Here is a 72,089-nt window from a genome sequence, read left to right as displayed (position 1 = left end):
AGCTTTTTAAATTTCCAGATTTTTAAATTATTCCAGCTTCTCTGAACTGACATAAATCCAGACAGTGAGTTAAGCTTGGAGACAGGAGAAACATATCCAGTTCTTCAATTCCCCATTGAATGCTGAGATGGGACTTGAACTGGCAAGAGGTTTGAATTGAAGCTGCTCCAGACTTTCTGTGAAGCCAGCATACCAGAAGACCTCCAATCCCCAAAGCATTTTTTTTTTATTACAGAACAAAATAACAAGCCAAACATTAAAATCAGTAAATAGGAGAAAACTCAGAATGTCTAGATGAGACTGCTCAAGTAAAAGGCTTTAGAGCAAAGCTCCTTGGTGTCCTTGCAGGATGGGATATGTTCTCTAGCCCTGTGCTCCAGAGGTTTCCTGAGCCATGCTAGCTTATGTCATCCCCACTGATGTTCACAGCTCCTTTCCTTCAGGAGCCTCTGGGACCTTACTTAGCTGTAGATGCCCACAGTGATCCTCGCTGAACCTCTAGACCCCAGCTACAGGCATCCTGTTCCCCCCCTTCCAGCACTGCCTGGGGGCAGTTGGTAGCCAGAATCCTTACCCCTGACCCTGGTGGCATGGCAGAACAGTGGCTCACATCTGCTCTCATGTTAAGAGAACTCTCACTTAGCTTCTCTCTGATTCAACAGTGCTGGGCCAAAACAGGCAGATGTGGAAGAAGGTTTAGCTTGCTGTTTCACCAATTTCTGCTTCTTGCCTGAGCAGAATGAATACCTGTAATATAGCCTGGGAGGGGGGAAAGAGAACACAAGCCCTTGCTGCTTCTGCTACAGACCCTCTGGCACTCAGATGACTTCACACATATGTAGTTCTGATGGGCAGAACATGGTCCCTGGTACTCCTGATAGCTGCAGCCCCTGTTCACTGTCACTTTTGCTCCTGGTGACCTGTGTCCATTGTCACAGCAGGCAGAGAGCCAGGGCCAAAAGGCATGAATGTGTTGTTGGTGGCTCCTGCCTGGTGCTGATGTCCTTTCTCTGAGCTGTCATTCATGCTGCCTTCAGCAGAAAATGGAGACAATTCAGGTGTCTTGGCATTAACCTTCAAATCCCAGGTCCAATATGCTTAATATAACAGAAGAAGTAGAAGAGAAGGGTGTAGACTGATTTTCATCCCTCTGAAAAATTACTGGGTGACATACATCTCTTCTGTGGAGCCACAGAATAAATAAAAGTGGTTCTTGAGATGTTTCCTCTCTTTTCTCAGGAAAATAGTGAGGAATGTGAGGAGATCTGTGTGTTTTATATGCAGTACTAGAGCTGCTGGTGTTCTCACCCTGAAATCAAGGAGAATACCAAATCCATATTCTAATTTTATTTGTATTAGTCATTGCGTGATGAAGCTGGAGGAGGAGAAGAAGAAAAAAAAAAGGACTTTAATCTCATCAGAGGCTTTAATTTCATCAGAGAAACTGTTAGTGGAATAAAAAAGTCATCCATGTCCAGGCTTTATGCTAATGACTATTTAGCAAACTGATAGAAAGTGGAAACATAGAGAAAGCAGTTCTGAGGTAGGAAACCTTGGGCTATGTCCAGTTGAGCAGACACAGATGTGCAAACCAGAGCCCCATGTCCCAGAAGATGGAATGTCCCAGCTGCAGTGGCAGGGACAAAAGGGAAAAATTTCATGGGTGGAAGAGAATTGGGTGCTCTCAGCAGCACATGATCAAGCAATAGGGAATCGTGGAGAGGAAAGGAAATGCCCAGTCTGGGGCATGAGAGGTCACACAGCCTGACACAGCATATACTGGGTGCAAAACATCAGACATCTGCCAGGCACTGCTGGCAGGGTGAGTTCAAACAACTCCCAGGGTAGAATTTTAAGCAAGTGTATTCTGGCCTTTGGGTTTGAAGCAGCCATTGTGAACTACACGCTGGCTGTGAGGGTGCAGAAAGGTACAGTCCCCAGTCACAGTTTCAGTTCATCTTAGAAGAGTTTCTGTGAAAAGATGCACAAGATAAAACCACCCCCACTGGCCCAGCTGAATGCTGGTGGAGGCTTCCATCCCATATCTGACATTACATCTCTGTACTCCTCTGTCAGACAGTGATGACATAGAAATGTAAATACAATGTGTATTCCTCTGGCCTCCAAGAGCCTGTGTGCTGCTTCAAGCAACCCTTGTTCAGCTCCTGAGAGGTTTTTTTAATAAAGACAGTGCAAAAGCCAGAACTAGATTAAATCCACCATAATGAGTAAAAAACCTTCAGGAATTTGGTCTGGTGATCTTAATGAATGGCTGAAGAGTATGTGTCTTGGAAGACATCTCAGGATTACCTGAAGAAGGATTAGTTCTTTACACAGCTCACACACATCAATCATTTAGCTTCTTATGGATCTTTAAGCAAAGTATTCTTCATTACTTGATTTCTACTTTCTGTAAGGATTTATTTTCACAACAGAATAATTAATACCAGGCATTATCCAATGTAACCCCTAAAACAGGAATTCACATATTTGCATCCTTTTAAGTATTTAAAAAATCTTTGAAAGTTTTGTATTGTTATTATATAGAAAGAGTTCAGGAAAAATAAAGAGCAAGTATTCTCTGTGTCATTTGGATTCAGTTTGGTACACTTGGCCTTCACAGTGCAGCTCAGAGCTGTCTGAGACCATCATGCTTCCTAATGCTTGAAGAGAAATGAGGCTGTGCTGCTTCACAGGGAACCTCAGTATTGGCAGAGGAATCCAGTGTCTTTCGGTGAAAGAAAACATGTATGTATCATCACAGCAAAGAAACAGATTCATTTTATCCTTATCTCTTAATTCAACATTAAAGTCAGATGGGTTTACATGTAGTTCAGCGGACTTATTCCTGGACTCTGGAAATGTGAGGATGTGAGGACCACAATCAAACCCTTCGGCTCCAAAAGTCGTATGAATTATTTCTTCCTTAAGGAGGGTTGGTTCTGGATTTAATGATTTAATTGGGAGAGTGTAGCTTATAGACTGCAACTTCATTTGCTGAATACGTCATCATTTACAATGGCTTACATGTGCTACAAGTTAATATCATGGAAACAGACACTGTTTAGACCAGAATGGAGAGCAGAGGCTGAATCTCAGACCTTGTTTCTGCTTTTTCCTTGGTTATGTTGATATGATGCAAATAAGAACATTCATTAAAATGTTTGTAGTTTATGCACTGCTAGCACATTGCCATTACTGTCACATCAAAGCTACAATTCTGCTAAAATGGCGTTCAGTGATGAATTAATTAAATTGTGCTATGTGAGAAACTGGAAATCACATCTGTGCAGAATATTTATGATACAAAGAAGGATTTGAGGAGTTTGTGATGAATTACCACATCATAATGATGATTTCAGAGAGCGGCAACCATGTCCTTTTCCACATGCTCATCTGTTCACCCCCTTACTGCACCTGCACTGGGCAGTGAGTGCACTGGGCACTGCAAGCAAAGTGAGAAGCAAAAGCTGAAGCAAAGGAGTGACAGGTAGCAGAGCTTTGACTGAGCATCCTCAAAGCTTCACCCAATGCAGCTGAGAGGGTGGGAGCAGACAGTAAACTGACCCAGAAAAATAGGTGGTGGCAACCTTTTTCCTCCCCCAGGAGCAAAAGGGAGCAGAAACTGAATTGTGACTTTCATTGGCAATTTGATCTTTGCTATGCTCCCAAGGCAGTGAGCCCATGCCCTGCCCCTCACCTTAGTGTGGATTGCAAAGTCAGTGCTAAAGGAGATAACCAGCTGTAGGTCTTTCAGAGAGCCTGAATTTAATCCCCCCAGTGAGAGCATTCAGTTATGTATTTAGAAAGGAAAAAGGTTTCTACATGGTATAAATCCTTGCTTGATAATCCCCGAGCTAATGGGGAAGGCATTCAGTAGTAAACTACAGTCCTTGGACAAAGACATCTGTAACCAGACCGGAGCTCTATGATTAAACTCAAATTCACAGATTGGTTACATGCAGCTAATTTTATTCATTGAGAATACATGACCCCCCTAAGCGGATGTTTAAATTAAGTAAGAATATTGATGACAAATGTTCAAAATGTAAGACAGATGCCTGCAACTTTTGGCATGAAATTTGGAACTGCCAAGAGGTTTGGGAATACTACTCTGGGGTCATTAGGAATTTGGATATCCAAAATGCTCCCCAGCTGCTGATCTCTTCAGAGGCTGCTATACTTGATCCTGGAAAATTAGAAAATCAGTACAGTAAGTGATGCCTTATACATTGCTGGATTGGTAGATCGCATAAACAATTGGAGAAACTTTCCCCTTTTTCTAGGAAAAATGCAGTTAAGAGAGGGTTGTTGATTTGAGTCTGGGTTTAAACAGACAGTGTAAAAAAATAATCACTGTTTCTTTAAAAAATTGGTGTTTGAATTGTCTGGATCTGGCTTTCACATTGTGCGTGACCACTGGAGTTCAGCTGCGTGTTGTGTTGTCATTTCCCAGGAGTACACACAGATCTTCTGTGCTACAGACAAGGCCACCACTGCACCCCTGTCCCCTGCTGCTCTGCTGGTACCTATGGCAAAGGTTCTCTCTCAGGTAAATAAACAGAATGAAATCATTAAGAAAAGAGGGTGAAAGCTTGGTGTGCACCCCACAACAAACATGAGGCAGAAATCCCCAGAGTATCCGTGGGGTTTGGATCTGACACCCAGGAAGTTAAGGGAAAGAATCTCATGTTATTTTAATTAGCTCCACACTAGATCCATAATTGCAATGCTATAAACAGAGACACTGCATGGATCAGATGTCAGACCAAAATGGGGAATAGAATCTACATTTCCTGACTGTACTCTGAACTGCCAGACAGTCCTGTTTTTCCGGTGCTGAGTCCCATAGCTCCTTCACCTAGGGACTTGATGGGAGCTCCAGATTTTTCTTAACCATGCCAAGCTGCCATAGGTGGGGCCTTCAATCACAACCCAACATACACCACTGCTTGCCTAACTGACCTGGGAAAATCTTGCTTCAATTTATGGAGTTATGTGATCCGGCTACATTAGAACTAGGAATTCTAGAAGAACATTGAGGTGTTTGATGTCTCATTTTCCTGCCAACACCAAGAACAATTTATCCACTCATAGTTGTTTCATAGCTATGCTGATAACTGAGGAAAAAAAGGTGTGTGTTACTAATATTGTGTTTTTCCTAAGGTTGTATGAATGTAGGCCAGAATTACAGAAAAAAATATTTCAATTTCACTTTGAAAAAAAAATTAAAAAGGGCAAAATACCTCTTTTTTAAACTACTATGAAATATTAGTTTTCCACAATGTCCACTGGCATATTTCTCAGTAATTCATTTTACTAGTACACACTTTCTGGCAGTAAAAAGGGAGATAGCAACTAATATAATTAAGACTGCAAAACAACCTCTAAACTGAAATGTGTCTCTCGGCAGAACAAGCATAGGATTGTTCATTACAGTGCTCTCCAGGAATAACAAAAACAATTCCCAAAAATGCATTATTAATGGACATTCCCAGAATTAATGATAAAACAAACCAGATGTTCTCTTACAGTTGCCTCATAAATGCAAAGTCAACATGCCAAACCAAAAACCCATCTTTGGAAAGATGTAGGCTACTTATGAAGGTACTTTAACTGTATTTCTCATTATTATAAAAGACAGAATTCCTTATCTATTGTCTAAAATGACCTAGTTATGATTCTGTATCTATTAATGAAGAAAGGGCTCATGCCCAAGAGAAAAGTAGGTGAAATGTATAATTTTACATAGCCTACAATTACTATAGAGCTGTCCATTTCAAATTAGACACATTTTTTGTAAGAGAGAAAACCACAATATTCTTAGACAAAGAGTAGTCCACAATCAGAGTCACAATGTCCTCCTATAAAAAATATTTTCAAAAAATGGCTTAAGACTAAAAAATCCTTCACCAAAAAAGTTTTGTCTATATTTGTAGGTAGCAGGATGGTATTTATCCATCAGAGAACATGTTTACTCACGTGGAATGTATTTCATCCCCCTGAATAAAGGTTGCAAAAGTCAACTGAAGCTGATAGAAAGAAAATACTACTGGTAAAGAAAAGTACAAAGAAAATTATACATATGCTAATACCTTAATGTAATAATATCAAACACGGTGGGCCATCTGGTGTCAATCATCTGCTGAAGTCAATTTACCTGGAAAAATTTGCATCAGATTAAGTTCTTGGACTAGTGTACACTATTTCTCTGCACAATATTTCTTAAGAGAATTTTTAAAGAAAACCATTATTAAGAAAAATTACTTTTGAAAAGTTACAAGTGTGTATCAAGAGTAAAGAGTGAACAGTAATCAAGTGCAAGGGCTGATATCAGAAATTTAGTATCTTTAGTTTGTAAATAAAGTTAGAAGAATGTATAAGATTTTCAAGAAAACATTAGGTTCCTATTTTATATAAACACTTGAGTCTAACCACTGTTATTTTAAATTACTGAATAGTGTGTAAGTTTTGGTTTTAGTAGCACTTTCAGTTGCCAAGTGACATACAGAAAGAAATGGCAGCATTTATGCTGAAGGATGCTGTAATGACAGGCTCTCCTGCAATACTGTGTGCAGGGAGACATGGAGCTGAAGCCATTGAGGAAAAGGCAGAGGTAATTTTTTACTTTGTGAACTTCTCTAATGTTCCATGGGTTGTTGGGATTTTTTTCAGCATTGTCAGTCTAGTCTCTGTCATAATCATGACATATGGCCAGAGTCTCATCCAAGGACTCATAGACTTTCAAAGTCCTTTGAATCTCTTACAAAGCTGCCCTGCAGTGGAGTGCCACATGCCCTGCTGCTCCACCTGGCTGAGGCACAGTGTCCCCTCTGTGCTGATACCCAGATCAGTCTGTAACTCACACTGCACGCTGAGCCTCCCATTAACACTCCTGCACTTGTCAGGTGCGTGGAATGAGCCACCAGCTAAAGCCTTGCATCACTCCTGGATTGCCCCATTGCATCTCAGCAGAGGGACAGTCTTCAGACCTTGCAGCTCCATAAATGATCATCTCCATTACCTCTGCTTTGCAGGCCTTGGAGACCTAAACAGTTCTGAGCTACGGGGCAGCTCAAACAACATGCTTTTCACTGGGGGCTGAACACCACACAGCCTACTTTGGGAGTCTCACTGCAGTAGGGTCTAGAGAGATGGTATTTTCTTCCCAGGCCACAGTCATCTTTCCTTCTAGCAGAGCTGGTGCAGGAGAGGCACAGGTACATGCTTGGGTCTTATCCTGACAAGGGGATGACCTGCTGCCAGATTCCATGCCGGGACCTGGTCATGCAGCTTTCCCATGGTCTACTGCTCCTCAGACACCCAGTCCCTTCACGGCAGGCTGAGATAAGCTGCATGGCACATGGTGACTTCAGAAATAGCAGATCCTGCTGAGTGGCTCTGACCTGAGGCCAAGGTCAGCTGGTTGTGGGTTGCTGCTGGAGAGGAGCAACATGCTGTGCTTCTGCCCTGCTGCTATGGCCATGAGGCCACACCAAGCACTAAGCCTGCTCAATTTCCCAAAATAGTGGCAAGGTGAGGTTGAGAAATCTCTGGGATCCCTGAATCCTTTGCAACTCCACTTTTCAAGATAAAAGAACTGCAACACTAATGTCTAGCTGTACAGATGATGAAGTCCTCTTGAATGCCATTTTTTTCTAAGCCTTCTTAAGGCCATGGACCCTGCAAATCCTGTGTGAATCACAAGCAGCAGCTCTCCTAACAAACAGGCAATTTTCAGCCTTCCTCTCCCGAACGCTACAGAGTTCTGTAGATACTCATAACAAATACACATGTGGCCTTTATTCTTATGAGTGGGAACATGGATGGGAAGATGTTAGTCCCTGTGTCTCCAACAGGAGATCAGTGGTTGAAGTGAGAAACATGGGAAAAGATGCTAAACAGCAGAGCAATTAAAAATGTGCCCCACCTTGGTTCGTATACTTTGCGTCAGTCAAGAAAAACAGGAAAAAAAGGTGGATGCATGTCTCAGAAGGTATGCATAGAGACTTTAAATGAAAATACTGAATATTAAACAAAACCACTTTATCTAAAAGAAATAAGTAATAAAATCTTGTTTCTCCATTTCACAGCTACTGACTACTGCTCAGCCCAACAAAGTTTGGAAGGACCTGTGGCAGTCACTCTGTCCAAACTCTTGCTGAGAGCAGGGTTATACACTGGGGGACATGAGTTGAAGGTTAGTCTCTTCTCCCAGGTAAAAATTGACAGGAAAAGAGGAAATGGCCTCAAGTTGCACCAGAGGAGGTTTACATTGGATATTACGAAATGTTTCTTCACTGAAAGAATAGTCAAGCTCTGAAAAAGGCTGCCCAATGAAGTAGTGGAATCACCATCACTGAAAGTGTTCAAAAAGCATGGAGATGTGGTGCTAGGGACATGGTTTAGTGGTGGATCTGTCTGTGTTAGATTAACAGTTGGACTCAATGATTTTGTAGGTCTTTCCCAGCCTTAATGACTCTATGATTCTCTGTTGATGTATTTGCATGCTGTAATGGCTTAATTCTCATTCTCCCAGCTGCATGATCAGTTCTCTCACAGGTGACATTATTCTGGTGCTTTACTTGAATCCCTCAGGCCTAGAGATAATTAATAACAAATTATTTGGCAGAAGTTCAACTTTTGTGATTAAAACCTATAATGTCTCTTAATTATCCTGTATTGAAAAATATGCAGTCAAAACACTTTTGAACAAAAATATGTATCATTCTCCTCAAAAATCTTTGTGGACTATTTATGTTAATGCCCAGAGGCACATTGAAGCCTTTCACTAAATCTTCAATGAGGAAGATTTCCTCCTGAGATGGGAAGGGGCAGCAAATAAACTTCATAAGAGGAGAAAATCCACCACAGCTGCTGTGGTGGCCACCACAGAAACCTGGTCTGATCCACAAACTACCCAACTCCTTGATCGTGGTGAGAACACACAGTACCCAATCTAACCCACGTGGGGACTGAGCTTCCATGCGCCACTGCCGTGCCCCACAGAGCCACCCAGCCTCTCCAGTTTAAGAGCAAGTAATGAATGCAATACTTGTTTTTTCTTGTGTTGCTGCTATCTGTAATTTGCAGGCATAGGGAACTGAAGAAGTAGTGAGGTGTTTTTTGTGCTACAGTGATTCCCAGCTCTGGACAGACCTGCTCTGCCACCCACCCAGGATCGCCCATGATCCCGGCCGGCAGCCGGAGCCCCAGCCGTGGCCTTGCCTGTGCCTCAGGGGAAGGGGCAGAGCTGCCTGGGCACCGTGCACCCCAACTCTGCTTGCTGTCCTCCAGAACACGGCCAGCCCTTCACAGAGCAGCTGGGTGGGAAGGGGTCTCAGCCGGGCCCTGAGTCAGCCCCTGCTCCAGCACAGACGCCTGGAGCTGACTGCGAGCACCGCCAGCTGGGCATCCCAGCAGCACAGCCAGCTGAGTGGCAATGTTTGCTTCCCTGTTGTGGGTTACTCTCAAGCAATCAGAGAAATCACAGGTACTAGTTAGCACATGGTTGGTTTTGAGGCACAGTTTTCATGGTCAGACTTTATATTTTCTGATTGTGACCTGCCGGCACATGCTTGATAAAGATAGAAGTTGGGAACATTATGGTTCCAAAGTCAAGTGTCCCTGTTCTCTGTAGTGGGCAAACAGGGGCCAATGGTTTTCAGGTGCAACTCTCCCTCTGGCCACAGGTAAACCAGAAACTCCTTTTCATTTTTTACATAGAGACTACAAACATAGAATTTTTGTATTCTTGATACAGACTTCACAATTTTGTCACTGTTGCACGTGTTTAAATGTAAGTCTCCAGCAACATTTCAGTCCTGAATATATGATTTCTTCCTCTCTAAAGTGTCAGATAATTCCTCAGTCTCAGGAGTATGAACATATTACACAACCCTGGACTTTTCAGCTTGATAGAAGCAATCTCTATGGTTATCCAAATATTTCAGAGCTCTGTCAGCAAACAAAGAATAAATCTTCACAGTTCCCATCATCCAGCCCCAAGGCATTAACGAAAGCTCAATCTGTACCTAAAATGGCAGAGCATTTACTGAGCTTTCCCTGGAGTCTCTCCAGCCATTTGCAAACTTCCACTTGAAACACTGTCCCTGTGGCTGGGATTAAGGAGCAAGTATCAGCCTGTGGGACATCTGCATCCTACAGCCCCTTGGAGGAGGACATATTCCATCCTGTCGTGTATGCTCCGGGCTGTGACACACCACTCATGCAGGAGGGTTGGGCAGTGCAGCACAAATCCCTAAACTGTCAGGGGCTTGCACCACTGGCTCATCCAGTGGCTCCCAAATGAGACCAAGCAGTGGCAGGAGGTGCCAGGGCAAGGGTCCATGAACGGTGGCACACGGGGTCTATCTCATGTTTGTGTTTCTGCTCCCCTCCCTGCCTTACTCTCGTTGGTGTCCTGACAGGCACAGTTGGCAACTGAGAGTCTGTCAGGCAGATGGCACACATGGCACATTCCTGAACAACTTCAAACACCATTCCCAAGCATCTGCAAGAGCTTCTGTGCCATTCCTGGCTGTTGCTGCATCGCCCTAGGTGGGCTGCTCAGGGTCTTTCCACAGGTGTTTGGATACTAAGCATATTCAAAGAAACATCTACATCTCATTTTTACTGCTTCTGTCCTCTTTTTATCTAATGCCAAAGAGTAAAGAATGCAAAGATTGAAATATGGAAATTATATTTATAATATCAATACATGTTCAAGGAACCCATTGGTAAAGCCTGTGATCTATTGCTGGTCAAAATTCAATAATGTGTATGTCTGCAAAGCGGCATCGGACACAGACAAGACATATGACTGATGTAGAAGGACACTAAGGGAATTATCAGAGTCAAAGAAACATAAGGGTTAAAGTTACATTCAAGTTTAGTGGCTGGAGAGGTTACATACAACTCTGGAATAAAAATTTTTATCTGTCATCTCAGACATCATAAAGAGAGCAGTTTATGATGCAGAACTCCAGAATGGTAAGTAATTACATGTAATGTGTTCATCTAGATGAAGAAATTTGCAGTACCCATAATTAAGGAGAATGATAAGATGCTAAATACCAGATAAGTAACCTCTGGCAGGGAAGCTTGTTTGTGGAACCTGAGGAACCCAGAGGTGATCCATCTTCTACACACTTTGAAAACAACAGAAAGGATTTAACTTTTCCAGATCCTTGTAATGAAATCTTGCACTACAAAAATTCTTCAGCACACCCTGCACTAGCAAAAATCATATTTGTCAGTGCTTTGGAATGGGAGTTAGCATTACAGTGACCAGAAGCAAAGCATTTGAGTATGCAAAAACACTGTATTTGAATAAACCACCAAGAAAAAAAAAACAATCTTCAGAAATATCAAAGATTTACCTAAATATTCTCTTTTAGAACCAAAAGGAAGTGCTTTGGAAGGCTTCACAAAAAATGCCTCATGGCAAAGCAGCTGGCTTTGACTGTGTGATTCAAATCAGTACAGAGGAGACCAAATTGTTGTTAAGATAAACTAAGCCATAGTTTGATTTGACTGGTTTTGGGGTTCAGCAGGTTGTCTCTGCAGATACCCTAACTCCTTCTGCAATTGGAAGGTGAGCTAGAATAAATGAGCATGACTTTTGGTCACAAAATTGGAAGAAGAACTCTAATTCTTGCTGTGGATGGTGAATGTGATCCCTGGGGTGAGGTAAGTCGTGGCTAAAACTCTAAGGTAGAAACATTGAATATTTCAGATGCTTTTTCTGTCTGTGACTATCTGTAAATACTGTATATGATGTGATGGCTAATGATGCAAATGTGCCTGGGTGTGCTCTCTGGCAATGAGGCAGTTCCACCTGCACCACTGAATTCTGAGCTGTGCACTCAGGGTGATATCCAGCCTGTGACATCTCCTGCATCAGCTGAAGGGGCCCTCCAAAATTTTCTGAGGCAGGGAGAGCCCTGGCTACAGCCTATTCACTTGCATAGATATACATGTAGACACAATATGCAAAACCACAGTGTGGTTCCCTTTGCAGGTGACAGTGGTCTGCACACAGGCACTCAGTGCTGGGCAGCCAAACCATCCTTGCTCACCAGTCAGTTCCCTTGCAGACATAGCTGGGATCAGGGCAAATGAAGGCAGGATTTAAGGCAGCATCACATCAGGACTCACACTGCAATCTGGGCGCCCTCACTCTTTGCCTAAGCCAACCAGTGTAATATGATTAAGGATGTAAAGCACCATTTCAGAATGCGAGTGTCAGAAGACATGGGGCCAGCCAAGAAGCAGCAGAGAAGAGATGCATCCCCCCTTCTGTTCCCTCCCCAGTCCTAAGCCCTGTCTCTGTGGGACCCAAAGCAGCAACACTCTGTGTTTGGGAAATGAAGCTGTGCCAGAAGCCAGGCTCAAGCTGCAGCAGGAAGGTGTCCATGCTGTTTAGCTGTTAGGCTGCTCCCACCCCACACAGCACTCGCCCAGGCAATGTTGGGTCACACTGCAGGGCCAAGGACTTGCCCAGCAGGCAGGAGTACAGGGCATGGAAAGAATCTGCCTGGGCACAGCCTGGGCCTGCTGCCTGCCCTTGGGCTTCGGTTTATCAATGTGTTGTGAGGCTGGGAGTGCAAGGCACTGTTACAGCCCTGCAACCCTCCTGCCTCTGTGCCCTGAGACTCTTGCAAGTCCAGCCCAGAGAAGAGAAAATGCTCATCTCAACATTTATAAGGAAGTCAACCCAATGTCTTCAAATGTTTAGTGCGCTTCAGCTTGGCTTTGTCAGTTGGGTAGTGCTGGCATAAGGCATGTTTTTACAAAGAAACATGGTTTTAAAAAATAAACCCTATCCAATTAGTCTTCTTACATTTATTAAGGCAATTTTCTGAATAAATTCCATTTTCTGAATAAATTCCATTTAATTCCATTTCATGACAGAATGTCAGATTTTGGATGAAAAACTTTAAATGAATCAAGTCCCTTGGAAAACTCAGTGATTAATTTTTTTAATCTTTTGGAGCAAAAACAACTAAACCTTTTTCTCTCCTGTTATAAGCCAAAGTTCAAATATTGGAGCAAGGTCACTTTTAAACAGACACATTCCACCCAATCATTGTTTAGGTGAAACAAAATGTGAAAGTCTTTGTAGATTTATGCAGTAGCCACCAATGAAATTCTATTCGATATAAATCAAAGAAATTGGATCTATACAGATTGATGGGAATAGGGGTCAGGGAAGCATGCCCATTCCTCAGCAGTCAAAGTGACAGATTGTGTAGGTTTTCCACAAATCTGACGTGGTTTCTTAATTAGAAACATAAAGGAAGCGGATATACAAATCCCACTGGTATCCGGTGGAAATGAGAGGAGAATGTCAAATGATAAACCAATATTTATATAGAGGATTGTTTCCAAGAATTTATTACATTGTTTTTCCATTTAATTACGTTGAACTGGTTCTACTGGTTCTATAAAAATATAAATGTGCTCTTCTTTTAAAAAAATACAAAAGTCCAGTTTAAAATGAGCTAATTAGTCTAAATATATTTGAGATCTGCTGTGAAATCCCAAGGTTTAGTCTGCTCACAGCATAATCACCTCAGCTGACATCTCTCAATGGAAAAGTCTAAGCTTTACAGGGCACTGGGAAAGACGATCTCATATATTATTCCAAAATTTACAAATCTCTAGGGCAACTTGTTCCATTTTTAGCAAAAAAAAAAATCATACATATTGTATGACTTGTGGTTTATTATTTGCATTGAAGAAATTAATTGTAATTGCAAAAGAAGGAAGCAAGCAGCAAGAAATCCATTTGCCACAAAAATCACCTTTTTTAAAAGTAACTTTTCCTAAAAGAAATTTTTTGGGTAGACTGGCTCTAGATTTTTTTTTTCCTATCAGCATTCAGAATTAAACAAGAGAAAATATGTACCATTTCCTCTCAGTCATATCTTTGAACCAGATTCTGTTTTGATTTTAACTTTAAAACAGACATCTTGGGAAATTGCTGAAATCAGCACCTATTTTGAGATCAGAAATAGTAGTCAAGTGTTTCTATTCCAGACCAACAAAAGTATAACAGCACATACAAAACCATACAAACACTGTGAGGCAGCAGAAGATAGGGTATATTTCCTGCAGAATGAAGTAGGGTCAGGTATTTTTCCAAGTAGTGTTATTTTTTAAAAATACTCTGTGCTACAAAAACACCTTAGAGTTTATTCCTAGACCTGTCTGATTTAAATAATATACCAACCCTCTTCTAGAAGAATTTAACCCAAATTCAGAAAAAGATATTGAGCTTCATATGTCCTATTAAAATGTATCGTTCTGACAAACTTAAGCATATCGGAAGACCTCATTTCTTCAACCAAATCTAAAGCCAAAGGCAATGGTTTGATATAGATTGGCAAGACAGTATAACTATGAGGTATGGATAGTCAGTGATATTTCACATTCCTCTAGTTTTCCATAGGCGGCAGGTAAAACAAAGATGTGCATATGGCTGTTAGGAATGGGGCTGTGGATAGAGCCCTGCCCGTGCTGCAGTACAGCAAGGGAGAGAGCTTGGCAGTGTCTGGCTGAAAATCTCTCACAGGGGTAATGGAAGGTGGAGTAGATCCTTTTTACTGAACAATGGGCGGGATGGAGATTAAGTTTGGAAAGGTTTTGTGAACTGAGAGAAAGGAGCTTATTTTTGAAATGATAAAGAGGGACCAGGGAAGCATTACAGAGAGAAATTACACAGTCAAAGCAACAAAGCTGAAGGATGACCCATGCAGCAATATGCTGATGGAAGCAACGAGCAAGGCTGCATTCATCATACCTAGAAAAAGCATGCAGATGTCAAGACAGGAGGTGGTGAAAGCTACAGGGTGAGTTTTAGCCATGCAGTTAGACAGGACCAGCCATGTCTTAGAGAGGCTAGGCATCTTCAACCCTTCTTTCTCTCTGAAAATTCAGTCCTCTTTCCAGGAGTGAAAACTCTGAAAGATGTGGGGAGGTGATGTGTCAGTTAGATGGGTGACAGCTGTGAGGTGCTGCTGTCTGCAGAAGTGATGACAGAAGGGAGACTCAGAGCCTGTCAGGCTGCTTTGTGGTATAAAGAGGACAAGATATCTCAGCTAAATACAGAGTCTCAACAGAATCAGGTTACAACCAGAGGACAATTTTTTGTCCCCAATGTACACATATCTGTTGCTTACTTTATTGCATACAATGTGCGAGAGTGTGTTTTGACTTTGCACAGCACAGCTCATGTCAACGCAGCTGTACCCTGCCCCTCTCCCCTCCAAGAGGGTATTCTCATCTCTTCTGGCTTTTGCAACAGTTCCTTGGCTGCCCTGTTCCCCAGACTGTTGGGGATGTCCTTTCTGTGGACAATGGTTGTCACAGCTCAGGTCTGGCTAGAAAGTGTGCTATCAGTTGCACTGCATGACTGCACAGCAGTGCTGTGTCTTGTTTAGTTTACTAGGAGTTGTTCAGACTAATTTTGTTTGCCAAACTAATGTTAATGTGCTAGAGCCAATCTGAAAGCAACCCTATTACTGGGGAGAGTGGACAGGGTGGAAGGAAACATGTAGAGGGGGAAGTTTGCAAAAGAAACCTGCTGAACAATTCCCAAGATTAACTAACTCACATAATCCCAAGAAAAGGTTCCCCTATGGTATATGTACTCCTAGTTGGGAAAAATCTACGAGAGCCAAGTTTCTGCATTAAGTTGTGGGCCTGGCTTTCCACCCACTGCAGGCTGGGAGGCTGACCACGTTCTTTTAATCTGTCCTATAACACGTCGTGCATATTAATCAATCAGTACTAGGGAGACACGTGCATGCCCATCACCCATTTTACCAGACAAATTAGGGCTGGCTTGTTCTGCAAAGCTATCTGCTCATTGCATGGGTCCCACCTTAAAGCTCCCCTGATGATTAGTATTTATTATCTGCACCACAGTACAGCCTGTGCACCCCAAGCCTCAGCATATGAGGTGCTATATACAAAACCAGCATGAAAAGAGGTTCCCATGCTCCAATGAGCTTATTCCAATCTGGCTGCTTAGCAATATTGAAATGTTTTGTTGAATATTAAGATTGAATAAGCAGACAAGGTATGTGGCATGTACTCAAATATTTTTTAATGAAAATTTCTGACCCAAATGACCTTTGAAAGGTAGAAGCTGTCATTCCAAGAAATACATAGGGACAGGCGTCATCTTTTACAGCGCAGAATCTGACACGCTTTCAAAACGCTGGCACCAAAAGGGAGACTTGGGGACAATTTTTGGCATAAACATTAAGAAAAAGTGCCTAAACACTGGAAGAAACAGAAAAACTCACACCTTTTTGAGAATTTAAACTAATCTATGGTGCTTCAGGGTATTTTTCTCTAGAATAAGTATTTTGTCTTCTATGGTGCTATACAGTACATACAGCAGGGAATACCACTTTTGAGAAGCAAAATAAGCCTCATGACACAAATCCTGCTCACTGCACTTAAGCAAACATTCTTCATATTGAATCCAATATGACAACTTATGAAAAGTAGAGGAGAGAATTTGGTCCATTATGTGGCTATCAGATTTAAATTACACCAATAACTGAGACGCATGGGGTATCAGTGACAGGAATACTGGACCCAGAGTGTATGATTACTCAATTACTTCAATGTCTGTTGGATGCTTAAAGGCTAAAACAATTTTGGGTTCCTTCCAGTCAGCGCATATCACTGTCAGCTCTTCAGACAGTTTACCTTTCCCAAGAAGCTTTTGCTTACCTTATCACCTTCCCAGATCTGCTGCTTGCATTCTCCAATTACTGCACTTAACTGCAAGCCACATTACATATACTTTACACTTCATCTTTATCTGTTCCATTTTGGTGATGTGATATTAGGCAAATATCTTAAACTTACAGCACTGGGCTTTAAGTCACTGACATCTTAGATTTATTTTTCCCAAAGCTTTCAGTTTTAGCAGGAGCTCAAATGGAGCACTGAGAAAACAGAGCAGGGAGCTTGTAGCCACAAATGTGAAGGCAGTTCGTTTGGGAAATTAATGTATTCTTAAAGTGCAAGACCAAAACAGGTAAAAATCTTCAGTACTCTGTAATTCTGACTCATGAAGGAGATTGCAAAATTTAAAGTTGAAAAGAAATTTAAAACATAATATGAATCAAATACGTGAAACATGAGAAGCAAGTGGTCTAATTAATGTAGGTTATAAGAAATCTATAAAAGATAATATAATAGCTGGAAATATTTCTTACAACTGTTATTTCTATTTTAAAATCTTGACGGAAAGAAGCTGTTCACAGAGTGAGATAGAAATATCTATTTCCTTCATTAACCACTTTTATCTGATTTAACTTTACCCTGCAGTACCACTACTTGAAATGTAATGGATCATTCAGGGAAATAACAGCCAAGACATAGATTACTTTATAAAAGGACTGTGCTTAATACTTAATATCAGAATCAAACGTGTTTGTTTTTTCTAATTTGTCACATGGGTCTTGCTTATGTGTGCTGATAAAATTAATTCATAACCAAGTGGCTGCTGTTTCCATCAATTACACATTTTGAGCATCAGTCATCACTTTTTACAAATTCTCACTAATATTTTTCTTGGTTTGTTTTTTCTCTGAACTCTTTCCTGATGCAAAACTAAAGGAACAGTTGTGTAAGACAAATAAAAAAAAATCAGCAAAGACAAATGCGATACATTTATCATAATCAATATATGCAGAAAATCTGTACCAGTAAAGGAAAATACTAAGAAAATCAGCAATGACTACAATTAATCAAATTATTAATAGTTCTATTTTTTTCATATTAAAATATGGTTGTAATATGACATAATAATCAATACATTGAAAATACTTTCTAAAGAAAGTGAGGCTTTCCACACAACTTCATATTCTTATCCTTATGTTTCCAGGGCAAGGGCTGAGGCTTACAAAGCACAAAAATCCCAGAACAGAGGGCTAGAAACCTAATTAGCTCTTCACTGTAGCCAGTGAACCAAGGCTCTGAAAGATACTTTACAGGCACTGAAGGCCCTGATTTAAAACCATCTTTGGGTTACTGACATCTTCAGTGAAGCACTTCAGCATTCATTTGATTATGAGCTAATGCTTAAACAGGGCTGACTCAAAAAATATGAGAAACTTTCTTTCTTGAGAGGATTTCATCAGCACTGCTGGTTGCTTAGCAGGTCTGTAAATCATGTTTTTTAAATATCAAGTCCAAATCATACACACATACCCCACCCATGTGTACATAAAACATAATCATATAAATTAATGGACTGCCTTTCTCAATAAGGCCATATAAACACACTCCATTATTTAAAATTTAAGAAAAAACCCTCCTTAGGTAATTATATTAATCATTGATTTGAACTTTGCATAATTCAGAGCTAGCAACCCAAAACCTGTCTCAAAGTAGAAAAAAAATTTTGATATGGTAGTAGTTATTGTTAAGGTGGAATTCTTGTGATTGAACTATATATCTGGTAATGTTTCAGATAATTAAACTGAGCTCTAAGTTATATGAAAGGGTACAGTTATGGTCAGTTTTTATCTTCTAGCACTGCAGGGCTAGAAGAAACAGAGAGACTTGAAAATTATATGCAGGCAGGTTTGGAATGGGTCCAAGGTAGACCACACTGGACTAAGTAACATCTGGTGTATATGGCTTAGGTTTTTCAGAAGTGTGTCTGGACAGCTGTAAAATAGAAATTACATACATCTCTGACTAAAGGCTACATGTAAAGCTGGCAGAGTCAACCGTGTGTTACTTGGAAAGGCACTGCTCTCTTCTCAGAGCTGGGTACAACCATTCTGGAACATGTGCAAAGACATTCCAGTTATGCTGTAAAGAATTTATTTTACATCAAGTGAATGAGAAATTCTTGTAAAACTTTCATCTTTGACTAACATTTCTCCTACTTCTCTTTCATGTTTAACAAGTTGAAAATAAAACAAAATCAAGACATTTCTAAGAGCCTGGTTCAGCCTCAGGACATTACCAACATGGACAACACGCAGACGACTTCAGAAACTGTTACTGTGGTATAAAGTGCTCCAGAAAGCACCTGAGCCATCCAGTGCCTTGGGTGTTACTGCAATGACACTGTGTAAGCATGAAAGAGCATCTGACCTGGCATAAGTCTAAAAAGGTTTCTCCATTTAAAAAGAGATCGAGGGAACCAAAAAGATGCATCTAAGAAATTAAGGAACTAACATGTTTAAGTACAAGTCAGGATTTTTTTTTAAGAAAAACTAAATGGCACAAAAACACCAAAAACATTTTTCTATCATTTGACAGGCAAATTTTTGTTGGAAAAGAATGAAAATTTGGGCAGAAAAAAGTGTAATTGATCTTTAGTGAAACAAGTAAAAGGCAGGAAAGCAATCGTATATCTAAAATCATAGGCTGTCTTTAAAATAAGTTACATATTTAGGTCATTTTTACCATTCCCCAAGGAGAGCTGCTTGTTCCTGGGAGTGGCCACAAGACATATGAGGGTGTAAGGGATAGCCTAAACCTCAGCTTTCCAAGATAACTTCCACCTCCCGGTTCAGTGTGCTGAACCCTCAGACCTCACGACCACGTGGTTGGTTGCATTTTTGTTTCTTAGTAGAAGAGCTGAAATGCCTATTGATCAAATTTGCCTTGTCTGTGCCAGGATGGGGACGCTGGCTGCTTTGGAGTGACTGTAGGAGCAATGCTGGTCTTTGATGGATGAGCTCTCACTCCACCACATTCCAGTGTTTCAGCCACTTTGCTGCTGTGACTGGAGGTGTGAGCACAGCGTGGGATTGGGCTCTTCAGGACGGAGAGGTAGGGCAGTGTGGTTCACACAGAGGGCTCTACTTCAGTTGTAGGGAAAGGAAAACACAAGAATTTTCTCTAAAGATCACCACAAAATATATGCTTTTTCTTTATAATTAAGCTCATAGCTAACCCAAAGGCATGCCTGAGACAGTACTAATAATACATTATTATATATAAATAAATAATAAATATGTGAGACAGTGGTGCCCATGGGGAGCTCCTGCTAAGAGAAAACCTCTCCCACTAGATTGGGTGCCCAGCAAAGTTCCAGTTGTGGTAACTAAGTCCAGTCAATACTTCAATAAGATTGGGCCACATATGTTCAACATGCCAAGCCATTATTAGTCCTTGAGCCTCTAAGATCTGAATCCTTTTTCTTCTTCTTTGTATGCAACACAACGCATTTTTTCTAAAGGGATGTCTGAGTGTTGTCTCCTGCTGCAGCCACCCCCCAGCATGGTGAAACACTGGGCTGGGCACGTTGGTCACACTCCGTCAGGGTGGCTGCAACACCAGCAACTTCAGCTGTCACTCCTGGCTGGCTGGAAGCCACTTTATGAAGGTTTGTGACTTGTTGCTTTCACAAAGAGTCATACTGCAAAACTCCAAGAGACACCCAAGAACAAAGCACCTGCAAAATTCACTTACTCCAGAAATATTTTTTTCATTTAACAGCATCTGAAACCATTAAGTAAGAAAAGAACAGTGTTCCTGAAAGTAAAAAAAAAAAAAAAAAATAAGCCAAACCATTTTCCTTCCAAAGTGTGAAACATAATTCCTAGACTATAAGTATTGCCAAATTTTATCCCTCAATTACATTTTTGCTCATTTTAAATCTAAATTTAATGCAAACTGCAACTGAGATTTTACAGCATATCACCTCCATATTTAAAATTCTGTCACTAATTCCAATATGTCAGATTTCTTCCAGGCAAAATGGACCTTTAAAAGCAATGGTTTATATTAAAAAGGGCTTAAAGGGCTAAGGACCTCTTTACAATAGGAATGCTCATTGCAAAGGTAAAGCAGAGAGAAATTAGAGTGCAAGAGTTAGAAATTACATGATTTTGTCTTCAGAGAGGAAGGTTGCCTATGCAAATATGCCACTGCCTAGCAAAACATTTCAAGTGACCAAGGTAAAGGATGAGCAAAATTTTACTATCAGGAATGAGACCTGGTTACTGGTCCTGTGAGGCTGAAATGACAGCTGGGTAGAGCCCCCTTAGAACCACTATCGATCTGAGAGATGAAGAAATGCAGAGAGGTGAAGGACTGAAAATATGAAAAAAGGGACACATAAAATTTTTTCTGTGCAACAGTGTCACTTCCAAGTTTTCTTCTCAAAACTCTGCCTTGCTTGAAGCCATGCTCCACATTATAAACTGTTGCGCAGTCATTTCAGTGTGGCAGATGTTAACACCACAGTCACACAGCAGTGTGTACTGATATGCTGAGCTGCAGTTATTTGCTGGCATTTTATTTCTGCTTCACCATCTTGCACTGTATGCTTATGCTGCATACCCTAAATTCAGCTCAAATCAGAGTCTTTTAAGCAGAGATAGCAACATCCACCATGCTTCAGAGCACTGCCTGTTTCTGCAGTGCCAGTGTCATAAAATATTTCCCTCCAAGCTTCCTTGGCAATAGTTGCTAACCTGAGGGGGAAAATTATTCCCTGCTTTGTGCTCTCCAGATATACACCATCTCAAAGAACTCATTCTTTAAAATACTAACAGCTTAGTATTTCACTACTTTTTCACTTTTACATGGAAAATACTATTACTTGCAAAGTACTCTCAGCTTTTCTCCATCTGAAAGTATTCTTTCTGATTTAAAATACAGGGAGCACAGAAGAGGTCCAGCTGCAAACTGAAATTCAGACAAGCTTGTAAGTAACACCATGGGCAGGGATGGCTTCACACTGACCTATAATTCAGTAACAACTTGATAAATTTTCATAAGGCCCAAATACCTAGAAGGTCAAGAAAAAGGCAAACATACTTTTTATAATAAATTTTGGAAGTTTACCTACACCCACATCCCTGGGTGACCTGTAAGTGGAGTCACTCAGGAATAATGTGATGCAGCTGTGGACTACTGGAGGGAAAACCAGCAGACCACTGCAGCATAGGTCCAAGGCTGTCTGAATCTACTCATTCACTTGAACTTGCCTCACATCCATGCTGGGTGGACTCAAGCTAGGAGGCAACTTTTTTACTTGTGTGACTGAATGCCAGGAGCAAAACCCTGTGTAGCGTGGGTCTAAGCACACACCAGCATGTACCCATGACACGGAAACAGCGTCAGGCAGGCACCCGTCCCATGCTTCCAGGATCCTTCATTTGTATGGAAAAACCATGCAGCAGGTGACACAATGAGAACCTAGCAACATCTCCGACTGACTATTTGCAGAAATACTCTCCTTATAATTGAAGCTTGCTATTCAATTTCTGCTAAAGCAATATGCCCAATAAAAAAGCAGAGGAAAGGAGGATGAAGGTAATACAACACCAGAAATAATGCATTGTAGAAGCTTATGCTTGCAGCAATATCTATACAATATTCACAAAGAGGTGGTGAAGCTTAGCCCAGTTTCAGCCTAAAAAGCATTAGGCCTGTGCTACACTCCTGTTGAACCCCTCAGTTCCCAGTGAATCCTCTGAGATACCACAAGCACAGAGAAACATCCCGAGCCCAGTGTGCCATTCCAGGCCACCACGTGTTCCATGTACTCTGACAGGACCTCCAGGGCACGTTCCCCATTGGGTTTGAATGTAGCAGAAGGCTGGCAGTTAAAAGTATCCTGTCTGCACTTCACAAATGCATGTGGGATTTGTCCCCAAACAAAAATCTTCTGTATAGCCTGGCTCTGGGGAGGGCTCTCTCACAATGAACAGGCACAGCAAGTTTGGATATACTTTACCTCATCAGGTAGATGGCTTATCAGGACTTAAGCCTGACTATACCTCATAAACATGTCCTTTAAAGAGTCACTCATAAACTGGAAACAACACATCCTGCAAAGGAGAAAGTGTGGCTTACAGTTAACTTATTTATTCCTATCTAACATACTACAGACATCCTGATTTTTACAGCATTACATGTTTTGAACCTTTTCAGTGAAGTGGAGGTTTCTCATTTCAGCCTAACTGCTGTTAATCTGTTCCAAATGTTAACGTTGCAAATAAGGTCTGGTTACCATCTCTGCCCCAAGTCGATAATAGGAACAGAGCTGATCAGCATCTGGTTTAGTTCAGAGTACAACTTGCTGCCTAATGCTGCAGAATTTGGGTTGGAAGATTGTTGCATTTCATGAACACCACAAAAAAAATTAACTAACAACACTCACATACAGTCATGTGTCATTATTTATTGCTCTATAGGCTTGCTAAAGATGGAATATCACATTACCAATTTTGGCAAATTTCAGCACACATAAACAGGCCAAAACCTCTTAACATAAATTTTACCAGAGCTGCCTAATGACAATTAAAAAAAAAAAAAAAATCAGTCACTTACTTTTCAGACTTGTGACAGAAAAATAGTTTTAAAAATAAGAGAAAATTTTCGATCAGTTCCTTATTTTATCATGTACTTTAAACACTTGACTTGTCATGTGTCCCATTCATTACAAGGTATTTGGCAATGCAGCACCTTCAATACAGGGAAACCTAAGATTACAAATTAAAATTGTCTAAATATTATTTACAAAATATAAATTAGTATTTTAATGGAATATAATATTTGACCTAAAACTCACAACATCAAATTCACATTCAGATAAAAATAAAAACTTCTGCTGGGTTAAATGAGAGCTGATCAAACTCTCAATATACAGAATAATTAATTTCAGGATTGGCTGTGACCCCAGTAACATTCAGAACCACTTCTAATTTTTTTATTCAGGACCTTTTCATACTTTATTCCACATCCCTTTACTGTGTGATCTATCATTTTGCACTTGATCATACAAAAATTATGCATAAAATATATTTTAAATATATTTCTCTTGTTAATCTAAATGTAAATCTATCTTTTATATAGTCAAGACTACAGGACCAAAAACTCTTGACAACTATAGAAAATAAACCATGGATAAATAATAAAACTTTTAGGTTAGCAATGCTAATTTATATTCCTTAACTCTTCATATTGAAGTTCAGTTTGAGCAGAAAAACTAATAACCACCTCAACTATTAAAAGACCATTTTTAAAAATGAATGCATTGAATGCATAAAACATCTGGAGCCAGTATAAAATGTACATGAATTCTGCCAAATTTACCCTACACTCTTCTTTCATTCAAAGCACTGACTGGAATATCCCACATGACATAAATTTCTTGTTACCTGTGAGAAATTACTTCTTTCCCCAGACAAATTTAGCTTGTTGATCAGCCAACTAGTAATACATTTGTGAAGTTAAGCAAGACAAAACTGATAAGCACTGTATTAATTTCATAGCAACACCTATGAGCAGTGATTTTTTGGGGAAGCAAAAGATTTCATTGATTACATTTTGCATTTGAGAAATCTGAAGGAGAAAAACCCTAAATTACTGAATTGAACCAGGCTGCAGAGCCAAGTCAGTAACAAAACTCAGGAAGTGGGAGGTTGCTTTAAGCTGGTTACAGAACTCTACCATTACCCACAAGATTTTTGTCATTAAAAAAGATTGAGTAACTCCCACTGCACAAGGGAAAAATAACTAATCAAAGATAATTTCCAGCGAAGTTACCTATTTTCTGCATACAGATTTCATCAGAGATATTTTAAACTACCTAAGGAGGGGAAAAAGGAATAACCCTACAGACTGAATGACTTGAGAGAAAAGACATTACTAATGTAACAAAGAACAGAATTTACAGGTGTCTTTTATAGAAGATCAGGATAATAAGGAAATTTATCTACATAACCCTGCTAAAATCATATAAAAAATGAAAACCCACCATACTTAAGCAGGTAAGAAAAGTGAAGTTATGTTTTCAGATGTCTTTGCAGTGGCATGCACCTTCCTTGGCAGCACCAGTTACGTCACTTGAGGACTGAGCCAAGAAATGTGCTAAGTTAAACTTAAAGATTTGAAGATGCATCTGTGCGTCTGAAAGATAATTTACTGTATTCAAGCTCAGTTAACCTTCCAGTAGTTTGCTGATACATGAAGTTCACCATGAAAGGAAGGCAAAGTTTGTCTTTTCAAGCTGCCAAGAGAAGCTGTCTCATACTGAGTTCTCCCTTTTTTCCAACCCTCTCTAGGCCAGAGACTTGACTTCACACATGATGGATAGGTCACTTGCTGGGAATACAAGAAACACAAGTTCAAAGTCTCTTGTAATCAGGTAGACAATATAAACCCTCACCTCCTACCACACAGGGAAATGACTCAGTCATTAGGTTACTGGTAATCCAGTGTGGAGTAAACCTTGTGGGTATGTTTTTTTCAGCAGTGAAAAGGTTTCTGTTGACTTTTTCTTTTTTTCTGTTATGGAACAAAAGCAGCAGTCAAACCTCAATTTTTTTGTAAAATGAAATTCTTGCATGCTAGCCAGTCCTCAGTAGTATAACTTCCCATCTATTTAGTCTTCTTCATTCAGGGTGTTTGTGCTCACCTTCCTCCTACTCCCATAGAGGCACTGAAATGCTGGTCCCACAAATTTCTTCTGATCACGGTGTAGCAACAGCAGACAGACATCCTTCTGAAACTTTTGATTTCTGTGGCTCATATACCTGAAATGACCAGAGGTAAGTGAACACAGCCAATACATGGCAGTCTTCTGGTATTTCTTGTTCACTGCCACAGAACACACTCTCAGGTCTCACCCACCAAAAGCAAACAGGGCCAAAAAACAGACAAACCACCCAGATGTCATCCCTCCATCCTCATATGTGTCACAGTGGCCACAGCACATGGACAAGAACCTGCCCCAAAGAACCACCACAGAAGATGTAACTGGTGGGAAGCAACAGGCGAGAGACTGTGGGAATGGGCATGGAGACAAAGTACTAGGGCTTCTCCAGAACCCAGCAGTGCACAGATTTTGTTACACCTTCCATGCTTCAAGCAGACCTCTAACCTCACTAACTCCTACAGTTTCCCGTATCTGTAGCCCTTTTTTGCATTAATTTTGTTTAAAATATTGATCTTACTGCTTTAGTCAGCAATCTACTTTCATTGCTTTCTTTCTCCACTTTAGGTGCAGATGGCTGTCTTTGAAAACGTACTTGCCAACTGCTTACAAACACAGAGCCAGGGTGATTCAGACAACTATCTGTTCTGCTTCCACTTAGGAGTCTGGCAAATGAAGGACACAAAATAATTAAAAAAAAAAAAAAAGGTGCCTAATGTTAAGAATAAAATCCATGTCTAAGCACTTAAGCACTTAAATATGTGGTCTGATTTAAAAAAAAATTTGGAATCAAGAAAGTGTCAGCAAGGCCAACTGGGAGGTGATGACTTGGAGAATTCCATCCCTAATTTTGTTGTCTAAATAGGAATCCAGGAATAGGGCCCAGGATCTCATTTTGACCAAAATATTTGTATGTATGCTGCCTAGAGCTGGAAGGAATAAATTGGATCACTGATCTCTGAACTGGGAAATCATTGGAAGTTTTTTTTTAAAGCACTGTTCATGTTATATGGGCATTCAGAAGATTGAATACAATGGTTGGGTATTGAAAAGACACAAGAAAGTTTGTTCTCATCCTCAACACATGTGGGAGCAGGGTACCAGGTCCTACTGCCTTGGCACAGGAGACCCAGGTGTTATCAACCCAGAAGCAGCTCCTTTGCACTGACGCCAGCCACCCACCAGCCTGTAAGGCTCATACCCCCAAAATTCACTCTTATGTAGTTAGCTGAAACACCAAACTTCCTTTTTCTTCAGCAAACTTCACATTACAAAAAAGGGTCTAAAGACAATCAGATGTAAGTCTCTTGCTAGGCTTCTCCATCCAATTTTAATGATGGTATCATGTATTGATTTGCTCTCAAAGATGCTCTCAAATGAGCACATCTGCATCTCCACTGAGAATGGTTTGTATGTGGAAAAGCCTTGATTTTCTTTGAAACAGTTGTAGCTGTTTCTTTCATATGGCTATCAGGCTCAGAATTACCTGAATACGGGAGCTTCCCAAGAGGAGCAAATTATCTGTATTAGCAAAGGCTCCTTTCTAAGTCTGGGTGGTGCCTACACTTAACCAAATCAAATTTTACTTAAAAGCTTTTTAGAGCTTTTGGCTCCATATAGACATCACATTTCTGGGAAGTTTTGATCAAAAAGCTTGGCATGACTACAATTACAATATTGTTACAAGGCACTAAATGCTATTGATATGTTTAAAACAGAAATTCTGCGTTCATTTTATATACAATTTATCTCAATTGCATAAATACCAGGGTATTTATAGATTTATCAGTTTTCATCCTCTCCTTGAATCTTTCAAACATTCAAGCTTACAATAAAGCCTAATAATGGCCAAGCAGCCCATAGAATAATCATTTAATTAAAAAAAGGAGTAACAACACTGATTTCAGAATTGAACAGACAGCAGCTATTGACTTTTAATAGATCTATTAATAATTTTTTATGGTTTTCATTCTTGATTCTAACTTAAACAGAATAAACTACAACAGCTGTCCAGGGAAAGAGATACAGTTCTACTGGGTAGTTTTCTTATACTGCTGCCCACCTCGTGATCTATCCACATTTACATGGTTTTCAATGTTTAAACTGAAACAAACATTCTCAGATGGGCAGTGACAGCTATGAGTGTCGTTTCTGTATTTAATGGAATAAAAAACACAAACTAACTTGTCAGACACACCATGGTGTCAAGCTCAATTACCTAAATAAACAGAGGCAATGGTTAATTTTACTTGCTGCTCACTTTTTTGAAACTGCTTCACTGTTGATTTTTGCAGTCTCTTCCTGGGAGGATTACATCTGCCTGGTTTAAAGTTTCACTTCCAAACATCATGTCCAAAACTTAAAAGCTTGCTACAGGAAAAAAAAAAAAAAAAAAAAAAAAAGTATAAATTTGGGAAAAGATCCTTCATTCTCTGGGGAAAAATAGCCTGGATCCTAAGAGGAATATTATTTAAGCAAGCCCCGTCTATGAGACAAGAAGTGCAAACAGGTTGTGGCCTGCCATGATGGAAGCCCACCAGAAACTTTCCATGTGAGCAGGCACAGTAAATGTGTCTTTCTCCACTGCCTTGAGGTAGATGCCTACATGCCACCCAAATGTCACGAGGAACCATAAGTTCACATTGAAAGCAGTTAAAATACACAGGGATGATGAGAGAAACATTTTTGCACCACAATTTATTTTTTATTTTAAACACAACCTAGCACCTATCATTATTTTGGCAATGCAAAAGTGCAGCAGATGTTGTCACCTTCTGCAGGGCAGAGAGCTAGTGGATCTCTGCTTACTCACTCAAGCTGAAAAGGTGCCTCATCCTCCCTCCAGCCATCCCTTTGACTTGGATAAAGAAAGAGCCTCCCATCTGGAACTGTTTTCCTGAAGTGATTCACCCCATGCTGTTTCACACACATGCACAAAAAGGCCCAGTGACTGTGAGACCCAAACTGCAGTCACGTCACCATAACAGATCTTTCCACTTCCAGGTCATTCAGCACGGATCACATCCAACCTGACACACTTTGTCAAGCACCCACAAAGGGTTTGAGCAGACTCAGTCCAAGGCAAAGGCTTACCTGCTGACCTTTAGGTGTGCACTGGTCACTCAGTGCACTGACGCAAATAGCGTGCAAAACCTTCACAGAGTCAGGATCACTCCAGCAACTGATCCATCTGCACCTTCACCTTACACAGTCCCAAAGCAAAACCAGATCTTCTGCAAGATTCTCCAGCTGTGGAGATGCCAGTGGGAGAAAAGTAAAAATCCTGTGGGGAGCCAGCTGTGGAGATGCCAGTGGGAGAAAAGTAAAAATCCTGTGGGGAGCCTCAGGGACTCATGGCAAAGTGCAGCCCTAGTGGCAGCTGGGCAGAGCTCAGGTGCTGTGCTGGGTCTGAGAGCACACGGCCCTGAGCACCAGCTCTGCAGGCTCGGGGCTGTGCCAGGCCAGCCTCATTTAGTCCTTTGCACCATGACTGCTCAGCTCTGGGATCCCGAGTGCAGATGAATGGCATGTTCTTTGCAACATGCCAGTGGAAATCCCACTATGGCACTGGGTTGAACAGGCCTGTGTGCTTCTCCAGCCTTTCTTCCTTCCCGATAAGCATTGAAAGGACTGCATTACTTTGTACAGGGGACTTCCTTCCTCATCACAAGGCAAAATAAAGTCACCTATGAAATGCAATGATAAGGTTTTTCATTTCACATCCAGCAACTGAAAAACAACTTTACCAGGTGATGGTGGTGGGATTGATTTGTCTTTATTCTTCTGGGTTTTTTTTTGTTTTGTTTGTTTTGTTGTTTTTGTTGGTGTTTTTTTTTTGTTTTTTTTTTTTTTTTTTTTTTTTTTTTTGTTTTTTTTTTTTTTTTGTTTTTGGGGTTTTTTTTTGTGTGTATTCTGGGGGGAGGGGTTGGGTTTTGTTCTTTGGGGCTTTTTTTGAGGCACATTAATGACTCATTTATTGCTGGTAACTAGTCTCTGCATAGACTCAAGTAGTCTGTTGTACTACTGTAGACAGTAGTACAGAGGACTACTTGCTGTAGTTAAGCAGTAGTCCTGACATTCTATTCATATACTGAACAAGTACTAAGCAATATTTTGAGAAATACTAAGCCACATTAATTTTATAGACAAAACCACAGTCAAAAACTCTACTAATGCTCCTCTACTCTGACACCAACTTGAAGGAGGGTGGGTGCAGTCCTTTCCTGCACAGGGGTATGTGCACATCACACAGCACTGCTTCACTGGAATCTCTATGGTTTAGACTATAATGGAGTTTTGAGTTTAGAGCTGAATATATAGAAACTCTTAAATTACAAGAATTATTATTGCAAACTTGACTGCAGCTACAGTTGGTGTTCTTGGAAGATGAGAGTGCAAGTAACAAGAAGCTAACAAATTCATGCCAGTAAGTCAAGTTTAATTTGCTTTCCTTTTCCCCTCCCTTCTAAAGCTGGCTGAAATACAAGTTCCACTGTAAATGCAGTGACTAGCAAACATGGATGCCATTACAAATACAGCAGTGCCAAGAGGAAGTCCTCCGTTGACTAATAACAGAGTTTCCAATAGCAACTGCAAGATATTCTGGGCACTGAACTGAAGAGATTTAGGGATATATTCTAAACAAGATGTGCTTTTTGCAGCTACATAATATGAATTGTATAACATTTGGACAAAAGGTTTTGAAGAAGTTGCCAATAACTTATATTACAAAGGCAGAACTGGAGGTTTTGGTGGCTCTTCAATGACTTTTACCTCATCAGGTAACACTGAGCTCTCCTTGTCAAGCCTATTACCAAAGTATGGTTGAGAAAATAAAGACACAGTCATTGCTACACAGCCTGGCATTGCAAAGGTCCCAAGCTTTTGCTGTCAACTGAAACAATATGAAAACACGGCCTTCTATTTTGGAAAGAGGAGACTGAATGCTTGATAATATTTTTGTGTAGCATCTGTCACTGTCAGAGCACAATACAGAACATAATGAAGTTCATTTGTTAATTAAGTAACCCATTCTCTGAAAACCTATTCTTTAATGCAACACAGCATCCATAACATTACAAAATCATTTACTAGAACTGGAAATTACTTTTACAAAGATCATATTATATGACAGCTTCTCTTCTCAGCAAGCCCTTTCTTGCTGAGAGTGCAGGGCATTTCAAGCAGTTACTTCCCCTGCAGACGATTTTTAAACTTTATTTTTAAATTTAAATATGGAAAATATTCTCAATTTCCATTGCTGCAATTCAATAGTCCTGTCAGAGACTGCCCATGCATTTTCATTGGAGTAATAGCTAACTTTTGAAGTAAATATAAATTTGTCAAATATTTGCAAGGTTGACTTTAAGCTCTACTATGTGGAAATCTTGCCAAAATACAAGCACAAATCAGAGTGCTAAATAGTAAGGAGATGCTAAACAGTAATGAAAATGAGAAGGTGCTAAGCAGCCAAATGACATGAAAATTGTCATCAAATAACTGAAAACAAGAAGCAGAACAAACTTCCTTACAGAGAAACTGATATACTAAATACCCAAATCTGACATTGCTATATTAAAAGCTGCCTCTGAACAAACCTTTATATACAGCATATTTCAGCAGGAGGTGCCTGCTACACAAAAATACTGCACTGCTGGTTTTTAATAGCTTGGAGGTAATTGTTATGCACTAAGTAATTTTAACCTTCAGTACAACTTCCCACCATATTTAATTTTAAAGTGCAACTAAGTTACATGAGATGTAGGTGCAACAGAAAAAAATACTAATGAGGGCTTAAAACTCTAGATGGCACACTCATACAATCAAAGACTACAACAGAAATACACAGGACCCACTATGATATGTTTCGGCTACAATGTTTCCCACCCAAAGCATATATAATCTAGCCACAGGTACTGTTCTGAGGCCAGTTTGTGAATTATTATTATAAAAGGATGTGCACTATTTCCCCAAGTTACAATTGGATGATTTAATAAAACACTATGCAATATCTGCAGTTTTGTATTTCAACAGCAGTGAATTAAGCTATTTTATGATTCCACATACAATTAATTCTCATGGCATGGCATCTGTTCTGTCACACTCCAACCTACTTCATGGATAGGAGTGAGATCCTACATGCTTCTTGAAGGCGCAGTCTCATACAATAAAACCGCTCAGTTATACAAACTTACAGAAGTTTTTGTTGCTGGTTTGTTTTTAAAAAGGAACTCAGCTGTGTTTTATTACATCAAGTCCAGGATCATAATAGAGACATTTTAATACACAGCCTTTAACCTATCCATCTATACAGATTAGGCAGTATAAAATCTGAAAGTCTAATCATCTTGGATGGCGGTGGCAGCCATGAAAACAACATTGCAACACTGGTATTAGAATTTGCCAAGGGTACGTCGATGCTGTTATGCAATCTTACTGAAGCCGTAGTAAATGAAATGATAGCTGTGAAACTGAATTGCCACAGTGCACATCTGAACAACATCCAGAACGATCAGAGGTACAAAATGCTTGAATTAGGGTGTTTGAATCATTATCTGAGTAAATAAACCAGTGCCTGAAGACAAACAGAACACAGTTTTACAGTGTGCTAGATGCTTCATGCTGACGGTGTAACAAACACTATCCCTCAGTAAGTGCAAGGTAGCTGAACAAGCTATCATGTCACCCTTTCAGTGCAGTACCTCTTGCTCCAAGTGGAGAAGCCAAAGCACCACAGCAAAGGGGTGCCCATACCAGGGACACAGAGCTGTAGAGACAGAGCCCCAGATGAAATTCACCACGTGGAACACATGTACAAGAAAGGAGACAGAGAAGGAAGAAAAAAAAAGGAATATGCATACACCGATCAGAGAATTACGTGGGCATGGAAGCATTTGCCCACAAAGCCACAGAGAAGAATGTCTTTGCCCTTAAGCCAGTACAACAGCACCCTGGAAGCCAAGTCCACAAGTAAGGTTTCTCCATTTCTACAGTACTAGATATGAACTCATTAAGAAAACCCTTAACAAACTTTCTTCTCTAAAAAAGTGTACTCATAATCACCCCTTGATGTACTTTCCAGAAAGTGTACCTCTGTAGCATGTTTTTACTCTTAAATGTGCAAATAAGAAAAATATTTAGCATATGTTATTAATCTACATATATAAATTTAAGTCTCTGTATTTTTTTAATCATTTAACAAGTTTATTTCTACAAATTATGGCTTAGAAGCAAGTACTGTACATACAAAAATCTGAGGATACTGATGTGCAGCACGTCATTTCTTCGTGTTGTTTATGTGGCTAAGTTATTAATTTCAGTGGGTATTCATCACATTTCTTATAGCAGCAATAAATAGGCATTTTACTTTTCATAAAATGTTATTTTATATAGCACGTAATCAATACAAAATTAACTTTTAACAGCACTAGAGTAACATAACCCACAGGTCATTACAGGTTGAGTGTGGTATTGGAAAATTTCATATTAGATCTCTGTGCCAAGCTAAGACTGAGTGATTTGCAGGGTCTCCAACATGTCTTCCACTGCCTTCAAGGAGTATTTTGTTTCTTTCTTACTGCGACCTGCAAACTAAACAGGAAAGAAAGGATTGTTAGTTGTCATATATCTGAAATTCTATGTCTAAATCCTGTGGAAATAACAGTTCTACACACCAAATACCAATAATTAACTCTATTTACTAAAAACTTAAAAGCACAAAACTAAACCTCAGAATTTTTACCAGAATACAAGCTATATCTCTTCTTCTATGAAGAAAAAATACCTTCTGTTAAAGCAAGACAGAAAAAATTCTACTTATCAAAATTTACTATAAAATAATCTAGACAACATACAATTATATTTTATAGCTCAAAGTAACCATGTGGGATAACATTGTACTTGATTGTAGCCTACTATTAAAACACCAGTTTCAGAGAACATTTGAAATAAAGTCTGTCTTGATAAGAAAGAAAGATACAGCTTAACAAATACTACTAGTGGCTTTAAAAAGGAAGGAGTAGAAGGATAGGAAATGCTGACCACCCCATGCTGAACTCAAAAGGGTTTTTCTAATGATACTGGCAATTGCCATCACTCAAAAGCCAGATCTAACAGAGGGGATTCATTGACCAGGTTGGTCTTTAGTCAAATGAAACTCCTAACCATTTTTAATACACCTGCACTAAAAAGTTTTACATTTCAGGTTGGGAGGGGTGCTAAAGAAATTACAGAAACAGTAACTAAAACTTGCTTTTAGTAAAACAGCCTATCCTCTACTTAAATGTTAACATCTAAACACTCAATAAATTTTCAATTTGAAGTTTTTTATTTCAAATACCACTGGTGTCCTGCATAGTTAGTCCTTGATTTATAATGTGTCCCTTCTCTCTTATAATTAACTTAATTTAGCAAACTCTTCATGACCTGTTAAGAAAGATTAAGTCATCAAACTCAGGTAATATCACACTAGCAACAAGCTGCAGGACCTGTTAACCTGCTTTTGACCCCTAGGCTACAATCTAGCATTGCAATTCCCAATCAGCACTGAGTTTTTTTAAAAAAATAGTTTTGGCACAGTAAATAATAAGTTAAATCAAAGTTAGGAGAAATTTTGTTACTGTGACAACACTTTACAGCTTAGAGATGTACTGAAAACACTGTATTTTCATGTTTTAGATTTCCAAGTGCTTAAATGATGTACCAGGTTTTGATTCTAGTAGTATATATAAACCCATTCTTCAAGTTGTGCAGTTTCCAAAGTGACATGCAATAGTCAACTTCAGAGGAAAATCCAAGATTTCTTAAGATACTCCAAGGTGAAAGCAGCAACTTATGCTTTTATCTGATTGAATAAAATATCCTCTCTTTGTACACATTAAACAGACACTTGGAAATTCCAAATCCTTTCACAAAAATAAGCAAGTTTAAAAAACACAGGTCAAAAGTTTCAAGTGAAAAATTGTTTCAAACTCAAAACATTCAAAAATTTCAATAAAAAGCACAGAAGCCTAAATATACTGTGGTCAAAAAGCACTTGTCAAGACACGCAGAAAGTACGCAGAGAAAAGCTTCAAAATAAAGATTTTACTTATTCTCGACATGGACACTGGAAGCAAAATTGACATATGACATTAGTTTAAAAAAATGCTACTTGCTAATTTCAAGAGAGGTTGCCTTCATGATACTGACATGTAGTTTAAACTGAACAAATAAAACCAAACTCTACGTCATAACAACCAGAAGCACACTTGGAAATGTAATCACTTCAAATTTGCCCTGACGAACAATTATTTTGTCTATTCAACCATTACACAGCAATTTGACTGATTGAGCTGGAATCCATTTCTTAAATCATGACTTAATTTTCTGTTTCCCAAATGGTTAGTAACAAAATCACCTCTCTCCAGCCATAAATAACATGAAGATTGCTAACACAGAAGAGTTTAGCAATGTACCAAAGAAGCATGTATCTGGAAAATTACTGTGAGTAGGATCACATTAAAGATTTTTGTGAGCATTAATCAAACTCGCCTGCCTCTGCTGAAATGCTTCTACCAGAGGACATGCTAAACCAATTACCTAATTGAAGAGCACCAGGTAGCCTTATTTTGTTTTGGTGTTAAAGTAGCTGTGACTCACGTCCTCAGTTAGAACAGACAGAAGTTCTTCTCAGGGTCTGCATATTTGGAATTATCCAGTTTCCTGGTCATAAGGCAAAAGTAAGCTTGTAATAATAATAAACTTAAAACTAATTCTTTGAATAGGGAGTACTTCACTAACTTCTGAAATAAAAGATTAAAATTAAATTTTATTTGGGTCTTTTTTCCATCCAGTCAATTAAATTTAAGAAGCCTGGAGCATAATGACTTTTTTTTTTTCAGAGGATGTGTTAGCAGCCAGGAATTCCAGCTCTGTACAGCAGCCCTAGCTACAAAACATTTCTGTCTTCCTGAAGAAGTTTACATTTCTCCTAGATTAGACACAGATGAGAAGTACTAATCAGCATGGATGGTTACATATTTAACATCAAAATAAGTATATTAACTAGCTGGAGTGTCAAATATCTGTGCATTTCAGAAATTTTTTAAACTATTCTTTATCACCATGTTTTCCTGTAAAGACAGTGCTGCACAATCTAACCAACATTGGTGAAAAAGGTTTTCTTTCTCTACTCAAACACTGCTTTCTTTAAACGACAATAAACTAAGAAGTTCCTCTGATTTCATAGAGGAATGCACAAGAAAAGCAAAAATCAAGTGCCAAAGCACACTGCTTGAATGACAGAATAAATTGAAAGAAGGGGACTAGTAAAAATATTTCAAGTAAATTGCACACAAAATACATTTAACAATTAAATAAATTTTAAAAAGAAACTATAGCCAGTCATTTGAAAAAATAAAGGCAGTTTTCCAAAATTACTGAGCAAACTGCTGGTAATTCAAGTTCAAATCCAAACTGGAAATGGGGAAAGATCTCACTGCAAGACAATTGCTCAGAAGTAACTTTTTGCAACTTGGAATTTAAAGTCACAAATTCATATAATTTTTATAGACCTCCAAATCAGGATTCTAAATTCATCCTGCTCTCTAGAACATACACCTGAAAAATTTCATTTAGCAGTATGAGAATGTCCAACCAATAAAACAAGTCAATGTCAAACCCAATAAGCTGTTAAGGCTCTTACTGCAATTTACAGGTGGATAATGCATGGGAAGTGGGGAGAATTTACAGAGATCATATAAATATCCAGCTTAAAACCTGTCTAGACATACTCTCCCACTAAGGCAGGAGCACTGTAAGGGCTTCCCCTGGCACAAGTGACCAAGGTTTCATCCTCAGGTCCAAATGGTGACAATTTCCAGCTGCTCAGCTCACTGAGGAGCAACAAATCAACACTGACTCATGGGGGAACTGCCACCTACTGCATCACCTAACACCTCTGGCTGTAGCTGCTGGAGATGCTCTGAGTGTCTGACACAGAGAATGGAACAGCCAAACACTTCTGCAGCACTGTAACAACGTCAGGAGGGTGGGCTGGGGATGTCCTGCCCAGCTGGGCTCTATGGAGCTTCTTGTGGTTCTTCTGGGAAGGAGAATGGGGGTATTCACACCCTGGCTTGAGCTTCAGCACTTTCATTTTCTCAAGAGCTGAATTTCCCCTAAGAGTCTCATCACACACAGTGTTCTTCACTTTATATCCCAAACAGCTAACAAGAGCAGAAAAGGAGGCTATATATGTATGTATACACATGTACATATATACATATGTATATATCTATATATGTATGTATGTATGTACGTTAGTTGTGTTAACACGGCTGGTTCTGGTAAGCATCAGCCAAAAATGCTTAATGTAGGATCCAAAAGAACCCTACAAAAACAGTAATAGGAATTTCAAACTAAAAGAAAAAAACCCCAAACAAACCAACAATCTCCCCCAAAACCCCCTGCACTTAAAAATGCCCCTAGCAACACACCACTACCAATAAAATTTGTGTTTTATTATAGACATTATGATGTTAACAGAAAGCCATGAGGAGAGAAAAGAAGGAAAAGGAAAAAAAAAAAAAAACAAACAGGTGTGCTTATCTGGATGTGAATCAGTTAACTAAAAACTGTCATAATTAAACATCCATTACATTTAGAACCAGGAGATGCCTATTTCCAGGTCTTCTAGGCCATTCCACAGCCCGCACTGGTTTTAAATTTCCATCCTGATGCACCCTGAAAAGGACTGTTTCCCAGAAGTGCTAACAAGTCTCTACCAGTACTTTGAACTCCAGTCACAATATTTACTTAAAACATATGCAAATCCACTCTAATCTAAGCAGTTGATTTTACAAGATATAAAACATGGAATACTGGTTTTCACTAAAAATTCACACATCTTTTAAAACCTGTTTTGTTCTGTCAATTATGAATCTGTGGTGTATTCCATTCTTTAATGTTTTTCCTAAGTGTTTGGTTGTTTTGGTTGAATTTGTGTTAGGATTGTTTTTTGTTTCTTTGGGTTCTTTTGTTGTTGTTTTTGTGGTTTTTTTTTGTTTTGTTTTTTTGGGGGGTTTTGGGTTGTTGTTTGGTTTTAATCCTGCAATACTTGAGTTTTCCATCTGCACTGTGCTTACAGGAATGTCAGGCATACTTCAAGTCAAAAGAAGCCCTGGTTATTTATGAAACATCAGACAAAGTAGTTAACTCATACACACCTTATCACCATGAGCAGGTAAATGGTTTATTACTGAAAAGCAGAGCTATTTAAAGAGCAGAAGAGAAATAAACTTTAGGCACATGAGTATAAAATGCTTCATTGTCCCCAGGGATACAATGCTCTTCACTGTACAGTCAGAAGCTACAGGGCCAATTAGGAGAAATGGAAAATACCTCTAAGTTGGAATATATCAAAAACACATCAGCCACAAGAAGCTTCACACTTGGCAAGGAACTGAAATGCAGTTAAGTATTAAGAAAACTGAACTGTCTGTAAAAGGAAAATCTAATTTAATTCCATAATAGATGCTGCTTGTAAAAAGGCCATTTGGTAGTATTAACTGTGAAACAGTAGCAAGAAGAAAAAAATTAAATATTGTGTTCCAATACTGAAATATTGCAGGAAGAAAGAAGAGCTATATTTATACAAAGTCTTTGCATTTAACACCAACACTTTTGCTCAAAAAAGTTGTGGGGAGAATTGGACAGTATCATGTTGACATCCAGGATTACTTATGTATAATCTTTGATTGGCAGATCATTAAGAATAGCTGTAAGGGAGTGAAATAGACATAATATATTTAGGATAAACAGCAGAGCCTATGAGCTAAAACATGTTTTCATTCATAGTTATAGAAAGAAATAGAGGCTTATAATACAACAGTAAATATAATAGTTTACACATAACTTTTCAAAAAGTTGGAAAGACTCCCAATCACTTCAGCAAGCTTTGATTATGGCCTACAAAGTCTACATTTTCACAACTCAATAAACATTTCTCTACGAAACTACACAAAACCAACTTCAGTCACAAGTATTAAGGCAATTAAATATGATTTTGAAAGGTTAGAGTAAACTGAAGTAAACTAGAATTTTCATTTGTTTTCTGGTAAAATAGAACTGGGTAACAAAGTCACTCTAAGAATTAAGACATATCAAGTTTTACCAAAATAGGTGTAGAACCAAGTCTTGAAGGTCAATATTACAATAATGTACATTCAGTTAATGTTAGTAGGAAAAATATGTCTAAAGCTTTTAAGTAAATGATAGCAATTAGTAACTGTAAAATTATTAATTAAGGTTTCCAGGAAACCTTAACCTTTTATTAATTAAGGTTTCCAGGAAATCAAACAGAAGCAGAATGTAAAAAATCCAACCAGATTATGCTGATTTACATGTAATATTTAACCTCTTGAACAGCAGCTGATAAGAGTGCAGAAAAGAACTATAGAGCATGTTAAGAGTATCATACAGCAATGAAGTACTAACCTGGTATGCTCTGTTTATTTGGTTTGCTGCCCAGCTGGCATATTTCATATTATCTTTTTTCATTTTTGCACTTGCTTTTGGATTGGAAGCAATATGACTGGCAGACTAGGAATACAATAAAATAAGAACAAAACCCAGTGTAATTATAAAATTTATGTGCATGAAATAAGCTGAGAACACTGAGCATCCTTACAGTCTAAGCCCTCTGCACAGTGATAGTGGAAAAAGACAAAAAAAATGTTAAAAGTTACCAGCAAACAACATCCAGATAAGAATCAACTAGACTTTCAAAAAATACTGTTTGTTCTATTTAAAGGTACATGAGACTTTAGTTCAGTTCTGTACTGAGTTAAGAACCAAACCTGGTCATGATCAGCTAATTCAATTTGCTTCTCCTAAAGCGAGAGTTATGAATTAGTTTTCCACATTCAATTTTTTACCAGAGACAATATAAAATACATCACTTGTATGCCCAAGCTGACATTAAAAACATGACATTTCCCCCTGTAGCATCAGAAAACACATTTTAAAAGCAGATAAGTCTCTACATAAAATATGCCCACCCTCACCTGAAAGAATAAAAAATATTACTTAAGAACCAAAGAAAGATTTTTACTTATATAAATAAATCCACTGCTACTATGCTGGTGTTTTTCAGCAATTCATCATCTTCTAGAGAGGACGCATGACTTTAAATCCTTTTTGAAGAAGTTACCTTCCCATGCCAATAACGATAATTCTTTTGAAAATACAGGCAAGAATGAAAGGTTAAGAGCACTTCAGTAAGGAGTAGTTACTAGCACAAAATTATCCCTACTCCAGATGGATGTAAAATACTCCATATTTTAAAACAGTGTTAATAATCTGAGCTATTAAGTTAAAAATCAGGGAAAAAACAAAACAGCAAACAGCAAAGGATAAGATGCATGAATAAACATATTCAGAATGATAACATGGAATATACCTAATCATGCTTACCATGTAAAGTCCAAATAGAGCTCTCATATTTCTGTTGTTAAGCTTCAGTGCTTGTGCAAAATACTTTCTTGACAGCTCAAGGTTTTCAAGCCCCCCCTGAGTGTATTTAACCTGTAAAAATTGTAAACTCCTGTAACTTGCATGTCATTCATACCTCAGGCATTCAATCTAAAGCAATGATATTACAAAAATTCACTCCAAGTTTGTTTCACATGTCATTTCAAATCAGGTGAATCCTATCAAAGGCCAAATACTGGTCTGGGAGAAATCCAGGTTCTTTGCAATATATACATTTTATAATATTTAACTACAGGAGAAAAAAACCCAGAATTAATTTCATTAATGTATTGCTACAAGATTAAAAAGTGATTATTTTTCACCTATAAATACTTGAGACCTTGGGAATGCCTCATATGAAAAGTAGAACAAACTTTAAATCTAAATTCTGACTACTAGAAATCCATACTGACCCTATGTTCCCACAGCCTGCATGAAAACAGCTCACAAAACAACACAATGCCTTTCATTATGTATTCAAAATAGCACACAAAGTTTAGAGGATTACTCCATTGTTTTTCTATTAATTTTTCCAGATATTAGATCAACAAAAAGAGGGATAAATACTAGAAGATATGCTTCAAAGTCTTTCTATGAGAAAGCTATTTAGGCTTTCAAGTTTTAATGTCAACCCAATTTTGCCCATGTTAACTAAACAAATTAAACGCATTCTAAGCAGTTAAGCAGTATAATTTAGGGGGAAAAATAATCTGGAAAAAAAAAGACAAATTCAAATGGCTAAAACCTTGAGCTAAAACTTCTAATTTTACCTCTAGCTTTTACCTGTCTTCCACCAGTGCTTCTTCAGGCAGAAATTAGTATGTGGATTCAAAGATCTGAGTCCACAGTAACAAGCAATATATCATAATCTCCTAGGCAGCATTGTTGTAGAAAAGTTTAGCTTCTCATGCACTTAAATTTGAAAAGTGCGTAAAGACTTCAACAAGAAGAATTCATTTAAAATTAGCTTTTGTCTTGAATAATTCCTCCCCTAACTCTTATATTTAGCTTAGTCACGCTGTGACTGAGTCGCTGACTATGAAAACACAATTTCCAGAACATGTTCAGTTCTAGGAGATGTTAGCATTCCCTGTGAATCTCCTAGGGAAAAATTAAAGAAACCATTTTCACCACTTCTGTAACATAAAAACAGAAAATGTAATCAAACATAATTGATTTTTCTGAAATACCTACTTCAGCATATTGTTGACAATATAAGTGGTTGTGTGGATTAGTCATCATAAGCTCCTCTAAGCAGAAGGCTGCCTTTGCATAGCTGAGGAATACAAAAAACAGTGATAAAATGAAACATGAGTACACAGCTCTTTGCTTCAGTTTTTTTACAGCACAATACAAGTATTACTTTTCCCCCCATAAAATCACATGATTCACAATTAATTAAAATGCTTCATTTTAAAATAAAGTTTAGAACCAAGTTACTATTTTTACATCATAGAGGAAAAATACACAAAATCTAATGGTCTAGGTATAAATGGAACAGCTCATGAAAAGCATTTAATATACTAATCTCTTATTAATAAGTGCCATTTCTTATCAGCAGAAGTGATGAGTAGAAACAGGCATTAGGTACTGTAAGACACTGAAATGAGACTACAAAAGTAATTCCTTTTTTTTCCTAAGAAAATTCAACTACCTGAGGGTTCATAAACACAGCTACTGCTCACAGCATTTACACTGTCAGTTAACTCTACCTGCCAACAGTCAACCACAGAACTAAGACAAAAAACCAACATACTAAGAACAGTTCTAAAATTCAAACAGTCCAAATCTATGTATGAAAATAGCATCAGACATCTCCAAAATGGGCAAATCCTTATCATTTGAGAAGGCTAGTCCTTGAGTTTTTTAGTGAAAACTTTCAGAAAGAATCAAGAAGTCAAGTTCAAAATGCAGGTTTATTGAGAAGAATCTTAGCTTTGTAATCTTTCCAATAATAGAACTGTCTGCAGAATTTGCATCACCTAGAGATATGTGATAGCACTATTGCACGGTTTATAGCATAGGATTCCAAAATTCAGAGACAGAAGGTTTATGATGGCAGTGTGGGTAGATATTTAATATTGCAGTAAAAGCAATTTAGCAACTATGAGACCATATTAAACCATATTATCTGTAAAATCTTGTATCCTAAAATAAATATGCTGTGGTTTTCTCCAGTGCATGTTATGATTGTCATTTATCTGTATAATTTATTAATCTGGAGATAAAAGGGCAGCCACCTAATTCTCCAAAAGCAGAAGCCAGAGTCCTCATTGCAGAACAGGGTAGAACTGACAACTGTGTAAACCTTATACATCTACATGTGCTTATGAACAAAAATGAGAGCATGGTGATTTCACAAGCCCTGTGACTTGTGACCCTGATAAAACATGTAAGCTGAGGAATTGCCTTCTTTTTTAAAACTTAACTTTTAGTTGGTTTTAGCCAAGAGCCCAATTTTTCCCTATTATCAAAATAATATTAATGATGCTTATGGAAGTATAGTGAGGACAGTGAATTCTTTCAATGAATTGAAAGAATATATTAATATTGAATATATTGTTTTTTATTGGAATTACAGACCAAAACAAATACAAGCAAAAGCAATTTCTTTCTTGGGTTTTATTGCACAATTTCATAATAAAGATTATAGCGAAAAAACCCAACCTAATAATGGAATACGTATGTTTTAACCACTCTATCATTCACTTTCGTACTGACAGATTTGACAAGCTCAAATATTCTTCCAGCCAGTTTTTTTTTAGTAGCTATTTTCTTGGAAAAGTGACTGGTAGATTTCCCCAAACAAATGCAAGTTTAGCTATCAAAATTCTAGTTTATTCCTGAAGTCATAATTTAAAAGAGTTTAATAACTATTTTCTTTGAGAATGGGGTACAACGAGAGGTGACTGGGGAACAATTTTTCCCTCACAGAAAAGAAGAAATGGATATTTCTTCCTTGACAATTTGATTCTTTTACTACCCTCTGAAAAGGAAAGAAGGAAACAATGTGATATAATTCAGGCTGGCCTGAAGAACCAAAGAAAGAGGGGGAAAAAAAGATACGCCTTTTGGTGGAGGTTTGAATTAATGCTGTGATATTAGAAAACTTGCACTAAGGCTTTGGAGCTAATCCTCTCACACTGGGATTTCCTCCTGTCACTCCAGCAATAAAAAAAGCTAACAAAAACATTAAATATCCAATAAGCAAGTTACTACAACATTCAGCATTCTTGATCGCATTGGGTTTTGTACCCAGGCGACCAGATGCCTCCAACTCTAGATCTATGTTTTGCTTTGTGGGGCTTTTTTTAAAGGTTACTAAAAGTTCTGGGAGAGGTAGGCTAAAAGAAAATTGGAATATTGGTTGCAGTGATCAATTGATTTTAGAAGTAACAAGTAAAATACATAACTTGAATGAAAAATGATAGGAAGTAAGTGCTGTCCTCTGCTGCACTCAAACCACTTCTTTCAAACATCAGATTTTTAAAAACTATTAGAAATATATAGGTAATTAAGTAAACTTTTTTGTTTGAAAAACAAATGCCTTCTTAATGTATTTGGTAGCCAAATAAGCTTGGTAATTATTTCCAGTTGAGGCCTAGTATATTGGAAATGAGACAGCATACTTTGTAACACTAGTCCTTAAAAAAATCACTGTGGTTTTTGACTTACATAGAGTGGGTTTCAAATTAACATTTTTTATGCAGACTTAGCAAACAACTTACTCATGTTCATTGATGTAAAGTTCTGCAAGTTCATGCCAAGCTTCTTGGTCACCAACAAATCTGTATAGAGAATTCAAGAGAGGGAAAAAGGAAAAAAAGAAAGAATGTGCAAGGGATTCTGTAAATGACTAGCACTGAAGCAAAAGCGTAAATTAAATGCAAATTCCACTTTAATTAAAAAGATTTATCAGAATAGCAAAACACAATCCGTATTCTTGTAAGACACTCACTGTTCCAGATACTCATTCAGCTCTCGGATGGCCTCGAGATTTTTCCCCTGGGCTTTTCGAATGGCAATCTTACGCTTTCTTGCTGCCTATGGGTTGACATTAATAAAGGATTAGGCCTCATAATTCCCTGGGTTTTTGTAAGGAAAGCAATTTGACTGTGCAAATTATTATCTCAATACCAGTGGAATTCCACTGCAGAGACACTGCTAGGTTGAAGTTTATAAACATACCCTATCATATCCCACTGAGAGACTGAAAACCTCTTCTTACAATCACATTATGTATGCTTTTCTTTGGAGGCACAAACTGTATGCATTATTTCATTCAAATAAATGACTGTCCAGATTCTGATAATTACAAAACAGCAGGGGATGCTAATCTTCAGCCATTCCAACTACCCCCACCTTGTCATTCACAAGATCCATGACTGTAGAGGAGAAATGGTGACTGAGTCCTAGAGAATCCCAGAGATGCATCTTGGTTGTCTCTGTGTAAGTATGGCTTTCAGCCATTACAAAATATTCTTGCAGATGTGCTGAATGGCACCTTTAACTAATGCTAAATACACACCAATTCCCTAAACAAGTCTCTCATCATTCTTGGAGCACAAAGTAGGCTCTGCAATGAAAAGGCAATACAAAATAGCTATTTCAATGCCAAAAACTGAGCAGTACTTTGATATGTGGGTAAAAAAATGTATTTCAGCTTAAACAATATAAAATTGAGTTATAAGAATTATAATGTATTTAAATTTTGAAGTCCATAAAAGTAGTCAGAGACCAGAAGGAGGAAAGATATAGAGGACTGTAATAGCTGATCATTCTGCACATTAATCCAATATTCCAGCTTCTGAATGATGCCAGTTACAGTTTTCAGGACCCGCAAGGATCTCATTGAGTCCAGCGCTTAGAAGAACAGTCCTTACAGAGGTCAAACCTGTGACCTTGATGCTACCAGCACCATGCTCAAACCAACTGAATATCAACAGACACCTGAGGTGTGATTCAAAACAAAGGAATCTTCCCAGCCGGGAGCAAACAGCACACCTCAGTGAGCCTGAAAGTCATCAGATCAGAAATCTGACAGAATGGAAGGAAAACACAATTCCAGTAGAACGTAACTCAAAAAAGGAATGCCATCAGCTTCCTTCCTTGCCTCTAACCCCTGTGCTCTTGAGTGACCACAGCCACTGAGGTCAGACATGAGACAACACACGGGCTGGTGTCCGTGATGTCAACATGTACACACACCTCTTGTTTGTCATTTCTCCATGAGATAATATTGATGACGAAAAATATAAAGCACATTTCTCTGGTAATTAAGTCTCACTGTTTATCCCCTTCATAGCTCTCATTCTATTTCATATCTTCTAAAGAGTTTATATAGTTTGGTATCATCCTTTGGAAGCCTTGACAGGACAACTCTTTAACAAAATATTGAACAATTTTCATCTTTGTATTTCAGATAACTCTGAAATAAATTTCTTCATGATAGCTCTGAAATCAATTTCTTCATTATTTACCCTAAGTTCACAGTCACATATACCCTACAAGAGTTCTTGTATATTTACAGCATTTTAAACATAATTACTCTCCTAAATAATTTTTTATCCTTTAATCCATTTGAAGAAATCAATTGCTTCCAAAACAAGAGAGTGGTACATTAGTTCAAGCACCAAACCAGAAAATCTAAAAATACTTTTGACATTTAATTAATTTCCTTTTAATTCATCCCCTTTATCTCCCTCACAAACACATATTCAATGGAAATTCAGTGAAAACAACTCCAGTGAGGAAAAGAATATTTCACCCTTGTGACTAAATGTAAGACACAGAGAGAGAGAAGACTAATCAGAGGCCAAATTACAACACAATGAGTATGGTTTCCACTGCTTCTTTGTCAAACTGCAACCTGTGAAACTACATACATCATTCTACTTTTACTGGGAGACATCTGGCTAAAAGCCATAACAGGAAATTTTAACTGCTGACACATTTATTACTGTAACAATAACACACTCTCTATTTTATTTTTGCTTTTCTAAAAAGAAAGATAACAGCATAATTAAACTTACTTACTTTAAATTCAAAAAGAATAATCCCACATGCTTATCATGCTGCTATAACAAACAAAATAACACCACAAAATAACAACCAAAAACCCTCAACCAAACCATTGTTTGCTGTCACATTTTATGGAGTTTTCAAAGCATTTGTAAAGCAGGTCACCCCCTTCTCTGGTGGGAACACCAGGGCAGTGTTAACGCACTGCCCAAAGCTGACATTATACACAGCCCAGTGACCTGCCCACTGAGCCTGAAACATGAAAAGAGGAGAAGTGGTGATAACAACGTGCACAGCCAAAGGAATGCATCAAGCAATTACAGCCTAGGAAGACAGAAGGGTTTTTGCAGGTAACAGGCTATTGACTTTATAAATGTAGCCCTTGGATTAACAACTCATTATTTTCAAAATTGAAAGAAATCAAGAGCCTGATTAAAGTAAACCCTTGAGAACTAAAATAATCTATTAAATATATAAAATCAATCAATGCATATGAAAACTTAATTTGCCATGGCAAACAGGAACAGTCTACATAAGTCACTCTCCTCTCTATTTCTAATGCAATTCCTTCAATTGCATCCAAGTCAGTCCTCCAAGAGAGTCTGGAAACAAATTTTTTTCCATGGCTGCTTTATTTCTAAACCAGAGCACTCACAAGTAACATAAATCACAGGAGCCTCAAGACATTAATTTATGAAAAGCTACAATTATTTCTAGTCACAAATATAAGCTGATGTTTACCTATAGCAAACATGTAATCTAATGCAATCAAATAACACAACATATACTGGTGGTAGCACTGAGGAATTAAATTAGTTTTGTTCACATTTGACAGAATCTCCCTGCTGCACCAAATTCCAAGAAATTTCTTCAAAATCACACTTTTACAACTTTTAAAACATCATTTTTTTTTGTCTACCTTCCTCATCACCAAAGATATAAGCAGCATCTGGGCTTGGAATCTGCACTCACTTCACCCTCAAAATGCTGGGAGATAAGTTTATTTACAGAGAACTCCAAGTTTACAAAGGAGAGGCTCAGCCACTCAAAACAGTGCTGACATCCTGAGGAAGAACAAAACGTTGTCTAGTAGCACAGAATTTCTGAAAGTCTTTTTAAAAGCACTGAAAAGAATCTGATGAAGATGCGGAGTTTTTTTTAAAGCAGATTCTAACTTTTTCCATCACATAAATAAAATCATAAAGCCAAGAGATATGCACAGAGGTGTTCAGTAGATCTGTGATCCACAGGATTGATATGACAGGTGAAAAAATGAAGACATGAAAACAAACTACTATTGCTTTTAATTGTATTCACTACTCTCCTATCTGACTTCCAAGTTTTTCTTTCAATCATAAAGTCTACCAGTTTTTAAATAAAAATAAAATTCAGTAATTCCAGGAGTCAGTACATTAAGAAAAATACACACAAAAAGGCCTGCATTACAAACAAAACATGGAGCACAGTTTGTGTGCTGTAAACTTCTAATTCTTGTTCTCATTTGTATTGCCCCTGAGCTCACTGTGTGAGTCAGCTTAAGTGCTGCTCTGTGAGCTGGAGCTCACACAGTTTCCTGAGCATCCTCAGGACAGCAGCATAACTAACAGCAATTTACACTCATAGCGTCAATCTTTCTTTGTTTCCACACAAATTAAACAAAATGCTTTACTGCACAGAACCACTGCCAACACTAATAACCACTTTAGCATACAAAAGTATTTTTGTAAAGTAAAGCCAGACTCACACCAATTCTTCAGAAGCTTTACCTAGCATTTATATCATATTTCCTATTTATTACCTACCTTAAAACCAGCTGATTGAAAAAAAACCAGGCAATTTCATGTTCCATTATGTTAAAGGCCCGCTTTACCAAAAACCTCACATCTCAAAACAAATTCATTTTTAGGGGACCTATTGCAAGATACTAAAAAACTGCAAAATGGAGAGTACAAATTTGTTCAATTATTAATTTTAAGTCCACCAAGAATATTCTTGAGAAATTATTTTCTAAATACAGGGACTTGAAATTATTTTGAAGTCTAAAAGGCGTACTAAAATAGTCACAAACAACTATATTGATAAAAATTTTAAAAATAGCATAGGGGTACATTTCAATTCGTCACATCACAACAGTAAGACTTTCTAGAACAAGCCTCATACAAAAATTAACTCAATCTTCTTTCTCCTTCCACCTTAAGTAAAAAGGAAAAGGAAAAACCTCCAGTGCTGTAACAAGATCTGCAGAATTTGACCACGCAGATACTATGACACAGATTTCCCCCTCAATTTTCCAGAGTTTAAAGCAAAACACTGGAATGGTTATTGGCTAATTCTGTAAATCCATAATTCTTTATGGAAAGATATATGCATCTTAAAGAAATACTTGAAGAATCAGTATCATATGGACTAAGCTACTTCAGTATGTACAAATTTATTAAGGAGTGACCCTTTCTAAGGTATTTCTTTTTTTTTAAAGACTAGTAATTCCCAATCTGGCATAAGAACTAATCCTCCATTTGTCATGATTCTTTTTAATTAGCATTAGGTAGACTCAAAATGAAGTGAGGACTTGAACATTTATCAACTTCTATATTTCATTAGTAAAACATACCAAGAGAGAGAGTCATTAATTGTTCTAAATTTCATGGCTGTAAAGTAGTAGTAGGAGAATTTTCAGGGATTGAGCCCCTAGGAAAGGAAGAATTTCTTATCTGTAAAACTACTACAGCCTTAAACACATGATACTTTCCATCTTAAAAAGAAATTCTTCTTTCCTTTTAACGTTTTAGAAAATATGTATTTGGTCTAAGAGTTTGATCCATTGAAACATTTTCCTTCAAACTGTAATATGCAAATCAAAACAGTGGTGTAAACAGCTACAGCGGAGATACAGGGAAAAAATTACACAGATGTCAAAAAAGCACATAAGCAAAACCAGTACATAACCACAAAAAAACACAATAACAAATTTATTCCTACCAGAATTCAGACTTTTTTCAATGTTAATCATGCAAGACAGTTAAACCTTGCAAACGTATGCAGGCACAGAGCTACTGGGCTGAAGCTGCCCTTTTAGGAACAACCCCAAAGCAAAACATAACGTTTTGTATCCAATAAACAACGTATAAAGTCTAACACCAGCACAGAGTAAATTGGTAGGAGCTGTACAGGCTGAAAAGCTAAAGCCTGGAATTGGCAAACATTAAAAATGGTATATATCAACAAAAAGTAAAAACAGTTTACACAGAGGAAAGTAAGGCTTCCCTTATCTAGGGGAGTTCTTCAAGGAGTCCTTAAGTGTAGATGAATAAAGATCCATGTAAAAGTCATCTTTGACATAAAATATAATTTCAACAAGATGTCTCACCTTGATGCTTAAAGCTCTGAGGGAAACTATAGTTACCACAGCCTAACAAGGGAAGGTCTTGACATGGATAAATAAGTAAGTCAAAAGATATAAAATAGAGAAAAGAGTTCTCTGCACTGAGAATCACAGAATCACCTGTATTAAAACCTACTGCTCAGCACTCTTGGTAAGAGATCTAACAAGGGAATTAATAGTAATGTAAAGTTAAATGTTGATAAGGACTTATTTAAGTATAAAGAACAAAAGACAAGTGCAAAGAATAGCATTCACAATAATTAATCATAATGAATACTTTTACCAGCACAATAAAATGATCTGTGAAATTTAATCTACATAAATGGCTGCATATAGGGTCAAACAATGCTAATTTAATGTACACAAAAAAACTGTCTGAATTTGTCCAGTTAGGAGGGAGTTACTGGACTTGCAATAAACAATTCTACAAAACATCAATTCAGTGTTCAGAAACCATCCTAAAAAATCCAAAAACCCTGCCCCAAAACCATAAACTGAAAATACTGTGATATTGGAGTTATCAGAAAAAAAATACAGAAGAGACACATCTGTGGCATCACTTTGTTATTTGTAAATTCATAATGCTCCTGCATTTTTAATACTGACTGCTGTTCAGTCCTCTCATTTCTCACCAAAATATAGGAAAAAACACAGAAATGACACGGAGAACAGCAGAGTTTTAAGGCACAGAATGGCAACACGAATAGCTGCACAACAAGACTTCTTAGCTTAGAGGCAAGAAAAGTACAAAAGATCCCTAAAGTCATGAGTATTAATAAAGTGAAAACAACTGCTGAACAGTAATAGACAAATTCAGAGGCATTACATGAAAATGTTAGATTGAAGGTGTGGGAATGGAAAAAAAAACCCCACAAACGGGAGATTTGCACAATCCATTAAAAAATTACAATATTTAATTTCTCAATTATGTTGTAGATGTAGGCATGGCAAACTTAAGCAAGTTTAAAAATAAATCTATGCAGAAATTTCATTAAGAGCTCTTAAAAACAGAATTAACGCTTCTGGCACAGGAAAACTGCATCATGAAGATGAATAGGAACTGGCAAAACAGACCACAGTATACTGTCATTGCCCTGCTCTTATACACTTCTGGTATCTGCAATAAGTCAAAGCCAGACACAGGACAAGTAAAATGGACTTTTACCACAACTGCAGTACAGTTGCTCTTCTGTTCTCAAATACTTAATTTCAAGAGACAAAATCTCCATCGATATTTAAAAGTACTACGCGCACAAAACATGGGACAAATGGTGGAATGCACTCTGCTCTCTCACTTCACTGATCATGACTGAACAAGAAGCAAAAAACCCTGCAATGATAAATGATGCTCTGTCAAAAGCAAAAAAACCATTTTTTTAGGACCACATAGGGCATTCCCAGCTGATGAGTACATCAGTTCACACTGGGAACTAACTGAAGTAGGAACAGCCATTCTTCACAACTCTCACCAACTCCATCCTGTGTCAGTCAGTGCCAAGCTATCTTGTTCAACTCCCTTTAAACCTATCACTGTACACACCTATGTTTAGGTCTAGTTCTGTCTTTCTTGGCAGTGTGGCCAATATATTTAAGGAAACACATGTCACCTCAGAAAATTCTGCCCATTAGTAGATGCTTCATTTGGTGAGCAGTTTTCCCTTTTGCAACTCAGAGCATCCTGTAGATAAAGGTACAAAGCTGCAAGATGTTCACAGGAGGTCCCTGTTGAAAATGAATTCACAGCTACTGCAGCAGTTTTAAGGAATTATCACAGTTCAGATGAAAAACAGATTTCCAGTGCTCAAATTCAGTGCTCATTATTCTCATCTGATTTAGTGGGGACAAGGAGGTAGGGAAAGAAAGGTTACCTATACAGTCAAGATAGCAGTTATGCAGAGTCACAGAAAGTGATGAACTCAAATATTCATAGTGTATAACTGCTGCCTATTTACATGATACTGAATCCTTCTAGTATATAGAGGTTTTCAACCACCTCCTGTGCCTCTTCTGAAATATGTCCAGCTCATCCACAAAAAGAATCTCAAAATAGTAAGAGAAAGGGTAACTTCACGTGACCATATCCATACAGTTGTTCCTGCCCACTTCAATAAACAACAGAGTTGATGAGAGCACAGTCTTACTACAAAAATTTTAAATTCTTCATTCACACAATTCTATTACTAAACCCATGATGGTAATGAGACTATCCACATGTTCTAAGCTAAGGAAGCAGACAGTGTCTTGCATGAAAAGCTTGGTTGAAAAAGTGGCAAGAAAAATAGCTGAAGAATTATCCTAATAAAGACTCCAGATTTTCTATGGATTAGAATTAAGGTGGAACTTTGCACCTTATCTCACTTTCCCTGGTGTTGACCAAGTGCTCTGCAATCTTCTTGATGGCTGAGCTGAATAATCAAGAGAAACTGCAGGTGCACTAGGATGACACTGGAGCAGGTTAGACACCAACCTAAGTCTTGAACACATTAACTCAATTTCCTTTCTCATCAACAAGCTTCTCTACTCTGCTGAACAGACCACCTCAAGAAGAGCCTGACTGATGAAAAATACTTACCTGTCTAACTAAAAGGTCTTCTTCCAAAGAAGAGCAGGATAAGGATTTCTCAATTAAATACATAAAGAGCAAAAACAAACAAAAAAAAAAGCCTTCTACCAACACTACTAAAAAACAGTAACTCTCTTTTATTTTGTTCTGAGAAACAGAATAAGCATTTTATCTGAAGATCTACAAACAAAGCAGCCACTGTTCAGCATCACTAGGAACATTTTCAGTTGGACACTACATGAAATTTTAATTAATAAAAGAGCCCTACAACAGAAAATACTATGCAGCCTTAGTAAGAGGAAGCTGTCAGCTTGACCTCTAAAACACCATCATTTCAACCAAATCAGACAAGAATGGAAAAGATTCTAATTCTTACCCTATTGAAATGTATGCAAGTTATGCATTTCACAAGAGTCACATTTCATTCATTAAAGTCTTTAGAAAAGAGACTATGACTCAACATCTACATACTTTGAAAAATGAAACAAAATCTCTGAGGTGACATTAACACTGTTCCATTGCCAAATGAATCATCTTTTTCAGAAACTAAGTGCAGAGTGAAATAAAACTTAGAGATGTTCCTATTTTAAAAAATAAAGACTATTTTGAATTGTATCCTAAGAAATTAAGTAATTAATGTTAACTTAATTTCAGCAACAAAACTTCACATGAAAGTGTAAATGTTCATTACATAATTTAAGTTCAAACTTTACTTTTTAAAATGGAAAATTTTGCTACATGTCTAAAAGAAGTAATTTTTTGAATAATCTTTTTCCATGCTACTTTTTGATCAGTCACTGCAAGCTATGATTTTTACATGATTGGTGTGAACAAATGTCAGTGTTTCACTTAAAGTACTTGCCAAAACATCTAATGTATATAAGCAACTCCATGTGTCAGCAGACCAGAAGAAATTTCTATAAAATTAAGTGAATGCCAAGACAAACTCAGCAACAGTTGCTTTTCTAAAAGCCTGAGATATTTATTTTCCTACAGCAGTCATGTGTGCATGGAAATAATTAAAAGGTAAATGACACAAAGAAATCTACACGACAACTTATCAAAACCTTTTACCTAACTTTCACTCTTGACATGCAAGCCTTATCCAACCAATTCTAGTTATATAGCAAGGAATTTTCCTTTGCATGTAACATTCTCCAATTCTATTATTAGAATTAAGAAATTCAACCACACAACTGTTCTAATATAAATTTATAACTTATGTTTACAAGTTTATGGATCTTTATGATTTGGTTACAAAGAAAATTCAAATAAAGAAACAATCATGCATTTTACTTATTTAAATATATAATTTTGTTTTGTAATGCCATCCAACAAAGCATGCAGATGATGTTAGCTATGTTGAGATGAGAGAACAGTAAAACTGCCAAAAATGTATACTTCAAGATCTGTGGTCCATAAAAGTCACTACAATATGGTGCTCCATCTTCCATTGGTATCAGCAAAAGGCCATAAAACATGTACCAAGGTGACCCATTCTGTGCTTTCACTGTAAGTGGGTTCCATATTGGTCCAACATGACTCTGAAGATTCTGTGTCAAACTCTTTGGGCCATGCAGTGATAAAATCCACCATTTACTGTGGACACCAATGCATCTTGTGCTCAAAACTTGTTGAGCTCAAGCTTCTACTATTTCAGGGAGAGTGAAAAAGAAGAGTGAAGAACTGAAACAGTTCCTTTTACCCTTGCACAAAATCTGTGAGTTCTAGCACTGCTAACAGACGGACTTTAACCTACCACTGTTGTTCAAGTGCTTAACTTGGTATTGTTTCCACATGTGTTGCCTCAAAAATATCTTTCTGGTGTTTTGGGGTATTTTTTTAATGTTGCTGCTTGCTTTTTAATTTGTTTTGATAGATTTTTTTTACAGTTTACTTAGTTAAAGGGGTGGTACATCATCTATATCCACCTCTGGCATACCCTAGTTCTAATCCCAGTTATCTGTGTTTCTGTGGGTTTTCTCCTCCTGAATAGAAGACGACATCAAATAAGCTGACCAAGGAAAGGAAGAGGTTCAACACACACCTAGGAAGATTTACGTGAGATTGCCGAAACATCTGAAATAGCCCAAGTATTACACTTACACAGAAGTTTACCCAACAGACAGTTCCTCAAAGCCAAGTAACACATACACCCTCCATGATTAATATTTTTGATTTTCCAATAAATAATTATGTCATACAAAAATCTGAAACTCCATAGTTTATTAATTTATCAAGTTTTATCCTTGTGGGAAAAAAATAAATGAAAATATATTGCTGCAAGTTTCTCTAGACTTTTATTTTGCCAGCTAATAGCTCACAGTGGCTTTTACCAACAATATTCAAAAATGCTTAGAAGAACAGTACAGTCTGTCTCAGATTTTGTTTTATACAATTGACATGCTTTATGCATTCTGATTCAAGAGCTAGTAAAATGTCCCAGACATGAATCAAAATAATTGCTATTCAAGCACTACCTGAGTGTATTAATAGTCAATCCTGAAGTAAGATCATGCATTAGGGACATAGAAGACATGCAACAGACTATATTAGTCTTTTAAATACTCCATATGCTGGGAAATGAAAGAGTTTGAAAGGCCCAGCTCTAAACACTACTAAGACTTCTGGAAAGATCACTAGTTATAGTCTGTCTCGAAAAATCAGTGTTTAAGAAGGTATTACATCACACCTTCCCATCATGAAATGATAACAATGGTTATTATAACAGAAAACTAAAGGAAACAAATACAGCAATACAGACACACATTTTTCTACACTGAAACAGAAAATATAGTCACAATTTCAAACAACACATCAGTGCCATTTAGAATTATCTTTTAAACTTACTGTATTAGTTGAGTCTTCTTGTAAAATTCTATCATATAACTGGATAGCATCATCATACCTGTACAAAGAAATCATTCACATTTATTTCTGCTAAGACAGAACTTCTGACTTTTTGTCTCTCTTTGCAATAGCTAATAACCCTCCTGCATTTTTTATACTGACATATAATATACATATACTAAGCAAACTATATTTATACAACATTATTTTGAGAGTGCTTAGTATAAACAGTAACATTTTTGTAATCAGTTAAGAAAAACACATGGAAATTGCTTCATGAAATACCATTTCAGCAGCAACCTGGGTATTTTACACCCAGCATCTCACTCTCCTGCCTGTTCTCTTGATGTCTACCCAATAGGTTCAACCACCACATCCCTACTCCCCCTTTCCCATCTCCCAAAAATAGAAACTCCAAAACTTGAAAAGTTTTAATAATGACATTCCACTTCACTGTTGTAACTTAAAACTTCATGTAAAGTTCCTTCTGTTGTGACTTTAAAAAGTATAAGCAGCTGCATACAGCAAACTGGAAACATTCCTATAGGAGTCTACCATAGATTATAACATAAATCTTTACAGAAAATGTTTTCCACAATTTATCACTTCTTTTATTTTTTTATCAATTAATTCTGCTATCTGAAGTGTGCTTGAAACAGGTGACTTCAGGTGCTATGAGCACTTCAAACCTTCTGGGAAACAGCTCTGTGTGTTCAGTCAGCTGTGTACATGGCCCCAACAAATGAAATAATTCAATTCAAACCACATTTCACTACACAGCTGTTGAACTATCGCCAGAGAACTAGGGCAGACATTGTGTCTTCATGTGTAGTTTGACAAGCAGTTTGTCAGAGATACTGCTGATTGATTTCTGATGCTCTACATTCCTTAGACATCACCTTAGACACTCATTTACATACCTACACTGTTCCCTAAGCACTGCTGACACTACCATAGCTCAGCTGTCCACTCCAGCTACCCTAAGTTATAGGAACTACTGTGAAAGGAAGCACAAAAGCAGAAAGAGTAGAAGGCAACTGCTACAGACTTGAGCAGATGTGCTGTAAAATGCTGTATTTGTGTTCTCTGTTAACTGCTGCTTTGTCAAATGCATTTTAGAAGACTGAATCTGATGGCTATAATCCCAGCTTTACACGGTGAAGTTCTAGAACATTATTCTTTTTATTAGCAAGTGTACAGGGATGTGTCAGTCTCTGGGGATGTTCTTCACTGTTTCCTTTTCCTGTCAGGGAAAGCAGGATTCTCCCTAGATGCTACAAGTCACTTAGAATTTAAAAAGAAATTTGCTTCAATTGAAGTGAAACATGATGTCTGCAGCCTAAATCTTTCTAGATTTCTTCTATAATCAGGGGAGACAGACACACTTCTCTGGGGCAAGGCTTAGAGCACCTGCAGATGGGTTCCTGTTCAAACAACCCCAAGCTGAAGCCTCTTTCTGCTCTGGCTTCTAGAGAAAACCTATGGACATCAAACTTCAGTTTTTGTTACTTTCTCTGGTCCTTGACAGTCTGATCTCAAGGATCTGATCTGACAGAGACATTTTGTTGAGAACTTCGATGAGCACTTTCAGAAAACTGTGGCTCAATAGTGTTTAATTGCTGAAACCATACATGATGTTTGTGCAGCAGTCATCTCCCACAGAGATCAGGTCCCATGCAATAACATCTTTAATGCAGTCACATAAGCCTGAACAGAATTATGATCTATTTTTACTTCTGAATAGATTTCAGAAAGGGGAAAAAACTGCTGTAATTCTCTGTCTTCCTACCCTATATAAAATGTAGATAAGAGAGCTAAGTTTACTGGAAACTCTTCAAAAATACGCACTTTATATAAAGTGAGTATGAAACAGAGCACCTGGTTGCCCTGAGACAGCTCCAGTGAATGGAGTCCACTTATTCATTCTCGTTGATCCAAGCAATGGACATTTGTCAGTGTTTCATATCAAATACCATTTTCAAAGCTAATTTTGCAAGAATGTAATGGATGAAGTATGCTAAGTAATTATCTTTTAAAAAAGCATTTAGGCTTTTTTAGCATTTAGTGCTTCCAATTTCTTTTTATTAAGATGGTCTAAAGGCTCCAAACTCACCAACTCTATGCAAAATGTGGCATGGAACAGATTTCCTATCATTCAAATGCACTGGAAGTCATTCTTAACACCCAAGACAAGTGCTATAGAACAGAATGTTGACAACAAAGATGCATCCAAGGAGAAATGTGTACAATAAAGTTAATCTGCAAGTCCTGAGGTCATTCATGTGGAAAGTTGCAAAGTTTTGATCTGTTCGTTATTTTAATAATTTCTGTTGAACTTCATATGTCATAACCCTTCTACATGATATTTCAAAAAGGTCTGATTTTTATGTTCAGCCATTCTATTCCATTTGGTTTTTTATTTATTTTTATAACAAACTCTATAGATGTAATAGTTTTTAAGTTAATTTACCCACACTCAGGAAATAAGGGTAAAGAGCTGCACCCTGCAGTAATCAGTATAGCAGAACAATTAAGGCAAAAAAAACACTGGCACTGATTTTCATATGCCGCCTTAGCTCTCTGAGATGAAACCTACACCTCACAGCATTTGCCAAAAGACAGTGTTCTGCTGTATAATGACTTATGCTATGAAGGAAGAGATCCTTTAGATCTATGATCTCTGATGGGAAGACTGCAAAAATGAAACACTGCATAGTATCTGCAAAAATGCATTACAGATGTCTAAAAGTCTTAATATGATCATGCACACTGTTATTTCCTATAAAGGAACTGCCCAGCATTATTTTGCCATTTTGCAATGGCTGAATGCTTTTGTAAGAAAGAGCAAACATTTTTTTTCAGACAGTAAGCACATTTTTTAAAATTCAGGTTTTACCTTTCCATGGCTTCAAATCTCATTCCAGTTAATCGTTTAACTCTGTGGCTCCCAGGAAACTGCCGCCTCAGTTCCTGAAGACAAAACTATACAAAGAACCAAAAATACTATTGTGAATATAATTATCTTCACAGAAGCTAGAAGAAGAAAAAAAAAACACAAAAAAAAAGAGGGCTTCACTCATAATTCAACTATCTACCATAGACAGTTGAATTATAAATACATATCTACCATGCCAGTTCTGAGTAAAAGTAAATACCAATTTTTGAAACAAACAATAAAATGCATTGACAAAGAGAAGGTCGGAAACTGAAATTCAGTCTGTTAGATGACTGATTTTAAGAAGTATCTTCCATACAGGGCATTAGATTGCCAGGCCCCCTTGGAAATAGTTATGTGCCCAGAAAATAACACTCACCTACCAAAACAGCTCTGACACTATTAAAACCTAAATTCTATTTAGTTGCCCCACAGTAACACAAGACAGTAAAAAAAACAAGGACAGTAAGAGCTTAACTGATACTTCTTTAATAAATGGATATTTCACAATGGAACAAACTATGCTAATATAATGCTCTGTGTTTATTTTTAAAATAAAACTTTGAAATCCAAAGAAAATGTTTGCCACTGGCTTGGGTACAGCCTGCTGGCAGAAGAGGCATAATTTTTAACTCCTGAAATCAGTAAGACATCTAGGCTGGATAAAAAGAATTCATCACAGGCAGATTTTTCTGAATTAGCAGAGGACATTTGGTAGAGGGACTGAGTCACAACTTCCCCACAGCAAGCTAACTCATAACCATATCATGGATGTGGCTATTGTGAAGTTCCCAGCTGACTCATGACAGTGGGAGGCAGGACAGTCCATAGGTTCTCAAAACAGACCAGTGGTGTGCATCATGTTAAAAGCTTCACGCTGAATCCTCTTCTAGGCACTTATTTATGCAACTCAACTTAAAAACTTGTTCTTCAGACATAAGGTTCTAGCAGAGACCTACATAATCTGTTCCATCTCATCAAATTCACAGGTCAAAGGACAAAGTACAAATCAGTAACAATTAGGATCCCTCTTTGTTTCTGTAGATAAACAGGTTGCTAAAGCACATCCAAGAGGAATATTTGCATCTCTCCCAGATGCTAAGAAACAGAAAAGAGAAAAGCAACAGTGACCAAAGTTGTGATGCTTAGCCTCAAGCACGAGGGTCACATTCATCCCAATTAACTTGATTTGCGAAGAACCAAGATCCTTACAATGCAACTTCACATTGCAGGAAGGCTCAGGTTCAGCACAGAAATTGTTTACTGGCACTTGGAGTGATGTCTAGGTGAACTGCTGTTGCTCTAGTCATAAAAACTACATGTACTTAGCAGCATGTTACATGATGACTGAACTAATCTCTGACCATTCTTAAGAGACAGGAAAATTTACATAAAACTCCAGAAAAGTATATCCACTCCAGCTTTTAAAACCCAGACAACCCTGTAGACTTTAAAAAGAACTTTTGCATACAATAAATCCATCCTGTGGTCTAGTGATCAGTGAACCCTGAAGGATAGTGATTTTTATAAACACATGTACTATTTTTCTCCAAAAAAAAAAGTACAAATAGAAATATTATAATATATACAATACTAAAGTCCAATCTGTAGATAGACTTTTACATCTAAAAAATCCTCATTGACAATATGAAAGTAGTGCTCAAGTGCAGGAGTAATGCAAGATGAGAACTGTTCACATTAGATCTCATTACACAACCATTACTCAACTGAACACAGCAGTCCAGGGGCCACAATAAACTCCTGTAGATTAAGCTATCACACACAATAAAGTGACAGGAAAAGTTGTAGGAAAGTCATGAACAACTCACTGTAACACTGATAAAACCAAAAGCACATTAATAAACTACACCAGTTATATCTCCAAAATGTTCTGGACTCAGCAGCACTGAATGTCCTCTTTTTAAACTGGGACTTGTTACCCCCATAATAATTTATTTTATTGAGGACCGGTTTCACACCATGTCAGTAATCTACTTGTGAGATTCTCTCAGTTACAATGGCAAACACAATTTGCATGTGAAACTTCAACTTGCACTTCATTTGCCTTCTGACTTTTTAAACATCAGACAAAGGCAGAAAAATATAAACCTGGACTTCAGCAGGTAAAACATTGGTAATGCAAGTGCTGCCAACAATAGGTGATTGCACTAAACCACCTGTATGAACCAACTGGCTGGCTGCAGCAGGGGCATGCATTACACATGGATTTTTGGTGCAAGACAGAAAGGGCAAAGTAATAAGTATGGAAAAAAAAAAAAAGAAAAAATGAAAAGTCAGAGGAATTACTTTGAAAACTATCTCAGCTTCTCATTTGGAGCAGATACCTATCCCCCTAAGCAAACGCATCCTAGCTGTCAAAAGCTCACTGCTAAAAAAACAGAAGAGCCAAAGCTGTTTGTCTACTTTGGAGCTACAGCTGTCGTAAAATGCCACAGATGATGTAAACTTGTTCAAATTAACTACTTATTTATTATAAACTAATCAAATTAAAAAAACCTCTAAGTTTCCACCTATGCTTTTAATCTCATTTCCAAGCTGCATACAAAATGTTGCATTCCCTCATCTCAAGCAATATTCCTTAAAGGGCACAGACACTGAAATTTAAACTCCCTGCTAGGGTTAGTAAAAACAAAGAACGTTTCACAACTGATCTTTCAACACTGGCTCTGTCAACAATTTTGTGAAAGTCTTCTTTAAAAGACCCTGAAAATAAAGACCAAATCTGTTTTACATATAAATCAGGACACAAAAATGTATTTATTTAAACACTAAGTCTATTTGTTTTTGTTTAAACAAACAGCTATACTACAACAGTATTTTCTTCTGAGGGACAAAAGAGAGGGAAGTTCAGTGGGTTCACAAGTTCAAAGTCTTGTAGTAGTACATTTTCCAGCATATTCCATTTCAACGTATATATATATATATATATATATATATATATATATACACACATATAGGGTCAGATAACCCTATATGTCTAGCTCTGCCTGCTTTCAAACTGCCCTTCTCCCAACTTCATCCTCTAGTCTGACTCCTTGCATTAAGTTTTACCCAAATGACATCACATGAACCTCAAAGATTTTATGAGATATTTTGTCATCTGACAGAGAACAAGGCACTGGAGGAGGAGTTGTGGTGAAAGACCTGGAGCCCTGAAAATGGCTTTTTACCTAGGATAAGCTCAAGCTTGGTGGCTTTCAGGGCACAAGGTAAGCCTCTGTTTTCTTCTGACTGTTTTGTGAAGGAGGGGTGAAAAGATTATTAACATTTTTCTGTAAGACAAACTTTTGCCTCTTCCTGTTTTTGCCTTTAAAGGATCAGCTAAGCTGACTGGGTTGTTTTGTTTGTTTGTTTCAGTGGCTTTTTTTGTTTTTAATTTAACAAACAGGTTACAGTTCAAAATAAGTTAACTCTATCACAATTGTTATTTATATCAGTCAAATACATTTGCATACAAATTGACTCAAATATCCATTAACAATATTTTTATCAACAACCACCAAATAATTTGGATTGCAATGGAGTTTTGGAGGTTACCTGCTCCAAATTCCCACTCAAAACAGAGCCAGTTTCCAAGGGAGTGCAGAACCATACCCCAATCTATTTTTAAGCATTTCCAAAGGAGATTCCACAGCTTCAATGTGCCATTTGTCATAAACCATGCACTAAATTTTTCATAAAATGTAAGTGGAATTGCCTTTGTTACAGCTTATCCCGCACTTGTCTTTTGTTGCACACCTATGAAAATATGTGCCCACCTTCTTTATACTTTCCTCCCCATCAGAATTCAAAAGGCTTTCCTAAGGCTTTCCTAAACCTTAACACAGATCTCCAGCCTTTCTTTACACACTATGCAATCCAGCTCCTTATTAATCTTGAAGACCTGCTCCAATATGTCAGTGACTTTCCCCCATGGTAGCCAACAGGACATATAATATATGTAAGATGGGTCATTTTACCTCAAAACATTCAGAAAACCAATATAATTTGAGAGGTTTTCAATAAACAAACACTCTCTGTACAATATGGCAACTTCAATATTATTCTTGACCTTTAGCCCATACCAGAGTAGCTGTAAATATTTTCATGGCTATTGGAAGAGATGTGATGTGTCTAAACAAAAGTTATGCCTTAGAGGAGGTAGGAGGTGGCAGTTTCTTCATAGCTGTGCATTTCTTGATAGATATTCTTTCTACCAGTCCAAGCTATGGAGCGCTGTAACTTCCAAAAAACAATCTGAAAGAAGACACCCAGGATGAATACATACAGTGTGAAAGAAAAGTCAGCTTGAAAACTTACCAGTGCCAAGTCATCTCGACTGCAGTCCAGGGCAGCAATCATCACCTGTTCATAAATTATCCAAACTGGACACAAAGAGACAATAAATGGAGATAACTGGTTTGGATTTTGTTTAAGATAATAGGAAGCACCTATCATGTAAACAGGAATAATTAATTCTGTCTGTACATTTTTCCCCTTCTACTCTCACAAATCATGGCAGAAACATGAACAAATTAAGAAACTGCTGGAATTAATCAACAACTTATTTAAGCAATTTAGCACTTCTAGTGCCAAAGTACTTTCTGACATCTTGAAAGGCAAAAAAGCTCTAATTCTCAGTTTTTCCCAACATCATAACTGCCATGTTCTAGACAGATCCTTGTGAGGACTTGCTTCAATTTCTGTCACAGTGTTAAATAACAGAAAACCATGCAAATAATATCTTTGTAACAGTTTCAAATGAAGTTTTCACATTGCAGTCTAAATACTAAATATAGTATTTAGATTTATATATATTTATATATATATAGATTTATTTATATATACTAAATACTAAATATAGCAAGCTAACAGTTCTTTCAGGTAATTTTTAGGGCTGTTTTCACTGCAGCCTACATTTGGGAAAGAAATAAGCTCTTGGAATTCTGGAAGCCTATTAGGCTAAGAAAACAATATATATTTCATCAACATCAGCACATACTGGAAGACAATATAAAACCTATTAACTAAAATACAGATTGAAAAAAGAAAACCTAATCAGTCAAGAAAAATTTTAAAATAATGATTGTTTACTTACTGTCATCTCCAAGTTTAGATGCGTATTCATTAATTAACTCTTCTCCAACATCCACTATCTGTTCACTGTTTCGATAGTTTTCTTCCCTCCATTTCCTCATTTTATCACGCATATCTGTGGGCAAAGGGGAGAAAAAAATTTGAGATTTTTCAGACAGTAATGGCATTTGAATGTGCATATGATAGATAAGAAACGCATCTGAAGAATGGAATTAAAGAGCGACAGAGCTAAGAAAGTGACTTCTACTAAAATTAAAAAACTACTAGAGAACAGATCTCTGAAACCTTATTACCCAAACTGTGCTCATGCTCTAACATTATCAATTCAGCTTCTAAGTTAGCAGTCTCTCAGGACAATAACACATGAAGTAAAAAAATATACCTGGTTATCCAATAAATAGTAAAATTTATCCATTGTTAGGTAAAATAGGCTACAAGATATTTCTCCTGAGTAGTTTCACACATTTACAAACAACACTAAAATTGCATTTTTGCTACAGGTGGATAAATTTTCACTTGAAATTTTAGAAAAAAACATTAGAATTTCCACTCTGAAAGGAATCTACACATTCCTAGATAAAGGAGCTCCAATAAAGGATGTGAAGGCTTTCTACACCAGGGAAGTGGCCAAAAGTACAAAAAATATCACTGTTTACCTAGGCAAGGTAGAAATGACAGTTTATTATTAGGATTTTTGTTTCAAGAATACATTTAAGATCTCCAAGAGAGCAGGAATATTCATTAAGTCAGGTAGAGAACACTACTTTGCCTGAGCTTTATTTATCCTCTAGACCAGGAAATTGCTAAGAATGAGATTTTTTTATATATATACATACATTTATCTAATTACAGTTGTTCTATACACAAGAACAAAATTTGAGAAAACTTAAGGAAAATAGTTTTCATTACTAGATAGTGGCTCTACTAATAAGAAGGTACCAGGACAACTGTTGCTAGTATTTTTTTAAAACTTTACAACAGCTGAAAAAACAAATACAGCGATAGATCTAAACATTGTCAATTTTTCTTGCACTTCAAAACACAGAGCTAACGTAAATGACAGTTAAAAATTAAGCACTGAAAGTTGTTCCATCTACCTGAAGGGATCTCGGATTGCTCATAAGACTGTTATTGTGCTACATTTTGTGTTTTGAAATTCAACCAAAACCACCACAGGGTTACATTTCATATGCATGGGCAAAGTTAAATAGTTCTGGACATATGATGGTCCCTGGAAATTCAACGTTAGACGGCAAGAATGTTAGTGAACACAAACATTCACAAAAGCTGACAAGCTAAACGCCTAAAAATAAATAAGCTGTCTGATTTCCACCCACTCATTTACTTGGAAATTATCAATGCCTTCATTCCAGTGTGATTCCAAATGGAATAGTGTCTGAATTATGTATTAACAGAAGGTACATCTACCATTCATCTCACAAGTACATTTACAGCAATGGAAAAAAAACCTCTAGGACAAAGAATAGAACATCAGCTGATGAATGAAACATTTATTAATTTTAGAAATACTGAATTTCATGTAAAAGGTAGAAGAAAGAAAACACTAAGAACTGCAGTAAAATTATACAAGTCTTTTTACAATGTTGTCGAACAATGAATTTTTTACTAAGAAATCTATCAAGAGAGTCACACAATAATAACTCGAGTCTTGGAGACACAATACAAGGGATTTTAGAAGAAAAAAACAAGTAAGCTAAAAAAATGTCTATGTTTTAATTAAAACTTCTGTCACCTATAGGCTGGTGCTGAGCAATTGATACATTTGTTTTCGACTTGGGTTTTTCTAAATTGGCACTTATGGCAGGTGTAAATCAAAACATTACAAGGTCTAAGGAACAGAGGCACTTGGGACAATGTTTCCTGTTGCCTAAAACCATGCAAGAAGTCTACCTCAATCCAGAAGACACAACCTGTGTTTCATTTTTGTGTCCAGTACGGTGTCTGTTCATTTGGCCTGAGCAACCAGATATGAAACAATCCTCCTATAATTACCTACACTTCCACTGATGAATTGGATAATAGTTTTCGAGTCCTTGGTATCTAAAAGCTCCTAATTAAATGAAGTCAATCACCACTTTGGAGCAGACAGAAATTGCATACTCAAGAATGTCACCTTGGCACACTGCTGCCACCAAGGCAGTCACCCAGGGACCCCGCAGGCATTATATTTCCAGAGCTCGTTTGTATATTGATTCTCTGTTGCAGATAGCAAATCTTCACCCACAGCCCACCTCTGTGCACTCTCATCTGGCAGGCACAGGCTGAGGCACGTGTGTCATGCTGGGTGCTGCAGATGCTGCCTCTAACCCTGGCAACTGTGCTGTCAAAAGGGCTTCAAATAAAAAAGAAACCAAACATCTCACCTTTGCCTGCTGTAATCCCATAAATCCATATATAAAACCCAGAGTAAACTGATCTGACCCTTTGATTAAAACTGAAAATTAGGAATAGCTAAAAGAAAGCAAAGACAGCAGAGAACACAACAAAACTACATCAGAAACAGTTAATTGCAGATAGATTATTACAGAGATGAAATGCTAGACTGTTTCCTATTTCCTAGAGACTTGCCATACAAATTGAATATGAATTAATTTTTAAGTCACAGAAAGGGAGTTTGTCACCTAATATTAAAGATAGAAGGGCTTGGTTTTTAAATTCATTTGGAATTTTCTCTTTTTGTATATAACATTTTCCCAAATACACATTTGCAAGAAATACACACACTGGTAAACTTCATCTTATAAAGCATTTTATGGTATTTTCAAAAGTGACAAAGAATTCCTTGAAAAAAGTCTCATATGAACATGGTAATGAAAACTTTTAAAGTGCCACTATTGAAGGAGTGCCATTTTTAATACAGAAAATAGCAGTACTAATTTAATGTTACAGAGAACTTAAGCAAGAGGCATTCAGAGCTAATAAAAATCTAAAAAAATACTTCTTCACTTTTTCAATTTATATCAAAAGAAAGCTAGTTTAAAGAATATGCCATTCCTTTCTCTTTTCTATTCTGATAACCACTTAAGAGAATTATTGACTGAAACAAGAGTTGCCGTGACAGCACTCAAAGATCCCCACAAAGCTCAGCAGCGACAGCTGAAAGGCACTGATTCCCTTTAGCAGGGTGTGATGTGTTTAACACCATTATGCTGCTGTGGAAGGTTAAGAAAAGAAAACCTGGCTCATTCTGTCCAATTCTGACAATATGTCAGATGCATTTTCTGTGAAAGTTAATTGTTATTTTAATAGTTCTTGAACTACTGCCTGTTTGCAGATTGTGCTAATTTTACACGCGTGTACTCCAAAATCTGCTCCTAAAATGAAGGAGCAAAATGAGTTTTTGTAATATTTCCACTCATGGGACAAATTCATCTTTAATGTATCACTGAAAATAAAATAAATACTTATTCTGTGAAGTTCTACATAGCTTAAGAAAGTCCTAGTAAGAGGCTACATATCACCAGGTACCAAGTGATGCGTAAACCTACATCACACTCCTTGGCTAAACCCACAGTTTTTGGCTTCCTGTCATCCACATAGTTTCTAATGCTTTTATTTATGAAGGAACCAGGAAATATGCCATTTTCTCTGGAGTAATTAGAACCAGTTTTTAGAAAAAAAAGGAGCAACAAATCACCTATGTCTCAACTAAATATGCTTTACTGTAAAATATATGTTACATAACAACATATAAGCGTCTCTTTCAATACCACAGCATTCTGTGTTATTGGATCATCTAAGTCCATTGATCATGATCATGAAGTTAAACAAGATGTTTTCCTTCAACACAGATTTCCAAATATACTTTAAAGCTTAAGATACAGCAACAAAGTAAAGAAAGAAAAAATAAAACCCACAGCTCCCACACTGGAAAACACAATTATTTTCAGTAATCTTTCCTAATCACCTGTACCATGCCATGTACCTAAAAAATTTAACCATGATTAAACTCCTACCTCTTTCTCAAAGAACCTGAGTGAAAAGCAAAGCAAGGTACAAACTATTTCATTTGTTATATGTTATTCTTCTTTCCTAACCTTGAATCACAGATGCATCTTTAGCTACTATGTAAGTATAAAATGTCTTGTTCAGAAAGGCCTGGATATATAACGGATATATGAACCATATACCTAATTTCACATAAATTAGGCATTTTAGAGAGATTCAAAATGAGCTACATAAAATTCCTAGAACTGTGTGTTCTTTGCTAGGAACTAGGTTACAACACTGCTGGGATCACCCCACCCATGAAAAGCTATGTTGCACCAGGATCTGTTAAAGCTCACATAGAGAAAAGAGAAAAGCTATCTTTTTTAAGAGGAGCCCTTGCATAGTCTGTTGCAGGACTCCTTTTTCACTTTACTTTTCATCTCTTGCAGTAGAGAAAAAATAATACAGAATTTTTCAAATATGTGCTTCCAAAGTGGAGACAGCCCCTTGTACCAACACACACCAGCCTTACATTTGGATGAACACTTGAAGAGACTGAGAAGTTGATATGATAAAACTCATACACTGGTCCACTGAAATTTCTCATTCAACCCTATCCATACGCGAAACTCTACAGCTAGCACAATGCCACAACTATCAATCAGAATTCTTGGAAACAAAATGTGGAGGTTATTTCTAAGAGTAGGAAGCTCACCTCAATATGAATTAACCAAGTCCAGAAGCATTAAGCTTGAATATCCTACACCTGGCCTCTACATTAGAGTATAAACATACACTCTGCAACACCCTGTGCCAAAACAATCTAGGGCTAAACATACACAGACACGTCCACAGTCCGTGTTACCCACCCTGTGAAAAAGCTCATTGCTCTCTTCCGTCACTGATACCCAAGAACAACCAAAAAAAACCCCACAAAAACCCACAAACAACTAAGTCCCTGCATTTTGTAACAACATCTGGTCAAAAATAATAAAAACTGAAAAATTTTTCAAGACAAGGTGGTTTAGGGCAACTTCTGTGAAAATCTAACAGTAACACCAGTAATGGTCTATATGATCTCCATTCAAGCTGAGCTTTACAAGCACTGTACGCTCATTCAAGAGCTAAAAAAGAACGGTCAATCAAGGTTTTCCCAATGTTCCTTCCGTTAGCTACAAAATCAAACTAAGCATTAATTCATGATTGGGGAATTATTCTGCTGCTCAATTATTTCTTCACAGATTGACAGTATGTAAATGAAAACCCAAGACCACACAGCTTCTCTCTGCATTATCTTCTCTACGTCTGCAGTGCACAGTACATAGCTAAAGGTTCCCCCTTTACGGCCAAAATTGTTACTATAAACCATTCATTTATTCTTGATAGGACACTGGAAAGGGCTTGAGTGCTGTCTTGAGCTCACACTTTAATACTGGTTATGGAAAAATAACCACTGATAATGTCAAGTAAAGCTCAGACAGTATCGCTATATGAAAAATAAATCATCATTATGATCGAACAGACATGAAACCTGTAAAAACCCGGAGGGCAGGATTCTCAAAAACTTTTGCCACTTAAGACCTTCTTGAAATTTCTCCGCAAATGCTTATGATCGAGTTTTACGAGAGTATCAGGAAATTTTCAGTTCACCAGAAGATGAACTATGACGCAAACTGTTGACCCTGCCAAGAGACCATTTTTGCTGGTAAGCGCTGTCGCCAGGGGGGAAGGCCGGCAAGCGGCGACGCAGCGGCCGCCGCCGTGCCCTGGAGACGCGGGGCCGGTCCCGCGGAGCGGAGCCGAGGGGAGGCGAAGGGAGGCTGGCCCGCCGCGCACCGGGGCAGCGCGAGGTGCTCCGGGCCAGGTGCGCATCACCGTCCGGGGACCTGCGGGCACCGAGGAACCGAGCACAGATCGCCGCTTTTGCGGCCCGGCTGCCCACAGCCCGAGGAGCCGGGCGGCCGCCAGAACCGCCGCCCCTCGCTGCTGTTGCCCAGGCCTGGGTACGGCCTCCCGGCGCCGGCCCGAGTCCGCCGCGCTCCGGGAGCGCCGCCCCCTCCCCGCGGCCGGGGGCCGGTGGGGCCGTGCACAGCCCCTGCCCCGGGCGGGGACCGCCGGCTGCGCGGCGTTACCTTCCCAAGTCACGTCGTACATCTCCGACACCTTCGCCATCTTGGCGGCCGCGCCGTGACGCAGCGCGGTGACGGCTCCGGCCGTCATTGGCGGGAGGGCGGGAGCGGGGCCAGCCCGGCGGAGCAGAGCCGGCGATGGTGCGCGGCCGCCTGATGCCCGCAGCGCCCGCTCAGCTGGGGCCGCGCGGGGCTCCTTCTGTACCCTCCCTCACCGTCGAGGCGGCCAGAGAGAGCCTCGCCCCGCTGGAGGGGAGCCCCCGAAGGACCGGAGCTTCAGGCAGCCGGCGCCTGTCCCGCCGGGCCTTTGGGCTCTGTTAGTCCTTGCTCGCGTCGGAAGCGCATTGAGGGGGCCACGCGTGACCCCCAGTCCGCGACGCTCCGTTCCTGTCGCGCCCGCGGGCACCGGGGTCAAAGTCTCAGAGCCCAGACTGCGGGTGGCACTAAGGGCTGCAGATAATTTCCTGTGTTATTGTCCTTACAAACTGTCCAGGACCGGTTCGCATGGCATGAGCCATGTCTTGAACACACGCCGGGCGCAGATGTGCCCGGTGTGGTTTGGGTTCAGCATGAGAACAGCCAGTATTTTTCCTGCCCCTGGCATCCTGGAGAGGGGCATGAACCGTCAAGGATGAACCATCGGTTTCTCTGTGCGTGGTTTGACATTCCCCCATTGCCAGGCACCCACGAGAGTCGCTCGCTCGCCCTCCCCAGCCACAGCTGCGCAGCGGAGAGGGGAAAAAAATTAACAAAAAGTTCATGAGTGAGATAAGGATCGGGAAGAACACTTCAAGGCAAAACAGTCTCAGCTTTAAGGTTGCAAAGTGAAGTTTGTTACTAACCGAATCAGAGGAGGATAATGAGAAGTAAAATAAGCCCTTAAAACAACTTTAGCCCCTCAGCCCCTCCCTCCTTCCCACCGACAGTGCAGGCAGACAGGGCGTGGGAGTTTGGTCAATTCATCACCAACATTTTCTTCCGCTGCTCCTGGAGAGGTGTCCTTCCCCATGGAGTCCCGCCCACGGGGGACAGTTCTCCGTGAAATTCTCCGGCGTGGGTCCACTCCCATACCACACCTGCTGCAAACGCGAGTCTCTCCCACAGGCAGACACTCCCCCAAAACTGCTTCAGCGTGGGTCACTCTTCCACAGGGTGCAGTCCTCCAAGGACTCCTGGGAGCAGGGTCCTCTCCACCGGCTCTCCCAGCCCTACAGAGCAGCCTGGATCACAGCCCCCTCCAGGCATCCACCTGCTCTGGCATGGGCACCTCCCACGGGCTGTGGGTGGATCTCTGCGTCCCCCGTGGATCCCCACGGGCTGCGGGGGCACAGCTGCTTCACCATGGTCTGCACCACAGCCTGCAGGGGAATCTCAGCTCCAGTGTCTGGAGCACCTCCTGCCCCTCCTTCTCACGGACCTTGGTGTCTCCATGTTGTTTTCCTTCACATGTTCTCAACTCCACTTCTTCTCTGACTAGAAGAAGAACCTTTGTTTTGATTTCCTTCTTAAATATGTCATCACAGAGCTGTTACCAGCCTCTCTCATGAGCCCGGTTTTGGCCAGCAGCATGTCCATCTTCAGAGCCATCAGGTGAAGCTTCCAGCAGCTTCCCACAGGAGCCACCTCTGTGGCCCTCCTGCTACCAAAAACCAGGTTGTGCAAAACCAATAAACTCTTTGTGTGCCCCAGACACCCCACGGGCAGTGAACCAGCACAGTGACAAATTTCTGACCATGGGTCAGAGAAGCCCTGAGGGTATCTACAGTCAGGAGTGGGGCCACCGGTGCCCACCTCTGTGTCCTCTCCACTTTTTACCTTCTGGCATCACAGTTTCTGCTGTGGAGATGAAATGTTTCTTAGTAAATAAGGCTCCTGATTTCAACACTGTATAGTTGGTAAGAAATAAATATAGCTCTGCTGAAGATATTGAGAAAAAAAAAATAGTGATGGATTTTTCAATTCACGTATACTAAAGAAACTGGGTTTTAGAAAATATCACCAGAAACTTAATTGTCTGACATTTAATTCTGACAACATCTTGTATGGGAAATCTCTCAGTCAAAATCAAAATCAATCCCCTAGCTCCATCAACAAATGAACCTTAGTATCAAGAATGTGCACTGTATTTATCTTCCTCCTCTGACTAGAATAAACTACTAATTCTAGAAAGATGGGGGGGGGTGCCTGATTTTTCTTCCTTCTAAAGTGGTTTTTGATTTTCTACATGACTATATTGTTTAAACCATGTATAGCATAGCTGTATTTCCATCTAATTTTAAAATGACAGTGTCTGTATTATCTGAACATTTTACAAAAATATTTCTATTATTTGTTCTCATAGTATATGAATAGGGAACTGATATTCTTGTTCTATGTGTAAAGGAGTAAATACAGAATGATTATGATCCAGATGCAAAAAGAATTTAGCACACACCTGCTCCGCACATTATGGGTAGCACTGAAATAGCTGAGGTAAAAAGAAAAGTTAACTTGGAGGGTTCAGTGCTGCTGGAATGCCTAATGTGGGACAGACAGAACTTTTAGGCATATAAATCCAATATTTTGATCCTTTTAAAAGCTCCATCAGCTATCATCTAACACTGAAGGGGCTGAAATTTCAGAAATGTGTGTTTGAAGCATTTGGGAGGGGTTTGGACTTTTGGTTCTGTGCTTGTGCTCCATGCTTGTGCACCTGCCCACAACTTTGTCTTGGCAAGAGGCAAGCAATAGTACACCACAGGCACTCAGTCCAGTTACTGTTCTCAGTGATCTCTCTCCTAGCTAGATTTAGACAATTCCCCAGTTATGCAGTCCTTCACCTGAACTGTAAGAGGAGACCAGGCCCTGAAGTTATGCACTGAAAGTGTTGCCTGCTGCCTTTCTTGGACGTGGTCTTGAACAACTTGCCTAAAATCACATATGCTGTGTTCTGCCAAGCTCAAAGCTGACACTTCCACTGCATACCTCTGCTCTTACTGTGGAGCAGAAAGCCATCCACACTCACCAAGAGACGGGAATTACTGTTACAATATCAAATTATGCCAGATGCTGTTATAGTTGGAAACAGAAATGGTTTTGGTATTAAGCCTTTTTCATCTTGGAAACTAAAACAGTGGTTTTCAAAGCTGTTTTCTGATGCCAAGGAGCTTCATCACTTAATTCAAAGTTTAAAGTGTTTTGTTAATAAAGCTTAAAATGTTCAAAAAGGA

General features: G+C 38.4%; 1 protein-coding gene across 3 annotated transcripts; it reads right to left on the bottom strand.

Annotated features, from left to right (window-relative positions):
• Positions 1-32,608: 32,608 nt before the first annotated feature.
• EMC2 (ER membrane protein complex subunit 2) lies at positions 32,609-69,213 on the bottom strand. 3 transcript variants are annotated; one of them, XM_053953614.1, is made up of 11 exons: positions 68,884-69,194; positions 62,802-62,915; positions 62,024-62,088; positions 57,665-57,750; positions 54,769-54,826; positions 43,911-43,996; positions 43,681-43,740; positions 41,147-41,228; positions 39,896-40,006; positions 38,918-39,022; positions 32,609-33,031 (listed from the first exon to the last, which is right to left on the bottom strand). In XM_053953614.1, the coding sequence occupies exons 1-11, from the start codon at positions 68,969-68,971 to the stop codon at positions 32,945-32,947; spliced, it is 942 nt and encodes a 313-aa protein (XP_053809589.1). In that variant the 5' UTR covers positions 68,972-69,194; the 3' UTR covers positions 32,609-32,944. The 3 variants fall into 3 exon arrangements, with proteins under 3 accessions (XP_053809589.1, XP_053809605.1, XP_053809598.1); XM_053953630.1 differs by lacking the exon at positions 68,884-69,194 and adding an exon at positions 68,446-68,526; XM_053953623.1 differs by lacking the exon at positions 32,609-33,031 and adding an exon at positions 37,684-38,199 and having other exon boundaries at positions 68,884-69,213.
• Between the last annotated feature and the right edge of the window lie 2,876 nt (positions 69,214-72,089).

This window comes from Vidua chalybeata, chromosome 1 (assembly GCF_026979565.1).
Source record: "Vidua chalybeata isolate OUT-0048 chromosome 1, bVidCha1 merged haplotype, whole genome shotgun sequence".
NCBI classification, from domain to species: Eukaryota; Metazoa; Chordata; class Aves; order Passeriformes; family Viduidae; genus Vidua; species Vidua chalybeata.
Note: the sequence above shows the minus strand (reverse complement) of the source record. Positions and strands in the feature narration are given on the sequence as shown.

What these genes read in the sequence shown, in the direction of transcription:
- EMC2 (XM_053953614.1), bottom strand. Translation starts at nt 68,971, where the DNA reads ATGACGGCCGGAGCCGTCACCGCGCTGCGTCACGGCGCGGCCGCCAAG. An exon ending in GTACGACGTGACTTGGGAAG is followed by an intron (nt 62,916 to 68,883) that starts GTAACGCCGCGC and finishes CTTTGCCCACAG; the next exon opens with ATATGCGTGATAAAATGAGG. An exon ending in AAATAAACAGAGCATACCAG is followed by an intron (nt 33,032 to 38,917) that starts GTTAGTACTTCA and finishes TTTCCTGTTTAG; the next exon opens with TTTGCAGGTCGCAGTAAGAA.